General features: G+C 42.1%; 1 protein-coding gene and 1 pseudogene across 1 annotated transcript; both read left to right on the forward strand.

The window, feature by feature from the left end:
* The first annotated feature begins 19,748 nt into the window (after positions 1-19,748).
* Positions 19,749-28,156, forward strand: LOC147882126 (NEP1-interacting protein-like 2). The gene is made up of 5 exons (XM_087401635.1): positions 19,749-20,683; positions 21,365-21,543; positions 21,660-21,743; positions 26,825-26,998; positions 27,572-28,156. Exons 1-5 carry the CDS (start codon positions 20,431-20,433, stop codon positions 27,692-27,694), a joined length of 813 nt encoding a protein of 270 aa, XP_087257761.1. The 5' UTR covers positions 19,749-20,430; the 3' UTR covers positions 27,695-28,156.
* A 115-nt stretch (positions 28,157-28,271) lies between these two features.
* Positions 28,272-57,367, forward strand: LOC147882127 (GDSL esterase/lipase At4g28780 pseudogene; annotated as a pseudogene).
* Positions 57,368-72,089: the final 14,722 nt, after the last annotated feature.

Consider the following 72,089-nt stretch of genomic DNA (forward strand, 5'->3'; position numbering starts at 1 on the left):
TTTCCCCTCTTCCTTCTCTCTTTTCATAAGCATATGCATTTGCATATGCTTATGCATATGCATGAGCATCTGCTCATGCATAAGCATATGAAATCTCCTTTTTTGCTCTTTTCTTCTTTTCCCATCTCTTTTTTCTTCTCTCTTCCCTCTCTTTCATCCACTTCCTTCTCTTCTTTTCCCCTCTCTTTCATCCTCTTTTCTCTTTTTTCATAAGCATATGCGTTTGCGTATGCTTATACTCTTTTTTCCTCTCTTTCCTCTCTTTTTTCCTCTCTTTTCCTCTCTTTTCTCCTCTCTTTTCTCCTCTTTTTTCCTGTCTTTTCCTCTCTTTTGTCCTCTCTTTCTCTGTCTTTTTTCTCCTCTTTTTTCCTCTCTTTTCCTCTCTTTTCCCCTCTCTTTTGCTCTCTTTTTTCCTCTCTTTTTCTCTCTTTTCCTCTCTTTCTTTCTCTCTTTTCCACCCACGTGAAGCTTCAACAGCTTGACATTGAGCAAGCATACACAGACTTCTATCACTCTAATTCAAAGAATAAAGGAGTCTGTAAATGCTTGTTCAATGTCAGGCTATCTTTTTCTCTCTTACCTTTTCCTATTTTTTCTTTTGCTCCCTAGCCGTATTTAGTTCTTTTCGTTTCCTAACACGTTCTAAATGGAACAACCATGCCCTCACCCTTGGCTATCCTCCTAAAACCCCAACCCAATTCCCCATGTTGGACTGATTTGGGACATCTAATCTCTGCTATTACATGTAGCAGAGAAGATTGCGCACGATATAGAATTGGTGAAGTATATTGTCAAAGTGCGTGTGCTTGGGTGGGGTCTTCACCGAAGGCGTGTGGAGCAAGGGCAATTGAGGAACACATGAAATAACCTACAGGATCTCCGTAGGTTTTGGAGAGACTGCCACGACCGCTGGACCACGAAAGATGATTGTATAAAGGACTTGAATGGGTTGTGTATAGGTCTTCACAGACTACAAGTATGTAATCTTTGAAGAGTATGACCTCATATTAGAAGAAGTGGAAGATGAGGTCCCAAGTGACCCACCTAGCGGCTCGAAGAAGGAAAGTACCTCGGACAGTAATGCAGAGTAGTAGACCTCCTTCAATATTTTGGCATTTCTAGAGAATGTCTCTTTTAGAGAAAGATTTTGCTTAAGCATACTTTTGGAGATAGGTTTTGTGCTCTCTTTTTGTATATGAGTGTGGGGGTTAAAGGTCACTGTGCCTTTACCCTGGTTATGTACAATACTCAAACACATATATAAATGAATGAAAAAGAAGATTAGGGTGTTCTGCACCCACCAAAACTTGTGTGGCTTTCTATCTCTCTCTCCCTCTTCTATTCTTGCTTCCATTGAGAGCACTCTCAACTGGTATCAGAGCCTGGGTGATCTAGCTGAGTGTGCGTGAATGCTTGAAGCTCAGCAGCTCTATGGGAGGAAGGAGAAGCTCTGTGGGAAGCTTTATGGGTGACTTTACTTGCATTCGAGTGTGTAGAGACCTTGGAGGAAGTCATCAGCTCTAACACACTGAGAGCATGCATCAGTGTGCTGGAGCCTGGCACCAAATTGAGTTCCCTATCTGCTGTTGAATGTTGTCCTCGATTGAGCTCACCTCCAAGTTGAGTTCCCTTTTCCAATGCGTTGACTTCTAAAGTTGCTATGAAAAAGGTTATTTCAATTACAAGGTGTTCGTATTGTAACCTGCATACGAGGAGTTCCAGGTCAAAATTGTAAGAAAGTCCTACCTATGATAGCACTACAAGGTGCTCATATTATCTCCTGCATTTGACAAGTGCTTAAAGAAGTGTCACAAAAACAATGTGCTAGCATCTTTGTATGTAATCTGTTTTGTTAAATGTTTGCTTTGGATGTAATTTATTTTGTTTCAATTTCGATGTAATACTATTATCGCAAGAACTCTTGGATGTAATTTCTTAATGTAATTTCTTTTGTTTCAATTTTAATGTAATACCATTATCGCCAAAACTATTGTTGTCTATTACTTCGATAGTGAAAGTGGCTCTAATGAAGAACAAATGGCATATTTCTTCCCTCATTTACATTTTACTGCAACCATAGGGATCGTTGCACAAAAAATTGTTGAAGAAATTATTCTTACTGTAGTGAAAATCATTCCAATAACCAGCGCAGTGCTTTAGAACTATGATAACTCCAATAACTAGCACGGTGGTTGTAAGGAAACTATACTAAATTGTAAATGCTACCTTTTCCTTACCTTGGAACTAAAATAGCTCCAAGAACGTGTGCGGTGGTTGAGAAATTGTTGCACAAGGAGTAATACGACTAAAATATCTCTAAAATAGAACTAAAATAGCTCCAACATCTAGCACAATGGTTGTAGATATGGACCTTGAGGGGTCCCGTTAGAGATTGACATGCCACGGTGGTCTTCATGCCAACATGGTGGTCTCTCCATGCCAACATCATTGCTTAAACCAGCACGGTGGTCAGTGCAGTAAAAGATTGTGTTGCACAGTGATAGATGGTGAAGCTGCATAATGACAGGTGGCTCTGCGCTATTGACCATGATAATATTGCATCTCATTATTATGCCAATGCGCCTTCATGATGTCGGGAAAATTTTCGAAGAGCGCGGGTCTGCGCAAAATTCAAATATTCACCTAGAAGCGCATCAGGTCACGACCCTAAAATGGCCTCGAAAATAGTTTCATGATTGGCTACACCCAAGCAAACGTTGACCCCATGCTACAAGTAGTCTTAAATATTTGGACTCAAATAAATACATAAAAAACTAGCAATTATTTGATTGACAATACCCATGGTCCAAATCAAGGTCAAATTCCATTAGAATAGTTCCACATAGTAAATGTTCACTCATTTACATCTTCAGCTTGTACATGGGTAACTCTACTCTATGCATGGTTAATGCCTTATAGGATGCCAGCAATGGATTTGACACTTGGTCCCTCACATCTCTTTATTAGTTTTTCTTCAAATGTTTTCTTATTCTTAAGCATGATCCTATTAAGACGGTTGCAAAAGTTGCACATCCACTTTTGTGATGACCTAAAATCGTAATAAAATCCTACCATTTTGCAACACTTTGCCCTCTTCCATGAGCCTCGTTTTGCGGTTGATGTTGGCCTACCCTATCTTCTTTGTCCACCATGATTGTTGTCCATGTAAAGAGATAAACCATCTCAGTTCATTCATATGTTTTCTACAATTCAATGCAATGTCACTAACATGTCATTGAAAAACAATGTAACTTTGCTAGACCTCAAGAGAGAGAAACCATCCAATCGTCTTGCCCCCTCTTAACATAACTGGATGGTTATAGACATGGTAACTTGCATATAGAAATAGGTGTGGGTTGGCAAGTTTCCTTTTCTCATGTCCCGCTCTTTCTTGAGTAAGCATCTATTTGCACTATGATCATTCGCAACATCATGCTCTGTATGCGAATGTTGGTATTTCACACACACTAGTGCAAAAGCCAGCAATAGCTACATGTGCACTTATCAAGACTCTTTTTTTGAATCTATGAAGTGAAGGCTGCTACCTAGGCTAGACATATCTAATGTGAGTTTAGACATACATATCATACCTACATAAGATCAACTAATTATTTTGATAAGATAGTATTACTATCTACACATAAATGCATGGTATAGAATGCCACAAATTTCATCTTACAAGGAAGCAGAATAGTATAGTCCATAACATTCTCTAGCATGTAATTTGTGGGTTGATACAAGTTGGCAATTGTGAGCTACATAACCGGCTAGGCTTTCAACAGGTTATTATCAACTGGTGAATGCAAGCCACAATTGGCGAAAGCCAAGTCATTAGGGAAGAATTGGTGTCTCAAAAGGGCCTCATAAGGAATGGATTAGGGAATGCTTAGTGGACTAATGAAAGGGGCTTGGAGGGTCCCAAAGAGGCCTAACCAGCCCAACCTAGGTGGGTTAAGCCCACATTTGAGCCCACCTCTCCCCCCATCAATGAGGGGAGGGGGCCACTTTTTGAAATTTGAATTTCAAATTCAAATCTTCCTTCCTCCCTCTCTCTCTCTCTCTCCCTCTCTCCCTCCCTCCCTCCCTCCCTCCCTCCCTCTCTCTCTCTCTCTCCCTCCCTCCCTCCCTCCCTCCCTCCTCCTCCTCCCTCTCCCTCTCCCTCCCTCCCCCTCCCTCCTCCTCTCCCCTCCATCTTGCTTCTCCTCCCTCCTCCTCTATCCCCTCCTCCTCCTTCTTGCTCCTCCTCCCTCCTTCCTCCCCCCTCCTTCTCTAGCCACCCAAGCTCCCTCTCCTCTGCTCCTCCCTCCTGCAGAATCTCTCCCCTCCTCCTCCCTCCTGTAGAATCTCTCCCCTCCTCCTCCCTTCTATAGCAGCTCCTTCCCTCCCTTCTACACCTGTCGCCCTATTCTCCTCCTCCTCTTCCTCTTGCCCTCATCTGCTTCTCCTCCTCCCTCTTCCTTGTTGCTCTCTCCCTCTCACTGCTCCATCTTTGCCAGCTCTCCCATACATTTTAGCCTACATCACTGATACCTCTCTTTGAGTACTCATGGCACCATTCAAGGACATATCCAACAAGTACCATGTGAACCTACAACTGGAGGTAGAATATGCAAGCACACACTCTTTGGGATATAGTGGAACTCCTCAAAGTGTGATCCACAGTCTTCGATTGCAAGGGAAGAAGCATCTTGACCTTTGGGTGGATGAAAACTTGTATCCTTTAGACCTTGCCACCCAAAAGAGTCCTCCTTTTCATACAATGCATGATGTCGTTCGGTTCGTTGGCAAGGGACATGCTGAATTGCTCGGTTATTGCAATCGATTGAACCATTCTCAGACATTGGCTATGCAAGCAAGCGAGGTGCAGAGAGCCCAAGTAGAAGAACTTGCACATTTGGGAAATATTACTATTGTGGCAATGCATAATAGTGTGCAAGATCTCCAATTGCAAAACAAAGAACTCAGTGACAAAATGCATGCACTGGACTTGGAGTGACATGAATTGGAAGAATCAATCCAGAAGCTTACTGAAAGCAAACAAGATTTGGAAAGTTCTATCTCTGGCCAAGTTCAACATGTTGTGGAGAAGGAATGAGAGAAGTCGATAGAACGAGTACAAAAGTTAAAGGGGACACCTTTGGGACTGAAGGAGAGGAAAAGACAATTGCAATCTATGGATGCATTGTTAACCAATAGTGGTGCCCAAAAGAGGAGAATATGGGCTAGAAGATTAGTTCCCCAAATTTTCAATGAAATTTCTTACTCCAAAATATTTGTGGTGTTGCATTCTTTCCACTAAGACTCATTTGTACTCTACTTTAGGAATTTCATGGAGGATGTGATGGGAACAATGGAAATGGATGATAGTGATCCTTCATATGTTCTAAGAAGTTTAATAAAGCCAAGTGATGTCATGGAAGTGTTGAAGGACCCTAGACAAAAAGGGCTACGTAAACAAGTCAACCTACTTAACTACTAGAGAGGTAATGAAGGATTTCAAGGGCCTCGTCCAAGCAAAGGAGGTGCTTGGAGCTTGTGATGCTGCTGGTGTAAGTCGTGAAGCTTACAACTCTATTTTTAAAATTTTCAAGTCTGCTATCGAGGAAAAGTATAAGATCAGTGGCCTATTTCGAGACTGACCTCTAGTCAGCCGTTTTGGGCAGACTAGGTCGGTCTCCTAATTGGGTTTAATCGACTACGACTGGTGGCTATATAACAATAAGCCTGTGAAGCCCATCATCATCACGGGCTATAACAACCCTGATTCCTTAGCATCCAGCCTCCATCCTCTAGTGTTTCCAGCATGCCATCGAAGCTTCTCACACACGGGCGCACGGCTGGGAGGCAGCGCCATCTATTGTATCAGTTTTACAGTAATCAATTTTTTTATTCTCCATACTATCTGCTTTTCTCTCTTGCATACGAGATCCTATTATCTATTGAGAACAGACGTTGCAATGGAATTGGTAGAATGGGATCCCACTTAGGATCCTTTTTGTGATGATCAAGGGCTACACTTTGGTTGCAAGAAAGGACGCCATTTTTGTAAGAAAATATGATACCAATAAAACCGAACTGACCAGTGAAAGACAGCTATGGCTTCACTTCAATGACGGACTTTTTTTCTCCAAAGCTCTCCCTCACTTCCTCTCTCTGAACATACACTAGGGCCCAGGACAAATCGTTGGGCTGGACCCCCCCGAAGGTCTTTATTCATTCCAGAAAATCTGTTATAGAAGTTCAGCTTAGAGCTGTTTCGTAAATCTCTCTCTCTCCAAAAACGTGAAAAATCCACTTTTACAAGAGCTTCAAGCTCCATTCAAATTGGCAACATGCCACTTGTCTAAAATCTAGACTAAATCCTATTACAAGCCACTAAGGGCCATTTTGGAGTCTTCAAAGCTCTCGGTCACACGAACCGCCTCCTAGCTGCTTGTCAGGCTCCCATTTCGCTTAGGAGAAATAATCCTTCCTAGTACCTGCAACAATTAATTAAAGCGCACCACCATGGTACCCATTAATTGTTAGCGCTTTGCATGCAAATAACACACTGTGGACTAATCCTAGTCACGGTGGGCGTCCCCACTGAACAGATGTGCACATCTAAACAAATATATATATATACAAATAAATATATATATTTTTCTCTGGTTGACCGGGGTCAACACTCTTGATTATAATTAAAAAGCTTTGACCAAAGGTCAAGGCATCTTAATTATAGCCAAGTCTCTCCAACCGAAGTTGGCACATCTTGGTTAACCAGGGTTAACCCTCTTGGCGCATGCCAAGTCTTATTGACCGAAGTCAACACTCTCTAACCGCAGTCAGTGTGCCAACTCTATCTGAAGCCGTCCAACCATCAGGCCACACATGGCCCCCATCTGGTGTCCAAACCAGGACCTACCGGATAACCGAGCTACTCAAATGCCTTCTCCTCATATGGGGGGCTTACAAGTAGAGTTAGCTAGTTCTCGCATAGTTACACGAGAGTGGAGCATTGATATCTAACATATACTTGATAAGTTACTCTATCTCCATCTAGTCTATACTTGGAATTTGAGGCCATAGCAAGTATCTGCACAATGCCTGCAAAAGCTGAAGAACTACTCTCACTAATGGGACTTCATGGAGGCAATGTGAAGCTTAAGCAGGACAAGAAAGACACAAAATCTTCCTGCTAAAGTGTCCATGGGTGGAGGAAAGGCAAGGAGGTTCTTGTCCAACCACAATGCTGATAAAGAAAAACATACATTGGCTCAAAGCACCCTAGGTTGGGAGTACTAGAAAGATTTGTGTGAGTGTATCACAAATCAAGCTTCACATCTGCAAATTACTACTTTGAGAGCAAAACTGTGGACAAAGCTTGATGCATTTATAAAGTTGCTTAGACAAGGTCAAACAAATGAGCTTTATTATGAGAGATTCAGGACAGCATTGGGAGAATTCATATCATTGATGGTAGAAGCATGGGGGGAGTCACATATTACACATTACATGGTAATCCTCCTTAGGTTGAAATTTTGTGCTTTAAACTTGAGTCAGTTTATGTTTCTAATACAAAGTTTTTCTTTACAGCATATTCTTTCCGATCCCTCCCTTAGGCCCTAGATGTTGTTTAGGTTCATTTGGTGTAACCTAAATCATTTTGTAAATCTCTGCCCTTTGAGGCCAATGAATAAAAGATATTTTTATGTTCTATTATTGTTCCAATGTTATTATACATGTTACGTGATGCTTTCCATTAGTTTATGCAAGTTCAGTGTGAATTTGAGTAGTCAAATGATGTTTTTTCACCATGGTGCAGAAGGCAAATGTGTTCGACATCGCGCGGGGAGCGTGGTGGTCAAACATGCCCCATACGCGCCATAGCGGGTTTTAGCATTTTTGGGCTCCCCGCGCGATGCCCTTGGTCAAACAGGCCCCATATGCACCATAGTGGGTTTTAGCATTTTTGGGCTCCCCGCGCGATGCCGAACACATTTGCCTTCTGCCGCACGGTGAGATTCTTACTGGATTTCTCAAAAATGACCATTATAACGCAAATATTTATCTGATAGCATGCTTTTGAACAAAATAGTGAATGAAAATATTAATGCCAACAACAATTAAAGTTACAAAATAAAATGACAGTATAAAATAAATTTTGTAAAAGAACACAAAATGGGGCACTGTATAAAAAGTATATCTATATTCATATAAAATAAATTTTCTATACAATAAGGCTTCAGAGCCTTTCTCTCTTCTCTAAAACACTGAGAACATTGGGCTTTGAATTCCCAAATACACTCCTAGCTCTAAACCTAGTCGATAGAGAGTCAATGCTATTGTCGTTGCTGGCCAGAGACATGGCTGCTGCCGTCAATGCCATACCTTGAAAATTGGTTCCAAAGGCATTGAGGGCAGCCATGCGGTTCACCAAAATGACCTTGTCAGCATTGCGATTGATGTCAGCATGACCAATCACTCTTGACAAGGCCTTGCAAGCACTTCAGGAGGTCATCAGTGCCATGTGAAGAAAACTTTTTGTGGATAACCACAAAGCGCCCTTTTGCTTGGCCAAGGTAATGTGCCAGTGAGTGATCTCGGCCGAAGCTACTGTGAACAAGGCATTGCCGAGATGAGAATAGGTCAACCTCAAATGCCTCCTGCAACAGTCCAACATTACATTAGAATTCCATTAAAGCAAAAGTATACCAAGAGAGAAGAAATTCAAAGCTCATAGTTTCTTACCACTATGGAGTCGTCATGCTCAATCCCTTTCTCTTTGTCAATGAGGATGGATCCAAAGGCCTCCTACTATCTGGAGTGAGATGTAGAGGCTTCTTCTAGAACATTAGGTAGGTCGAAGTAGATTGATGTCTCTGCATCTTTGATTTGGGCCAATGTTAAAGCAAGAACCTCTTTTATTGAATCATCTACTCCCAAAAACAGTTGTACGTGTATGATACTGATCATGAACTAGAACACCGTTTACATGGGATGCCTGGTTTGGATCCAGGCATTTTGGAGTTGTTGCAGAGGATGATGCACGAGAGCAATCCATATGCCAGTGCATTGATGGCTATTGGGCAAGTGCTAAGAACAAATCCACATACAAACCTGAGGATGGTTATTTGTGAGAGTCGCTCCACCTCAAGGCAGTACTTGGCTCCTATGGCTAGCGAGGTTGCTGCAATCATGCCAGGACAAGGGGATGACTTTGATATTGGAAATCGGGACATTCAGATTGTTAGCCGCAATAGGTTTGTGCGTAGAATATCTAATTTGCACCGATCATACATGCCTCTCATGTATGTTCTTTTGTTCCCTCGGGGAGAAGATGGCTGGCATCCATATATCCCATATAGTGATGTTCCTAATCACACACCATTGCACGAGATACGTGGACAGAGTTGTGTCACCCAGAGACAATACTACGCATATCTTTTGCAAGTGAGATATGATACAAATGCATGTCTTTTGCATGGGGGTAGATTGCTGCAGCAATACATGGTTGATGCCTACAGTAGCATGGAAGAGTCTAGGTTGGTGTGGATACGAAACAACCAAGCTTCCCTACGCGCTGAAGTCTATCAAGGGTTGATGGACATGGTGAATATAGCTGATGGGACACGTACTGTGCTTGGCAATGCTGCAGGGCGTAGGGTGGTGTTGCCTTCTTCTTTTACGGGAGGGCCTCGGTATATGTGCCAGCTATACCAAGATGCTATGGCAATTGTCAGAAAAAGGGGCAAACCGGATTTATTCATAACATTCACCTGTAATCCCAAATGGGCTGAAATATCTATAGCATTGTTGCCGGGGCAAACTGCACAAGACCGTCCAGATTTGACAGCCCGTGTGTTTTTCCAAAAGCATAAGGACATGATGCAGTCAATTATAAAACATAATTTGTTTGGGAAGGTGGCTAGATATGTGAGTGTCATAGAGTTTCAAAAGAGAGGCCTGCCACACTCACACATATTGTTGATATTAGAAAGTGGTTTCAAACCCGTGGAGATCGGTCACTATGACCGATTAGTGTGTGCGGAGTTGCCAGATAAGGCTATGTTCCCGGAGTTGCATGATATTATTGGGCAATGTAATGTCCATGGTCCGTGTGGTGCACTAAATCCATCTGCAACTTGCATGGTTGATGGAAAATGCATTCGTCATTATCCACGTGGATTCTCACAGACGACTATTGTTGGCAACGATGGCTATCCAGTTTACATGCGTCGTGATGATGGTAGAAAGATACAAGTGAAAGGGGGTGTGATTGATAATCGTTGGATTGTGCCATTTAATCCTTTTCTCTCCATGAAGTACAAGGCACACATCAATGTTGAAATATGCTCCACAATCACTGCAGTTAAGTATTTGTATAAATATGTGTACAAAGGTCATGACAGAGCCATTATCAAGATGCAGCTAAATAATGCAGGAGAGCAAGGGCATTTGCACAACATAGTTGACGGTGGCATTGATGAGATTAGTAGTTACTTAGATGCACGTTACGTGTCAGCATCAGAAGCATGTTGGCGGATTTATGAGTATGCCACGCACGATGAAAAACCCGATGTGCAAAGATTGCAAGTTCATCTTCCGATGCGGAATAACATCATCTTTCGAGATGATGATGATTTGCAAAATGTTGTAGGCAGGGAACAAAATCAAAAGACCACCCTCACAGAATGGTTCACTTATAATCAGTTGCAATCTGACGCAAGCAACTTGCTGTATGGTGACTTGCCAGAGAAGTTGGTTTGGAACAAAACCAGTAAGCGGTGGACTAGAAGACAAAAGGGGAATACCATAGGTCGGATGTACAATATTTCCCCCTCAGCTGGTGAGCTCTACTTCATGCGTATGCTTCTTAATGTGTGCACGGGATGCAAGTCCTTTGATGACCTACGTACTTTTGACAGCCAAGTGTACCCTACTTTCAAGGCAGCATGCATAGCACGGGGATTGTTGGAGAGTGATGATGAATGGTTTGTGTGTATGCAAGAGGCTGTGTTTTATCAAAATAGTGCACAATTGAGACACCTATTTGTCACAATATTGGTTTTTTGTGAGCCAACATCTCCTCAACTTTTGTGGGAAAAATTTTCCCTTGAGCTTTCGGATGATTTTTTTTATATATTGGAATCAAGTATGGGGAATTTAATTGGTCGTCGTGAACTAGCAATAAAGAAGGCTATATTGCACTTAGAGCACATTCTTCAACAACATGGGCGAAGGTTGGCTGAGTTTGACGGAATGCCTGTTGTAGATAGAACATCTTTGTTAGAAGCTGAAAATGGCTTATTGCAAGAAGAAAGAATGTTTGATTGTGTGAAAGAAGCAAAGACTGCCCAGCAAATGGAAATGTCCTTGAATCACTGTCAACGTGCTGCATTCGATCGGATTTTGGCAAGGGTTTATGGAGACGGTGGTGAGGTCTTTTTTCTCGATGGTATAGGAGGGTCTGGAAAGACCTTTCTCTACAATTGCTTGCTCTCTCGATTGCGTGGGGAGGGGCTCATCGCTTTGGCATGTGCATCTTCTGGGATTGCTGCATTGCTACTAGCCAATGGATGCACGGCACACTCACGATTCAAGATACCGTTGGAGCTGGATGGTACTAGCAGTTGCAATATTAAGGTTAATAGTCAACTGGCAGATGTTTTGAAGATGGCTAGGCTGATAATATGGGATGAGGCACCCATGACTCACCGGTTTGCTTTTGAGGCACTAGACAGAACTTTGCGAGATATCATGTCCAATGAGCAACTTTTTGGTGGGAAGGTGGTATTGTTGGGGGGGGATTTTAGGCAAGTCTTGCCAGTTCTTCCAAAGGCAGGACGAGAGGACATTGTCAATGCTACCTTATGCCACTCAAGGATTTGGGGTCGCACTACAGTATTGAAGTTAACGCAGAATATGCGGGTCCTTCGGAATGGTGATAATTGTGCTGAGCAAGAGTTCATGCAATGGGTTCTGGACATTGGCAATGGGATAAATAGATGTACAAAAGAAGATACTATTGTGATTCCATCGCATATGCTTTTAGAGACAAAGTCCATGGAAGGCCTCATTAGATGGGTGTATCGAGGGCTTGCAACTATTTTGGACTATGCACCATTGCTATTCTTGCACCTCAAAACATCGAGGTTGATGCAATTAATGCTACGGCATTGAAGGCAATGCCCGGTGAGGAAAGGGAGTACCTAAGTGCAGACTCAGTGGACAACTTAGGGGGAGATTCCTTTTTGTTTGCAGTCGAGTATTTGAACAGTCTTGATCTTGGTGGTGGATATCCCCCGCATCGGTTGGTTTTGAAAAGAAATGCTCCTATAATTTTGTTGCGTAATTTGAATCCTCGCCAGGGTTTGTGCAATGGGACACGGTTGATATGCAAAGAGTTTCACACAAAAGTGTTAGAAGCTGAAATCATTACTGGTAACAATGCTGGTGATAGAACGTTTATTCCAAGGATAACATTCATTCCGACCAACGTTAAACTTCCATTCAACATGAGGAGACGGCAATTTCCTATCCGATTGGCATTTGGCATGACAATCAATAAGTCACAGGGCCAAACATTGTCACTTTTGGGGCTGTACTTGGCGACACCGGTATTCAGTCATGGCCAATTATATGTGGCATTTTCACGTATCCGATCATCAAACGCTGTTAAGGTTTTTATTTCGCAGAGTGCGTCTGATGCCAAGGGTGAGGAGATGGATAATACTTCTACCACAAATGTTGTGTACAAGGAAGTTTTGCAATTGGCAACAGCAAGAGCCTAGGAGTATGACATTGCTCTTTCAAGCCCTCCTCAGACTTTCTTGGGTGGAAAATCTTCATTTCGGTAATCTTTGTATAGCTTTTTTTAAGTTCTTTCAGTATTCCAACTATCATAGGTCTTTGGGAATGTTGGCTATTTATACAAAGATGAAGTGAGACGTAATATTTCATGACTTTGTCCTTGATAATGTTTGGATTTTATTTTTAATTTGAGTTATGGGTTTGCAATACACTACAGGCTATTTTCTCTTCAAAGCCTATTGTTTTTTTCCAGTATATGTAGATTGACACGTGCATTCTTTTTTTGCAATGTGATAGGATGTCTAGGCAGTTCACATTTGTCACCGAAACAAGAGCACAGGTGCAAGGTACATAGTTGCTTGACAACCACGTTTTATGTTGACACGTTTAATAGTATAGTCACTCACTTTTAGAAAATTGTAGATCCTGCGGGCTGGGGATCTCTAGAGAGTGCACAACTGTTGTTGGATTTGCTTGAGCTGGAGAGCTACCTTGGGTAAGAACTGTGTGCATTGTTTAATGCTTTATTTTTGTTAAAACAAAAGTCTTTTTGGATTATATTTGAGTGAGAAAACATGCTATTGTTTGTCTTTTAGGACTGTTCCTGATTCAGGGTTTCTAATGAATCTCCACGTCCACAATCCTTTGGATGGACGAGTCCATTTGGGATATTACGCTGTCCTGGCTTGCCGGCTTCATAGGGATGATGGACCACAGACCATCACTGTTCGTTGGCTGGGATACTATGAATGTGTGTGGACACGAATTTTCTATCGAGGGCAAAATGGGGACTACACGTACACCTTTGCCAGCATTGTTGACAGCCCTTTGCGTCTGAGTAAGTACTCTAAAGAATGAGTTGGGTTTTACCAACATACATGTATAAAAGTTTTATGGCTCAATAATTATAGTTTCTAAGTTGTCTTTCTATGTGATGCTGGTCCAGATACGATTGTTGGTACTCCGTTGTATGTTCGTAGCCGTGGTGGACGCGGCGGACGTGGTGGACGTAGACTGAATGGCCGTCGCAGGCTTTTCCCTGCAGTACATGGCCGCAGACTTTTCCCTTAGGAATGTTTGTGTGTGTATTGTAGATTTTGTATGTTCAGTTATGACTTTATTTTGTGGCTGTGTATTTGGATATATCAGTCAGTTCTTTGATGTAGCTATTGCATGTTCAGACATGTGACTGCACTTTTGGATGTGATATTTTTTGAAGTACTCTATCATAGAGAAATTTTTTATTGGACATGGCAAATGTGGAGTACATGGCCGGCACAGGCTTTTCCCTATAGTACATGGCCGCAGACTTTTCCCTTTAGGGATGTTTGTGTGTCTATTGTACATTTTGTATATTCAGTTATGACTTTGTATGCGGATGTGTATTTGGACATATCATTTAATGCTACGGCATTGAAGGCAATGCCCGGTGAGGAAAGGGAGTACCTAAGTGCAGACTCAGTGGACAACTTAGGGGGAGATTCCTTTTCGTTTGCAGTCCAGTATTTGAACAGTCTTGATCTTGGTGGTGGATATCCCCCGCATCGGTTGGTTTTGAAAAGAAATGCTCCTATAATTTTGTTGCGTAATTTGAATCCTCGCCAGGGTTTGTGCAATGGGACACGGTTGATATGCAAAGAGTTTCACACAAAAGTGTTAGAAGCTGAAATCATTACTGGTAACAATGCTGGTGATAGAACGTTTATTCCAAGGATAACATTCATTCCGACCAATGTTAAACTTCCATTCAACATGAGGAGATGGCAATTTCCTATCCGATTGGCATTTGGCATGACAATCAATAAGTCGCAGGGCCAAACATTGTCAGTTTTGGGACTGTACTTGGCGACACCGGTATACAGTCATGGCCAATTATATGTGGCATTTTCACGTATCCGAGCATCAAACGCTGTTAAGGTTTTCATTTCACAGAGTGCGTCTGATGCCAGGGGTGAGGAGATGGATAATACTTCTACCACAAATGTTGTGTACAAGGAAGTTTTGCAATTGGCAACAGCAAGAGCCTAGGAGTATGATGACATTGCTCTTTCAAGCCCTTCTTAGACTTTCTTGGGTGGAAAATCTTCATTTCGGTAATCTTTGTATAGCTTTTTTTAAGTTCTTTCAGTATTCCAACTATCATAGGTCTTTGGGAATGTTGGCTATTTATACAAAGATGAAGTGAGACGTAATATTTCATGACTTTGTCCTTGATAATGTTTGGATTTCATTTTTAATTTGAGTTATGGTTTTGCAATACACTACAGGCTATTTTCTCTTCAAAGCCTATTGTTTTTTTCCAGTATATGTAGATTGACACGTGCATTCTTTTTTTGCAATGTGATAGGATGTCTAGGCAGTTCACATTTGTCACCGAAACAAGAGCACAGGTGCAAGGTACATAGTTGCTTGACAACCACGTTTTATGTTGACACGTTTAATAGTATAGTCACTCACTTTTAGAAAATTGTAGATCCTGCGGGCTGGGGATCTCTAGAGAGCGCACAACTGTTGTTGGATTTGCTTGAGCTGGAGAGCTACCTTGGGTAAGAACTGTGTGCATTGTTTAATGCTTTATTTTTGTTAAAACAAAAGTCTTTTTGGATTATATTTGAGTGAGAAAACATGCTATTGTTTGTCTTTTAGGACTGTTGCTGATTCAGGGTTTCTAATGAATCTCCACGTCCACAATCCTTTGGATGGACGAGTCCATTTGGGATATTACGCTGTCCTGGCTTGCCGGCTTCATAGGGATGATGGACCACAGACCATCACTGTTCGTTGGCTGGGATACTATGAATGTGTGTGGACACGAATTTTCTATCGAGGGCAAAATGGGGACTACACGTACACCTTTGCCAGCATTGTTGACAGCCCTTTGCGTCTGAGTAAGTACTCTAAAGAATGAGTTGGGTTTTACCAACATACATGTATAAAAGTTTTATGGCTCAATAATTATAGTTTCTAAGTTGTCTTTCTATGTGATGCTGGTCCAGATACGATTGTTGGTACTCCGTTGTATGTTCGTAGCCGTGGTGGACGCGGCGGACGTGGTGGACGTAGACTGAATGGCCATCGCAGGCTTTTCCCTGCAGTACATGGCCGCAGACTTTTCCCTTAGGGATGTTTGTGTGTGTATTGTAGATTTTGTATGTTCAGTTATGACTTTATTTTGCGGCTATGTATTTGGATATATCAGTCAGTTCTTTGATGTAGCTATTGCATGTTCAGACATGTGACTGCACTTTTGGATGTGATATTTTGAAGTACTCTGTCTTACAGAATTTTTCTTTTGGACATGGCGGATGTGGAGTACATGGCTGACGCAAGCTTTTCCCTATAGTACATGGCCGCAGTCTTTTCCCTTTAGGGATGTTTGTGTGTCTATTGTAGATTTTGTATGTTCAGTTATGACATTGTATGCGGATGTGTATTTGGACATATTAATGAGTTCTCTGATTTCACTTTCGGATGTAATATTTTAAAGTACTATGTCGTAGACATTTTTTTTGGTTAGAATATGTTGCTGGTTTCAGACATTTTAGCATCTTGAGACCCGGCAGAGCGGGTCGCTAGCCCATCGTAGACGGGTCAGGTTACTCGAAAAAGTTTCACACGAAAGTGTTAGGAGCTAAAATCATTATTGGTACCAATGCTGGTAATAGAACGTTTATTCGAAGGATAACATTCATTCCGACCAACCTTAAACTTCCATTCGACATGAGGAGATGACAAGAGCGCATGTGCAAGGTACATAGTTGCTTGACAACCACGTTAGTATAGTCACTCACTTTTAGAAAATTGCAAATCGTATGGGCTGGGGATCTCTGGAGAGCGCGCAACTGTTGTTGGATTTGCTTGAGCTGGAGAGCTACCTTGGGTAAGAATCGTATACATTGTTTGTTGCTTTATTTTTTTGTTAAAATAAAAGGTTTTTTTTCGATTATATGTGAGTGGGAAAACATGCTATTGTTTATCTTTTAGGACTGTTCCTGATTTAGGGTTTCTAATGAATCTCCACATCCACAATCCATATGGGATATTACGCTGTCCTAGATTGCCGGCTCAATAATTATAGTTCCCAATTTATTTTTCTGTGTGATGCTGGCCCATATACGAATGTTGGTACCCCGTTGTATTTTCATAACTGCGGTGGATGTGGCGAACGTCGCAGGCCTTTCCGTGTAACACATGGTCGTAGACTTTTCCCTTAGGAATGTTTGTGTGTCTGTTGTAGATTTTGTATGTTCAGTTATGACTTTATTTGCGGCTGTGTATTTGGATATATCAATCAGTTGTTTGATGTAGCTATTGCATGTTCATACATGTGATTGCACTTTTGGATGTGATATTTTTGAAGTACTCTGTCATAGATAAATTTTTTTTTGGACATGGCGGATGTGGAGCACATGGTCGGCGCAGGCTTTTTCCCTATAGTACATGGCCGCAGACTTTTTCCCTTTTAGGTGTCTATTTTAGATTTTATATGTTCAATTATGACTGTGTTTGCGGATGTGTATTTGGAAAGAGTTTCACAGAAAGTGTTAGAAGCTGAAAAACGGGTACCAATGCTGGTGATAGAACGTTTATTGGAAGGATAACATTCATTTCAACCAACCTTAAACTCCCATTCGACATGAGGAGATGGCAATTTCCTATCCGATTTGGCATTTTGCATGACAATCAATAAGCCACAGGGCCAAACATTGTTTGTTTTTGGGGCTGTACTTGGTGACACCGGTATTCAATCATGGCCAACTATACGTGGCATTTTCACATATCCGAGCATCAAACACTGTTACCTAAGGTTTTCATTTTGCAGAGTGCATCTAATGCTAGGGGCGAGGAGATGGATAATACTTCTACCACAAATGTTGTGTACAAGGAAGTTTTGCAATTGGCAACAGCAAGAGCCTAGGAGTATGACATTGCTCTTTCAAACCCTCTTGAGGCTTTCTTGGGTGGGAAATCTTCATTTCAGTAATCTTTGTATAGGTTTTTTTAAATATTTTGAAGTACTATGTCGTAGACTTTTTTTTTGGTTAGAATATGTTGCTGGTTTCAGACATTTTAGCATCTTGAGACCCGGCGGAGCGGGTCGCTAGCCCGTCGTAGACGGGTCAGGTTACTCGTGATATTTTAAAAAGAGTGGGCAAACTCCCGACTCGATGAGGTACCGCTCCTTCACCAGAGGTTTACTCCATGAGGTGCCGCTCCTTCACCAGAGGTTTGATTTGAACGCGAATGCGAGCAGCCAGCTCAGGTGGTACTGTGTGAGATACTTGAATGCGGGCAGCTAGGTCACGTGGGCGAACTCGGGACCGGGCTTACCGCTGGGCGAACTCGAGACCGGGCTTGCCACCCATGAAGTGCGCCAGCCGGTCCTTGACCATAGTTATGCTTTTCGTTTACATAATCGAGCATTCATGCACGGTGAAAGAAGCCACTAATTTGTTGCGAGGCTGTGAATTCAGAAATCTGACATAGAAAAACATACAAAATTTTGCGAGAGTTACATTGAAACATCAGATTTTGCGAGGCTTGTAAGTTCGGCTAGTAATCAGAAAGGTGAATGGTAGTCGTTTGATCCATAATTGTTGAAATCCGGCGACAGAGGGAGACGTGCAACCTGTGAATTCAGGAATCACAAAGGGCGAATGGTAGTATTGCAGTTGAAAATCTGTAAGGTGAATGGTAGTCGCTTGATATAATTGTTGAAATCCGACAGAGGGAGACGTGCAGCCTGGCAACCTGTGAATGCAGTAATCACAAAGGGCGACAGAGGGAGACGTGCAGCCTGTGAATTCAGGAATCACAACGGGCGAATGGTAGTATTGCAGTTGAAAATCTGACAGAGGGAGTTGCCAAACTATGAATTCAGGAGCCATTTTATGGAAACCTCACAGAGGGAGGCATGCATTTTGGTGAGATCCATCATCTCTGCATTCAGGAATCAGGACAATGAAAGCCAGGTTGTTGAAAGTTGCAGACTTGAAATCAGAGGACGGTGAACGGAGGTTGGAATTACTTGATCGCCGGTTGGTTATACTTACTGCCATGCTCACACGAGTTGTGCAAGACCAGACTGAATAATTTTTTTGCAATGGAACGGTTAAAGGTTGTCTGTTGATGGCGGGACGATGCTGGTGTTGTTCGCGACTCACGACGTATACACCGATCAATCACGTTGGCGGATGGAGATGCTGTTGGCGAGGACATGCAAGATGCATGACGCGCTTGAATTCTCCAATTTCAGATGAGGAACGGAGCATCATCGACGTTTGGATTCTGGAACACTTTTCTTATGCAATTTTGGACGTTCAACGCAGCTCTAGTTCCCTGGCTCGATCTTGCCAACTCGAAAGGCTCAGCGGCTGCTAAAATGAATGATTCTCTTGAATTCTCGTCTCTCGAATTTCAAACGGGGAAACGATCATTATCGAAGTTTGTGGGAGGAAAAGTTCTACGATTTCATCTTTCAATGCTTGTGAATGCTAATACTAATTGCGATCTCGCCAACTCCAAGGGCTCAGCGGCTGTTAAAATGAATTCCCGTCTGCTGGGAGAAATCTTCCGATTGTTTCTGAAATGATTAATGATCATATGTATTATCCAGTGTCCACGGTCCAACTATGTTGAGGTTCTGATAAATGGCGACGTCGATCCATGTCTGACTGCTGAGCCTTGAAGCACGAAAAATAGGGGTCAGATGATCAGAGAGGCAAAAGGCGGGGAAGATCAATTGAGGCAAGGAGCCAAGCACACAGCCGGCAGGAGATTCCGTCTGGCGCTCGAGGCCTATGATAAACAAGTGCATGCATCTCTGTGGACGATAAAGCTTGCTGCTGGGTTGAGGTTTTTCGGCTGCCGGGCGTCATAAACGGGTCCCAGTCCTAGATAGCAGGACGAATATGCCATCGGGGCAGCGTGCGGCCTTGTGATGAGATTCGGAGCTTTACAGTGAGCAATGACGCACTAGAATATTTGAGTGCCAGTTCTCGAAGGACGGAAGCCATGCACTGAATTTCTTGCGTTTCTTTTCTCGGAACAGGGATCTAAGGAGGTCGGGGACATCACGCTGCGGGTATCTGCGCAATTGTTTGATAGATGGAGCTCAGAGATGGAGAGACTTGCAAACTATCTTGAGAGATTGAAAGATCCGCTTCAACGTCGACGACACAAGACACACCCCAGCGATACACGCGGATTAGACTTCTGCCGAGTCCCCCAACATTGCCACAAAGAGAGGGAGACAGAGAGAGAGAGAGAGAGAGATCGGTTCCACGGCCTGGTGAGAGCTTGTGTGTCTTGCGAAAAAACAATACGCATACATCTGGAGAAACCAACAAGCATCGATGAGAACTCACAGCCATTGTTGAGAGCTAGGTGCTTCTTGCTTGGAAGCTGCAGTAAAGTCTATTGACTTCCAACCATGGTGTGTGACAGAAATCGTCGTGTGGGATTGACTCGAACAATACAAGAAGAAGAAGAAGAGGCGGGAGATAGATAGGGAGGGAGAGAGAGATAGAGAGGGATTATAGTTCGCTGAAGATCAGCAGGCTATGGCGATTTGAGCTTTTGCTTCCACAAGGATTTACATCTCAGCATCTTCCTTCCATCATCAGTTGTGAATCGATTATGGACGATATCGGCTGGATTTGCAGCGCCTGCACTCACCACAACGACGGCTCTCAACTTGAGTGTGCAATATGCAATACCCTCTGCTCCGGGTATCCATCACAGCTTTCCTCCTTGCAGCCGCCCCATAGCACCACGTTTTCTCCACGGAGTTTACCACTGCAAAGCCTTCTTTCTTTCTTCTCTGTCTGCAGCGTTCCCCGTCTGCTCGCAGGGGCATTCTCCGGTGCTCTCACCGGCATGTTCGCTATCGGTGAGTCATGTTTGCGTTTTCTTGCACTTCTCCGATTGCCTGCTCGATTTCACAGGCTTCTGTAATACATGGTTGTTTTTCATGCGATGCTATCTACCAGCTAAGAGACATTCAACATCAGCTTGCTCGCCTGCGAATATGGTGACCGAGCTAATAAGTCGATAATGAACGGCCTCTTTCCTGGGTGCTAGTTTTGTCAGTCTAGAGGCCTGTCACACGAGGCATAATTAGCGTCCTTGCTCATGTTTCACTTCACAATCGTATAATAAGCGAATAGTTCTGCATGTGAGGAACGTGTGTTCTTGAAGGTATGTTAAGCATACATTTCCAAAGAGCAGTGTTCGCTTTGTTGCCTGCGCTCATAGTGGCTGCAATGCCCTTTCGAGCTTTGCATATGAGCTCAAGTATTCTGTATGTATCTGTAGCAAGATATCTGTCTTGAGGTCCCCTTGTGTGCCCGACTGCTGATACTAAACTTGATCTGTTGTGTTTTTTAAGAGACATTTCTTGGTAATTTATGACACTAGTTTCTGGATCTTGATACCAGGACCATGGACCATCTGACTTCTGCTGTCATTAGTTGCTCTTGAAGGATATTAATTAGTTGCTCTTGAAGGATATTAGATCCCATGATGTGTTGTATTAACACTAATTCATGTCTTTTGGAGATTTTGTGGATAGTGGGTGCATTTACGGGCGCAGTAACTGGAGCTCTGGCTGGCCGGGCAACAGATAGTGGTTTGCTTCGAGGAGCCGGCTTAGGAGCAGTCGCTGGTGCAGTGTTGTCAGTTGAAGTGCTGGAAGCCTCTCGGGCCTATTGGTATACGGAGCAGTCTGGTTTGCGTTCATCATCATCAGTGGTCAGCCTTTGAACTTGATAGTACGCCGTGTGATAATTTTCAACTATAATCTTCCCTTAAAGAATGTGCTTGCAGAGAGTACATGCAGCTAATATTTGGGTCATGCTGACTTGCAGACGGACTTTATTGAGACTTTGTTGAATGGGAGGTTTGTTCAAGAACAGGTGGCTCCTTCCATGGCAACTGCACACAGATGGCAGGTCAGATCAATTAATTCTGCCTAATATTAATGATGTAATGTAGGATTGGTTTTATGCTTTCCAAGAGGTTTCAGTTCTGAATGACCTCCAGAGGAATTCAATACAATCATCTCTCTCTCTCTCTCTCTCTCTCTCTCTCTCTTTCACACACACACACACACTTTTTTTTTTCCGTAAAAGAAATTTGCATTAAGAAAGCATTCACAATCATAGCTGTCTCAGAGAGGGACAGCTACTACTCACAACTAAAAACAGCTCTCTCTCTCTCTCTCTCTCTCTCACACACACACACACACACACACAGAGTCCCCATTCCTCAGTCCCTCTGCATTTCCTTCTTCTATCCTCGCTCTCCTTTCCCCCTTCTAGGTCCCTTCTTCATTACATTGGTGTCAGAGCCCTTTCTTGGGCCTTCCTCTGTTCCAACTCTCTTCTTTTCTCTGGCTTCTTGCACATTCACCCACACAGCTCAATCCTCAACCTATCGACAACGAATAATTTGTGCACACAGTTAAGGCTGTCTGGGATGCAAACCTGTCAAAGCGTACGCTGTGCATCTTCCCATTGACATCTACATCAACTGTGCAGCTCATCGCTTAGCTCACGTCTCCTGCTCTAGCCATTGTTTGAGCCCATATTTCATCAATTTGCCTCATTCTCCTTGTCAACTTATGTTTAATACATGCAATTCTAGTTTCACAGTTTCCCAAGGATTTACCACAGAAAGCACTGCTGCGTGAATACAAAAGGCATACATTGATGGTGAGCTCACTGACAAGCTCTACGGTCCAGGTATGTGGAGCCTCTTGTCCTGCCACCTAAGCACACCATTTCCTTCCTGACTGGAAAACAGGTATCTATCTCAAGGAGGAATAGAGGCATGGTGTTGGACAGGTTTGATGACTTGGTTGAAGAGTATATGTTGAAGACTGGGAAGCCATGTGATTGGGAATACGTTTTTTGTACCTAGGTTGGCTCATGATTCGAACCTGAGTGGAGTTCACTCAGAGCTTATGTCTAGGGACAACTATGAGCAATTCGAGAGTTGTTGGGGTGATTGTGTTGGCCAGAACAGGTTGAAATCGACCCATGATAGTTGGTGCTTTGCATCTGCTGTGTTCCAAGCTTTAAAGATGAGCCAAGCTGTCCAGGGCTACTGATGATATACTTATGCATTTTTCATTTCACCCTGTGAAGGTTGTAGGTCATGTGGAACAACGTTTCTTGGCTTCAGATGGTATCTAGACCCTAACCCATACCATATTCCGTTGGGTTCATGGAGGCTTTGGCTCTATGGAGGTGTTCCTATTAAGCATTTGCAGTGGGATCTCGGGGAGTGGAAATGGATAGGTGTAGGGCATCGAGAGAAGACCCTCCCCTTCTTTCGATACAAGGTTAATAATGTCAGGTTGTTTCTGCTTAGCCTTAGAGGTTGGATGCCTAGCCGAGCCCCTCATTGTGAGTATTTTAAGATTTTTGCTGATTTGCATAAATCCTTTTGGAGGAAACTCTAGAAATCCCTCGGGAATAGAAAAATCACTCTTTTCTTGTAGCTTTCTATTCATGGAGGGATTGTAGTGAACTAGTGGAGATCCATGTTCGGAGCAGATTCTATATGTGCTCGTTGCCAGTCTTTTGAGGGGTCTCTTCAGCATTGTTTATGAGAGTGCAAATAGGCGAGGATCATTTGGATGGGGATTGCTAGATATCTTATTGAGCACCTATGTGCTCCCCTTTTTTCATGACCTAGGTCTCAATAGCTTGGCTCTCTCCTCTCGGGCCTTAGATGTTTTACGAGAGACATGACTTTTCCTAGGCTCTTTTGGTTGGATGACACTTGGTTAAGTCATGTTCTCTGGGTGACGTTCTTGCCTCTCCATGTCGTTGTATGCACTAGGTGTGGACACTTCATGGGAGATTCTGGCAAGCATATCAGCATGAAACATTTGAAGGTCCAGATGCACAGAGGCTTTGTATCTTTCCCAAATCAACCTTGCACACACATTGGCTAGTGTGCGGACAGATACGGTACAGCCTTGGTGGCCATGTGTGGGAGCATGCAACTAGAAGGACCATTCTCTTTAAGGATCGGAGCAACTCCTCGTTCTTCTCCCAGTTCCCCACAAGGTTGAGGTGGCGCTTTCAGCCCCAACCTTGGATTTTCTCTAGCTCTCTTATAGGAGTTTAATTTTTTCCTATTAGGATATTTGTTTTCTCATGCCTCACATGATGTACTTTTCCTTTGATTTTTGCTCTCAAAGTTTCATTCATACTTAATAGAAGTCTTTTCTTTGGAAAAGATAAAAACAGAGATTCATAACCATTGTCATGATACTCAGTCAAAGTGGGAGGAAAACCTTCCATTAGTGCAAGCCATTCTCGATGATACACATTTATCAAGTATTGGTCACACACCTTATGAGACCGCATTTGGCAAGTGATTATCATCCCTCTTAACTCGGATGGTTTCTTTGTCTCTTGAAGCCAACAAAACCATAGAGACCAGGGCTGAGATCACCTAGTCAGTTAAGGACTGGCTAGCCAAGGCTCAAGAAGCATACACACGCCAGGTGAATAAGTCTCGTAAAGATGTCACTTTCAAAGAAGGAGACTGAATCTATTTACGTATCATCAAGCAGTTTTGGACCATTTCCTATCATCCAAAAGATCAATGATGTCTCCATGAAGTTGTGGTTACCAGACAGTTGGACCATGCATAACATCTGTCATGTCTTGTGGCTATATTGGACCAACACTCAGCAATGTGCCGGATGAGTCACAATTCGAGGTTGATGAAGCTGAAGTCATCTATCCAAAACAGATTCTCCTCCACAAGCGGAAGCATGGGTCAAGACGACGCGGTCAGAAATTTACACGAAGTTCCGCAATCGAGGTACCTATGAGGCGATTTGGTTAGACGAAGGATTCTTCCAGGAGTTTCCCTAGATTGTGGTGGACTACTTGGAGGCAATGGGGAATGTCATATGCATCCCTGTACTAGGATGCATTGTGACACACTGGACTCATCATCAAGTGCATTATGTACAGCAGTAGTTCCTAAATTAGGCTATTTTTGTCATATCCTGTTGTTTAATTGTGAGCCCTAGTCCGGGGACGAGTCAGGCATGAGCTACGTAGGTCAAAGGTCAGCCCTTAGGTCAGTCATTGTTTACTTGTACCTACTAGAGAATGCAGTAGGTCAGTCCTTGTTTAGACTAGGTCTTAGCCTGGGTTAGGAGCCCCCTAGGGCAAGCCTTAGGGCTGCCAGATAGGCTGAATTGGGCAGCCTTTTATAGGCAGACCTGGCCACCTAGGGTCAGCCAGTAGGGGTGACAACAAGGTCAGGCCTAACAGACCAGCCAACCAGGTCGGGCTTAACAGACCAGCCAACCAGGTCGGCCAACCGACCTGCCTTGTCGGCCTATCTGGCTGGCCGACCATTGCAAACCCTATATAAAGGGCTCTTTGCCCCTCATGTCACCATTCAGTTCCTGGTCTTCTGCCCTGTAGTTCCAGCCTACCTCCACGCCCAGAACCGGCCCCCCCTTGCAGCGAATCAGTCCCTTTGCCTTGCCACCTGGAGCAGATCACAGCAGAAAGGCACCTTGGACAGCAGCATTTCGGGGCAGATCCAGACCTGTTTCAGGAGCTCTCTCTCTCAGTTTTCTCAGCGCATTCTCTCACAGTTTTTGTTCTCAGTTCATCTCTCCCACTCATGCAGACACCTCCATGACCATGAGCTTAGCCTTGCAGAGTTATCTATATTGATGGTGTGGACACCATTCAGTTCCTGGTCTTCTGCCCTGTAGTTCCAGCCTGCCTCCATGCCCAGAACCGGCCCCCCCTTGCAGCGAATCAGTCCCTTTGCCTCGCCACCTGGAGCAGATCACAGCAGAAAGGCACCTTGGACAGCAGCATTTCGGGGCAGACCTGTTTCAGGAGCTCGCTCTCTCAGTTTTCTCAGCGCATTCTCTCACAGTTTTTGTTCTCAGTTCATCTCTCCCACTCATGCAGACACCTCCATGACCATGGGCTTAGCCTTGCAGAGTTATCTACATTGATGGTGTGGACAGCATTGAGGTCTCGATCATTGGTTGGAGCTGCCTCTGAGGTTGTTAGATCTTGTCTAGTTTTAGTGTCTCTTCAGAATCACATACTTTGCTCTCTAGAAGAGTGTTCGCAGTTGTATTTCAGTTCTCCAAGATTAAAGCCAAGTCTCCTACATATTATGGGAAGGGTCCCTCGGTGACTACAAGGACCCGATCAATTGCCAGCTAGTTATATCTCTCTCTCTACTTCTCTCTCTCCCCCTTACCCCTCTGTGGTGTACATTGAAGACAACTCGCTAAAGGTTTAAAGGCGGTCTTGTTGTGATTACACGATCATTAACTGTTGCATGTTACATGTGCTCTTGAAACTTCAACATAATTTGGGAGCCTTAACTTTCTACACATGCATATGTTTCCTTTTGCCAGCTCAAGAATATACATGAATTGGATACATTGACTATCTGGATAAGTTTCACATGTATATTCCTATTCTTTTATTTCATTTGAAGCAAGATATATGGCAAATCCTTGACGAAGTACATATCAAGAATATTATACATAGGTGACCTTTTTGCTTGCACTACAGTAGAGGATACTTTTGAGCTCAAGCAACATCTGCGTTCTCACATTGTGGCTGCTTAAATGCCTTAAGGACTGCACCTTGAGATTACGAATGAACAATTCGAGAAGGGGAAGCTAAAGAGAGAGCAATTAATAATTGATTTTTTTCCCACAATTGATTTATAAGGGTGAACCAAAGGAGCATGCAATTCAAATTGGACTAAACAAAACATGAAGGCATTTCTTTAGTAACAAGTTCTTAAGTATAACAGCGTTTAAGCTCAAGGTTTGGAGGTATGATAACTTACTGGTGCCACAGCATTGGAATCATTCTTACCAGGGCCCAGGATTATTAATTGAATCTGTGCTTTGATCATTTTAATTCATTGGAATACAATGATATGCTTCTGTTTGTATCAGCTAATTCTATGTCCAGTGAAGGGGTTATAGAGGGTTATTGTCGTCTGGCAGGTCAACATAGCTGAGATGAGCTACGGACAATTATATGAAATCTTTGCACCTGGGGAAGGTGGGGCTAAAGGTGCTTCTGAGGCTCATCTTGAAAGGCTGCCATGGCACACTGTCACAAAGGAGAATCGGAGGGATTGTACTGGAGAGTCCATCTGTTGTACCATCTGCTTACAGGTGGATAACTTAGGTTTCTTAATTCAATGTGAACTATGATTTTCCTACAACCTTTGATCTTCCCCTTGTATCATCATATGGTGCGCTGCTTATCTGAATCAAATCAACGCTGTTATTTTTTGTCATGGCTCCTGTGCATATTAATGAAATATAAATAATTGTTACCACAAGGTACTTCTAGAATGGTTGCATGGCCACAAATTTAATTGTATATTGTCAATGCTGAGGATGATATGGGCTACATGTTTTTTGCCAGTCTGTTTAGTAGCCTTATCTGTTGATCATTTTCAAGTTTGATTAGCTATTAGAACAAATGTTACCATATCAATTATGTCACTTTGGTAAGCTTATCTTCTGATTATTGTCAAACCAAAATCATAAGTGTTTCTTTTAGAATCCTAGAGCTATTAGTTTTGCATCTGCATTTTTGGATTTAGCATCCTTTTAAATGCTTGGGGACAATGCGTGGGAAGAAGAGATTTAAACCAATAACACTGTGCAGGAGTGCTGGTGATTCTGAGCTTGCTAAGGCATTATTTATCCGTCTAAAAGTCTTGTTTCCTTTAATGACAGGAATTGCTGCAAGGAGAAACTGCAAGAAGTTTGCCACCTTGCCATCATATATTTCATATGTCTTGTGTAGACAAGTGGCTTCAGAGGCATGGCTCTTGCCCTGTATGCAGACGAGATATTTAAGGTATTCCTCCTCACCAAGGCAGTGTGTTGAAACTTGATATTGTACATATTCTGGTTTCCTGGAGGCATGTTATTGGTTGAGCTGAGCTATGCTTCTTGATTTTTGACCCATTGTACTTAAGGTCAGTTATATACAAGCTTTTAGAACATAAATTGGAAAAAAAAGAAGCTAGTATTAAGTTATACGCAATTACAACTTTGCATAAGAAAGAGAACTTAATATTCTGTCTCTTGTGATGCATGCCTGATATACAAAAGGATTTTGTGCTTACTATTCATTTCTCGAGATTGAGAAAACAGCCATCATCTTTTCATTAAAGTATTTTGGTTTCCCACATTTTATAATGGTCAAGATGGAACGCAAATGTTTGTGTTCAGTGAATTGACTGTAGTCTTACCTGCTAGTAGGTTTGTTTTGGAGTCTGTTTAATGCACAGATTCAGCAAATGTCACCCTTTTTGTACAAACATAGACTATTGGCTTGACTATAGTTGTGATACCTATATGTAATCTAGAATCCGTTGTATATAAGCTATTAGAAGTAAGCCTGAACAAACGGAGCAATGAATGTTTAACGATGGAATCTTTTTATTTGAAAAATGAACTTGCTGATGCACGCCTGGTATGGTAGGCATTCTCATTTTAATATTATTTCAAGATATTGAAAATGCTAAATCTACCATAGGATTAGAGGTTGATATATACGATAAACGTGAACAACCTGAATATAGTGGTTTACACATTATAAAAATGCCTCACATTGACTCTCTGATTTGGCAAAATATGGAGTCATTTCTTCCCAATTCCATAGATTTTCCCGCCTTTGTACAACTAAGGAGTCTTTTATCACTCATTGTAGTAATTTGATCACTTTACTATTACACGAGGTATAATCCAAGAAAAACAATGAAAAAAGTTCGCACATTCTTAGATATGAAGTCTTTTATCTATGCTGTTTCTGCCTTAGGTTTGTTTAGAATGATTGAACATAAGCTGAAAACAAAAAGCGGGGAGCTGAATAGCCCGTTTTTCTTTTAGTTTCAAAAGAGAGTTTGTTTGAGTATACTTGTGCTTTCTAAGTTAGAAATGTATTTTTGCCTCTTTGCAGAAACGAGACATAAGTGTAAAGTGCCATTTAACTTTTTATGTTTTAAATAAGAGAGAGAGAGAGAGAGAGAGAGAGAGAGAGAGAGTTTTTTGGAAGTTTTTGTTTCTTGACTTGCTTGTTTATTTTTGCTTAAGTCACCTGCTTCGTTTCTTCTTTATTTCTTGTTTTCATTCTCTTTTGTTTATTTGACGTATTTTAGTAAGCACTGGGTTTGCCCAAGAGACTCCGCGGGTCTTTAGAAACCCAGTATAGTTGCTTATGCTTGGGCACTGATGACGACATAAGTGTTGCTTTGCTTGCTAAGTATGTCTTCCTTTTGCTTTTCATAAAGGTTTTCGTTTACCTCTTTTTTCGTCTCTTTCATTTTCTCTTTTATTTTCTTTGTAGATTTTTGATCTTTAGAACAATAAAATTTCTAAATTTGTATGATTGGACTTATTCTAGTCTTACAAAGGTATATTGAAAATGCTAAATGTCAAGCTCTCAATTTTCACAAAAGGAGATTGGGCTGTTGCATTATATTAACAAGGCTAAGTGGGAAGTTGAAGGTCAAGGATTTTTTGTGAATTGAATGTGGCTTTTATTGCTAGAAGGTTTGCTTCAACTTGAATTCTATGCGGAAGTTGAAGATCAAGGATTTTTTGTGAATTGAATGTGGCTTTTATTGCTAGAAGGTTTGCTTCAACTTGAATTCTATGCATAGCTCCAAGAGATGTTATTCTTGGCAGCTTGGAAGTGTTCACTCTCTTTAATCAATGAGGACTGTCTACTTGGTTTAACTTTTGACAATCTACATTATGTTTGATATAGTACATCCCCACAGGGGAAAAATGTTGCTGCAATTTCTGCAAGGTGATCAGCCTTGGGTTCTTATGATTAATGTCTGATAGTGTACATCTATGAATCAGTATAAGTAGTCAAATCTTCAGAGCTTCTATGTGTATACTAATGAATCATGGATCTTTTTATTAAAAAAGGAAATTATCACACATTGCTCAAGTATCGAATCATAGAGTAACCTGCCTCATTGTAGATTAAACAATTCACTAAGGATTTTCAATGTAATGAACGCTGAGAATCAAGCTGGAAGGCATGTTGGCTAGGGAAAGAAAGAAAGAAAGGTTTGTCATGTCTACCAATAGCCAAGAGGCCATAGACCAAAAGGCAAATACATTTGGTGACCAATAAACAAACTTGTCACTGTTGAATCCACCCTTCACCTCCAAAGTGCCGACAAAAACTCAGTACGAAGACCTTTGTATAAATGGATGCTTAAATATGTGTGGGTATTTGGATTTGTATGTGTGAGAGAATATGGTTATACTATGGTCTATAACCACTGTTGGGATCTAATGACATTGGTGGGATGGCATAGTCACTAATCCCTTCTATGTGTGATGGACTTTATGGTTTCCAAACTTATGAGTGACTATCATGAGATTAAAACTGTGTTATGTGTAGAAGTTTGGGCATGTTCTTGGATTCATCTAGGACTAAAAGCATTAAAAAACAATGCCATGCTTTGAAAATTAGACCTTAAGAAGCACTCCACATCACATTATTACTAGTCAATTGAGTGTTTGTTTCATTGGTTGGTGCATCTATTGACATTTGAGTTAAGAACAACTTAGAAAGAGGCAAGTTCATTTGGGTCCAAGATTTAATATGGATGTCTTCATAGAAGGTATACTTATATATTAACATAAAGTCAAGAACAACTTAGAAAGAGGTAAGTTCATTTGGGTCCAACATTTCAACATGGATGTTTTCATGGAAGGTATACTTATATATTAACATAAAGAACTAGCAAAAGTCTATCAAGCTAAACTTTTTTGTTTTACAACATTGGCAAAATATAGAGTGGTTTTATATATTTTTCCTCAAATTTTAAATGAAAAGATGTGGATCTCGGCAAAATTTTGAAACTTTTAGCATACGAGTTTAAAATCTTGGCAAATGTGTTTAACTTTTATTTTCAAACTAAAAGTTTTATTCTTAATGAAACTCACATGAAAAAATCATCCATGCATTTCAATATTTGCTTTGGTAATTTATTAAAGAATTATATCTAGTCTTTACAAATGCATGGATTATCATTCTTATTGTCATCAGTGTTGATTGATATTTTGAAATCCCCAATTAATAACACTATTGGACATTGGGGTGTTCATCTTTTCACATGTATGCAAACGTCCTTATTAATGGTAATATAGTTGTGCACTTGAATGTGATATATGCTTAGTCAATGGCTCTTTTCCATTCTTTAGTTTTAAATAATTATGTTTAAAACCCTTCGTGTTGAGTTAGTGAGTCTAATTCCCAAATCTTGTTAATCTTTTGCCATTCGGCATTAAGTCTTGAGATTGTAATCTTAAATATTGTCACATGAAGCATCTAGTTATTGAAGTCTTAGTACAATGAAACATTAATTATCTTGAATGTATAAATAAATATTATCACTATTCAAAGCGAATACGACCTTGTCAAACAAGTTGGAATTCCTCTCCTTTCAAAAAACATTAGGAGGTTAAGGGATTACCAAACTTGGAGAAATGAGTGAATAAATGTAATGACCAATAAAACAAGTGGGGGAAGAGATGACAAAACACTAGATTTCAAGGGCTTATGTAGGTAATTGTGTGTTATCATAAGGATTGCAAAGGATGAAACAATCCCTTTATGAAATGATTGCTAACATGTTATTGATGTCATAGAGCATCAATTACTCATATGCTCCAACAACAATAAGAGGATGAAAGCTAGAAATATGATGTACTTGAAAAAATGTACATTAATAAATAGGAAAATGTAGCCCATTGTAATAAAGAAACACATATAAGATCACCCAAGTATCAACTCCATCACTCAAAGAAATATACATTATTAACATGGTGGGGGGCCTATACCCACATAACTAGGTGTTTGTATGTTCTCAATGTACTATTATTATACTATCATAATATGGATACCATGTGTTAGAAGCCTATGATGTCAAGATGCCTCTAAATAATTTCAATATTCACACATGTATATTAAAGTGAATAATTTTTTTTTCCTTGGCATGACATTTCAAATATGGAATCTCAAAGAAATCTCAAGTCTCTAAGAAATGCATCTTGAAATATTCTATTTAAGAGACCCTACAAGAAGTTTCCCAAAGCATTCTAGAAAAAGATCTACACATGTTGATGAGGTTTACGAAGTCATCCTTCAATTTGAAGGCAATAGAGGTTTATTTTTCTGCCATTCCTAGAGCTTGAATTTTGGATGGATGCCAATGTATCCGTTTCACAATTCATTAGCCAGATGCTTCCTTTGAGCAAAAGATTAAACTTCAACATTACCTTTCCCTACTAGGTTCTCTAAGTGAGGACAAGAGGGCAATCATCAAGTTGTGCAATACATCAATTTTTAACTTTTCCTCTAAGTTGGAGTACTTTTAAGGGTATAGGTGGAAGTGAAGAGCTAAGTTACCAAGTGAGTCACTTAGCAAGGTTGGAGCATTCTCTAAGAAACAACTTTTGTTTCAATTATTTCTTTTCATTTCTTTTTGCTTTCCAAAAATAGTATTTTGATCCATTCTACATGCAAACCTACCACAAGGCATTGCTCCTACACTAGCTTTAAAAATAGTATCTATATGCAAATTTTAAAAAATAACGACCAAAATTTTCATTGAGAGTCAAATTTTAAAGGTAACTCTGTATAGCAACGTCAACATGATGTTATGAAACAATCTAGAGAGAATTTATACATGAGCGATACTAGACACAAACAATGACAATGTCTCTAATGAGTATTAGAAGATGTACAACTATTGTTAGCTGTGCTCTCCCTCCTTCCCTTCATTTCTTCCCCCCTTTTTTCTTTGCCTTCTATCTGCCCTTCTCTCTTGCATTTTTTGCCCGCCGTTTTGTGACCTGGACCTGAGCACCCTAGCAGAGTTTCTTGTGTTCCTAGAGCTCGATCTGCTATTTCCCAGCTCACACCTATTCTTAGAGGCGGATTCTTATCGCATTTTTTTTTTTAGACTACCCAAGCTATTATAACTTGATCAAGGCTCTCTTAGTCACTTTCCAGCTCTTTTGTGGCCTGCCACTTAACAAGTGGAAGCCTAAGTAATGATGGCCCTGCTTGAAGAAGAGAAATTAGTTTGTAGGATTTTTTAGAAATTCCAGATTCCACAAGTCCTCTTCTTCCACTATCTATTTCTTGCTATTTGCACCCTTTCTTTTTCTCCACCTTTCTCTCTCTCTCTCCTCTTCTTCTTCTGTCGCCTAGCTTCCAAGTTCCAATTCGTGCGCACTATCTCTGGCAAGCCCACTAAAGTTACTTCACCTTGTTTAGCCTTTGTCAACCCCCTCGTGTTTGACTTTGTAGCCGAAGCTCTTCTCTAGTCGTTTTTTACTTTGCAACCATTCTTTGAAGCTCCAAACTACTATTTTCAACTTGTGGGTGGCCTTTTGCTAGTTTGTGGAAAGTCCTAGGCACTTTTGGAAATTTTTCGTGCCGTTATTTTGCTTGAGAGCAGTCCTCTATGTAGCTATGGGTTCTTTTTTGCTTGTCGTGCATTTATCTCTTTGCTGTGAGCTTTTTTGCCACATGCTTGGCCCACCATGGGCATGCCCAAGGTGCATGGATTGGCAAGATTGCTCGACCATTGCCCGCGATGCATTGAATGGAGCTTGGGTGGGTTTGTGCGGCCATAGTGTGTAAACGCCCTTAGTAAATCTTAAAGGAGAATAAGCACTTGTCACCCACATGTCATCATTAATGGCTGAAACAAAAGCGTAAGAGCGCCTCCCCACGTTTAGGCTAGTGGGGATGGTGGGCAGCTCCATGGCCAAAGATCACTCAGCATTTTTGCATCCCTGTATTGAAATGCCAGGGCTTGCAGAGTAAATGCCAGGGCTCAGCTCTATCACCATTTGTCAGAAACATATCTGTTGCTTTTTCATTCGCAAATAGGTTTCAGCAACTCAATGCTGAGCCAGAATGTTGAAAAACTAGAACTCTAATCTGGCGTTGGAATGCTGGACTAGTAGAGATATCAGTCCATGGGAACAGTGCATTTCGTTCTTGCTGCTGCTCACTTCGAGCTGCTAGCCCTTGTGGGGAAGCACTCTAAAGAAGCAAAGCTGAAAGCAAGGAAAACAAATGAGAAAGCCACTCTCATCATTGTAATGGCTAAACCAAAAATGTAGAGCAAGAAAGCCGAAGCAGATACTTGGCTTGGTGAGCTTAGGGTCCGAAGGAACAATTGAATAGAGCTACTATTCCTTTCTTTAGTTTGGAGTGTTCTTACTTGTACCCAAGTTCTTGGGTTGGTTTTTCTTCTTCAATTGTCACGGCATGTCTTGTTTGTTCTTTCTAAAGAAAGAATATTAGTGGTGACCCTTGGTCTAGCAAGAGGCTCACATGGCAGCACCCACTAGATCCCAAACCATTAAGGTTCTTCTTTCAGCAGAAGATAAGCAACAGGTGAAGAATGTAGTCTAGTCACTTTAAGAATAGAGCTTTGGTGGGTAGAATTGTTGGGCTCACCAAGTGTAGGAGTTGATTCATCCAAGTTTAGCACAAGCGACCACATTCAAGCTATTTACAAGAGAGGCATATTGCTTCTCTAGCTGAGTCACCCTAGCCCTAGTGGAGCAAAGCCACATTTTCCTTGGCTTGCATCTTGTTTCCTTCATCCCTTGGCACTACGGTTTCATAGTTCATCATGTGCCATGTTTCTCGATGAAGCTTCGCTTTTTGGGGCTCTAGAAGGAGTACCGACCCATCCTTCCTTCCATCGGGGGATGTTTTGGCACTATTAGAGTCCTCACTGACTACATCAACCTCAGTTGTAGTAGTAGATGATGAGGCACCCCATCCCCTTGTGACTGTGAAGGACCCTGTGACTCTTTCGGAGGAGATTCTCTTCCAAACTCTTAATGGAGGGACCTCTACTAGAGGATTGAGGTTTTGGATTCCAAGACGTGTGCTCATTACGTGTTTCTCAGTGAAGCTCCACTTTTTAGGACTCTCGAAGGAGTACCATCCAATCCTTCCTTCCATTTAGGGAAGCTTTGGTACTGTGTTAGAGTCCCCACCGACTACAACAGCCTCAATTGTGGGGTACCTAGTCTCTAGGTGATTGTAAAGGACCTTACGACTCAGATTCTCCTCGAGACTCTTAATGGGGGAGAGCTCCACCAGACGATTGAGGTTTCAGTGCTTCCAAGACATGCCTTCATAACAAGTAGATGGGTCATTTAGCACGAGCCTATTCTAGGAGCTAGGATCAGGCTTCTCTTCCTTCCCAAGCACAGTAGGGGCAATGAAGGGAGGTTTGGGTAAACAAAACCTAGCACCCATCTAGTCAGTAACAGGAGTCCCTTACTCCCTATGTGGAGCCTTCACCGGCTGCAGATCTAAGCAGTAATTCACCCAGTGGCTTAGGGAGAGCAGATAGATGGATCTCACTAGTGAAGAAATATTTCATATTGGAAAGAGAATATCGCATTTGTTGAACGTTCTAGCACTACTTTTGGGTCACATCAAACAACAAGAATTAGTGTCATTAACCTATGAGAGAGAGAGATCTTAAGAGAGGGATAGTGTAGAAACGAGCAAGGGAGGGACCCTATGCGATATAATGACAGAAGGATTGGAAGCCTATGAGTGAGAGAGAAAAGGCATGCGAGACAACGAGAGAGTTTGGAGATGTCGAGAGAGACTACACACACACACACACACACTTTTTTTTAGTGGAAACACACACACACACACACAAACTACTAGAGGGACATCGAGTAATAAAAACTCCTCGTTGTGTGGGGGAACATTTGATTGGAGATCAAAGAGTCCTTGATGTGCAGGGAAGGATCCCTCATTTTACAAAATACTACTATACTATTTAGTACTAAATGGCTTCTTAGAAGTCCGTCATTTTTTTCCAAAAAGAGTAATTTTTACATACACTGTAGCATGCTTTCACCCCTAGACTACTTAGATTCCCTAGTATCATGCCTTTTGGGCATGTCGCCTTTAATTTGTTCAGAAGAGGAGCTTTTGGACATAACGTTTGCAGATGACTAGATTTTATTTCTAGAGGGCACTATGGAGAGCTTGGAAGGAGTCCAAGAGAGCCCTAGAGACCTACGCATAGGGAGGACTTGGTACTACTGACCCTGAGATGCAAAGTAGAGCACTTCTAGTGGTACGAGGTCTCACTCCAGGCTCTGAACCATGGAAGCTCCTACTTCACCAAGGGTTTCTTAGGATACCCCTTGCATAGCTATACGATAGATGGATGTTTTCATAGGCTCCCCTCACCACCACTAAGGAACCCCCTTCATAAGGAGCCTCCACAAGGTTTGGAAGTAGTTATCTCATGAACTCATATTGGCTAGTCTCACATGCTTAAAGGAGATAGATGCACACGTAGCACCCAAAGGAGATAGCCAATCCCACATGCTCAGAGGAGGTCGCCTCTACAAGGTTGCCTCACGAGCTCATATGGTTAAATCCCACATGCTTAGAGGGGATTAAGAGATATCTTCCACCAGGACATTAGGGATCAGGAGGGAATCATGCTTGGGCAGAGGATGCACATTGGTTGAGCTTAAAGGGATAGTGGACTAGCAAGGACTTTTGGAACTTGGTCGTGGAGGCAAAGTCACAGGTGCAAGCACTCTCTCATTTGAGAAGAACAGGAAGTTGAATGGTAGAGATCAATACAGTGATTGACAAGGCATGGTGGGAGGGATTGTGTAGTGCTTTAACCCGTTATCACTGGTATGAATAGTTTTTGAGGATCAGGGTACCACTCAAGACCTAGTTCTTGTGACACTCCCTTGGCTTTTACTGGTGCAAACTTTACCAAGTGGGGCATGAGGGACTCCTACAGCTTATTAAGGCTCCAGAGATACTTCAGTGGTAGAGGGTTAGGGTTTAGGGTTATGTTCTAGAGCTACTTGATTGGAAGAGCGTTAGGGTTGTAGGCCCCTTGGGCAAGTACTGGACCATTGACAATCCTAACAGGGTAGGAGGGAGCTAGCACCTTTGTGAGTCGTCCCCCTCCAGGGGAGTGGTTTTGGATCATTCAAGTAGGGCACTCGGATGGAGTGGAAGAGGTCCCCTTTTTCTTGTACACAACTTGCATAGGGCGGCAGCTTCATTTAGAGGTGGCAGCCAGGTCTCCCCCTTCATAGTGTGCTGCTGGCTTAAGCAGGATGTCACCTTGGAGGTTATTACTTGTTTTTCATGACATCTTTGGACTAGTGAAAGACCCCAGAAGCTATGATATGTATTTTTGATGGTGGTGCAAGGAGGCTTGCCCATTGGCCTGAGGCTAGAGTAGATGAAGGTAGATGCTACCATTTTGTGGATAGCATTTTGGATATGATCCCACATTGTCTCTGGTCTGCCTAGTAGTACAATGGATTTGGATGAAAGGCCTCTAGATTATAGCCAACATGTAGAAAAAAAAGAGAGACTTTAGTTTGGGGGGATGGCTACATAGACGACATAGGGGTGTCCTGCTTTCTCCATTGATCCATCCTCTCTAGACTACAATATTCAAGGATAGCAAGGATTCAGGATAGATGCACATGATACAATGCCCCCTTCTTGACCTTTCCCTAGGATAGTGTTTAGAAGATGGTGTCCAACATCACTGCTTGGAACATCTGCGTTCCTGCTATAGTTTTGTGATGGGGGAGGATTAGATTCCCCCAGCAACCTCTCTTGTCACCATTTGGTAGGATATTATCTATAACCTACTCACCATCTAGGAGCGCAAAATGCAACCATCAAGAGGCACGCATGTTTCTACAAGGCTTGGCCTATAGATATCTTTTGTTTATTATTGAAAGAGCTATTTTATGGTTGAATAGACCTCCATACTAGATGTTAGCCCCTATTCCAGAGAATCTCTAGGCAGTGAGTTAGCTTCTCTAGAAACAGGCTAGTTTCTTAAATAGCCACCTTTGTTTCTCCTTTCCATTGATCATTGCCTATGAGATTGCTAATTTGTATGGTTGTCTTTTTAAGCATTAATAGAACTTCTTTTTGCAGGAAAAAAAGAGAGATGGGTATATATAAATACATATATATATATATATATATATATATATACATACATACATACATATATATATATATATATATATATAGAGAGAGAGAGAGAGAGAGAGAGAGACTATTTAGTGTAGGTGATTCTCCCCATTGAGCACACGTGTGATTTTACTACCCACATTAATATTTAGTGCTTTTGATGATTCTATAGGCTTTATCCCATGTGTGTTGGTGGATTTAGAAATGGCTCCACTTGTACTACCACTTGCTTTGGGAACCTATCTTTACAATTTTGCGTCAATAAGTCCTTGATCTCTCTCAATTGATTCTTTAATCATCATTGTAACATCATGAATCTTGGCTATAGTTTGCAACTATATGCCCAATATATAGGCACAAGTTACAACCAAGTGTGACATCATATGTGAGCTCAAGAGAGCATCTCTAGATCCATAATTATCTCTCAATCACACACCACACTCCTAGATTCACTCATTCACACCTAATTGAGACATCATCAGGCACACCTACACACACCATGTGTTCGCACACTCATAACCATAGACCTTAGGACCCTAGGTATGATCCCTTTACATCAATTTGTCCTTCATTCCCCCCACAAATTGATGACCTCATCCCTCAGCAGTAGTACATGGGATGCTCCATGGCTTGCCCACCATCATGTGGCAACACACATGGCCCCAACTTGTGACTCACTCCTAGGATTCTTGGTTTACAATTGGGAGATAGACAATGACTATGCATGGGAATACCTTAGATCTAGCAAGGTAAAACATAAGACTAACAATCATTTAAGGGGGACATCCCAAGGCGGAGAACCCTTATTGACCACACACACAAAAATTCTAAATTAAAGATGTGGGGGAATTCCCCCCTTTGATGGCATATCTAGTCCTTTTCCTCCTCCCCTTCCAAGCTACCGTAGTGTGAGGTACATTGTCATTGGAGAGGTTCTTAGTGTAGCCCTTCTTGTAACTCCTCTATCCTTTGATCTTTCTTGCATCCTTCTTCTTCACCACCATTACATGCATTTTAGGCAAAGCCAAGGCAGAGAACCTATGAAGAGTATCCATCATATGCTTCAATGTTGCATTGCATAGTGTATGAAACATAAGCCATACATAATTAACCTCAAACTTTTGTAGTATGCATAGATCATATCATCCACATAGAAAAGCAAAGGGGCTGCATACATCATTGAACGAGTTTGAAACATCATGAATAATGCATTCTTGTGACCAATATAATCTTTCATCCAAGCATATGTCTTGAAAAACATGATTTGCATAGTGATAGACCAACTTTGGAGCATTAAATACTTCAGCTATCTACTTATATGACCAACACCCATCAATGCCAAGCAAAAACAGTAAAATACTGAAACTTTTGAGCATCTAACCACTTCAATGCTTCAGCAATGAAGGAGAATTGAGAGAAAGCCCCAAATCAAGCAAATAGAGACTAGAGGATCAAATTCGACTTATCCAGAGTAGCAACCAAGGGATTTTGGGTGGAAACGAAAGCCCTTACTGAGACCTACTAGCAGCACAAAGGATGGGGAAAATAGTGCGCATAGTAATCTGGCACTACATCAGGAAAGTTGGCCAAAGAAATACTGATATCTCCCTCGTCTATGGTTGGATTGAGCTCAAATTTTGGCAGTGGCTAGCTCTAAGTGTTATCCAAGTACAACTAATAAGGCAAGTTGAAATTATGACTATAGAGGCAGAATTTTGACAAAGTTTGGCGACCAAAGAACAAGGTGGCACGGTAGCTCAGAGTATAATTCCATCAATCCCAACAATGGAAAGGTGCGCCTTAGTGTGCGAAAGTTGGATCCAAAATTATTTTCAAAGTTAACGGTCGGATGTGGAGAAATCAATGTTGCAATAATAGGGTAGAATTGAGGAAAATGAGATAGGCATGGAAGACGTGGAAGAAGGTTGAAGAAGATGAGGAGGAGGTGGCACTAGGACGTGGGTGGAGGCTCAAGGAGGGCGGAAAGGCTTTGATACCACATGTTGGAGTAGCATGGAGACAAGATGGAGAGAGAAAGATGATGGAAAGGGAGAGAGTTTATTCATGAGAGGTATGCCCAATATATAGGCACAAGTTACAACCAAGTGTGACATCATATGTGAGCTCAAGAGAGCATCTCTAGATCCATAATTATCTCTCAATCACACACCACACTCCTAGATTCACTCATTCACACCTACTAACTGATACATCATCAGTCACACCTAACTCAGGCACACCTACACACACCATGTGTTCACACACTCACAACCATAGACCTTAGGACGCTAGGTATGATCCCATTACATCAATTTGTCCTTCAACTAGAATGTTATATTATCTATTTAATTTCCTCATGCAATCCTCTGACAAAATTTTTGGTTAACTAGTGGTCTATTAGTGGTAAATTTCCCTCTATGATAGTGCTTTTTTGCTTCTTGAAATTGCAGTTTTTGAATCCCTTTGTGTGATATTCCATATGGAATTTTTTTATGACAAATTTTGATTTGAGTTTTTTCATTGTTCCATTAGATAGTGTAAATATTAGTATAAATAAATGTCATAGCATGGTCATGAGCTTTGGCATTTTGATTTACTAATCAAATGGTTCTCCTATGAGAGATTATGGGTAGTAGGTTTAAATAATCTTCCAGTTCTTTTGATTTTTTGTGTTCTTTATAGCACATACTCTTTGTAGAATTGCATGAATATTTCCCCTGCCATGTGCTTTGACTATGTTTTTCTTATACTAATTGAATATTTTGGTAGCCAATGTAAACCTATGAGGAGGACATACCCCATCTGAAGTTTTGTGCATCTTTGAAGACTTTGGCTGGTTAGGGTCACCTTTCTTCTACTCATCCACTTCCTTCACCCCACCATTGCCTAGTTTACGGGACATGATTACAATAGACCATTTTCTAGCTATTGTGGATTTGACTTTTCTTTTCATGTGGTTCTCTTTATCTTATGGTTAGGTCTACCACTACTTATGCTTTTTGCATCTACGTACTACTGTCACCATGTGTATGGTGGGTACTTGCAATCAAGTTGTCCCCCCATGGACACGGAGGATGGTGGGTAGGTCATAGCCCCAAAAAGGGATATATCACATAGCACACATATTTGTCATACTCTCAATCTAATTGCACATGCATTCATTATTGTTGTCTCAATCTGTAATGCTGTTTTTTATGTCTTGCTAGCTTTCTTTTCATTATGCACATGATGCAGGGATGACAAATGTGTGTAAGAATGCTTGTCATAATGTAGGTGAAAACACACATAGAGGGAACCCTTTTGATAGTTTGGATGGGAATAAAATAGAATTTTTTTTGTCACAACAACTTATAAGAAATTTGTTGATGTTGGGCCTTCTTTTTTGTAGAGCAATTCTCTAGTGTAGGATTCCCCCAAGATGATATGCATCTAGATGCCTTCTCAACTAACATCAGAAGGAATTTTGTGAGATTTTTTCAACATTTGGTTATTCTAGGAATTGATGAGAGCACATGAAATTCTATATGCTACTAACACTTTTGTCTTATGTGTTTTCATAGGTTGTTTTTTGCTTGTGCTTGGGACCCACACATGCTTATACCCATTCCATGAAGGGGGGGGGGCAACACCCCCCTAGTAGGACATTGTCAAGAGGTTCCAAGGGGGGTCGACGACATGCATTAGGAACCCCTTGGTGGGGGGGGGGGTAGCACCCACAAAGCCAAAAATACATGAAAATTGGTGCATGAGTTTCTCATGAGTTGTGTGGTAAAAATTATAAGATCAAGGTGTGGCTCACATAGCAAGAGAGCACTAGATATACTACTTGTATCTGCTATCTTCTCACTTGCTAGATAAGAAAGCACATGTCTAGCTATTTCTCCATGGATGTAGTCTACACTGTGAACCACATATATTGGTGTCGCTCTTTCTCTTCCATGGGCCTATTAGATGTATTTCAAATATGTTCTAATGTACTTCAAATCTATTTCAAATGTAGCTTAGATGTATTTATTAATCTATTTTAGACAATTTAAATGTATTGCAAATTTGCCGGAATTTCTCTCTAATATTTGTCAAATGGGTTGCAAATCTATTTATGAATATGTTTTGAATGTGAGATTTATTCCAAATGTTTTATGAATCTATTTCAAAAGTATTTTTTTTCTTTTCTTAGTCAATATTTATTAACAATGTTCTTTAAATCACATTATAGTGTACTTCAAAGCAAATTATAGGGCATGATAGTGCAAGCATCTCATGTAAGGACATAATATATGCTTTAGTTCACATTAAAAAATGCAAATTACAACATATATTTTGGTGCAATTGTGTGTTTTAAGGTGAGAAGAATATTATACACTCAAACAAACAAAGTAGACAACCTCTTACTTGAAGAACCACAAGTATTAAAGAAAATAAATAGTAGACAAATTGTGTGCTAACACACACAAATCAATCAAAAGAAATGGTCTAATAATTATATGTTCTATATGTGACATCATAGCACATCATAGTGTCCTTATAGCATGACTAACATTATGTTTCTCATGTTAGCACATCTTAGTGTGCTTTAAATCACATTATATTGTTCTTAAAATCACATTATAGGACATAATAGTGTCGATATCTCGTGCCAACCCATCTTTCAATTAGTAGCACATCTTTAGCACATGACTAGAAACACTAAATTTGGGCCCCATTTAGGCTTAGTGGGCAATTACATGCATTGCATTGGCTTTTTATGAAATGTAAATATTTCCCAATACATTTTTGCAACATCATATTGAACAAGATGAACATGAGAATTGTGTGCTACAGGATGTAGCACATAATTTTTAGGTTGATCTCGTTCAATATGATGTGGCAAAAGTGCATTGGGAAAGATATACGATTTGAGAAAAGGCCAATCCAACACATTGATCACTTTCCCATTGTGAGGCCAAATTGGCATTTCTTTTCATGTGATTTAAATTGTATGGCTATGTAGAAGGCCATGAGAGTGCTCTCAATGGAAGCAAGAACAGAAGAGGGAGAGAGAGAAATAGAGAGCCACACAAGTTTTGGTGGGTACAGAACCACACTAATCTTCTTTTTCATTCATTTATATATATGCATTTGAGTATTGTACATAACCGGGGTAAAGGCACAGTGACCTTTAACCCCCACAACCTCCCACTTAAAGGACAATGTGCCTTTAAGGGAGAACAACCAATGAGCATACTATCCAATGCCCATCAATACACGACAATACTCAAACCACTAACTAGGTAGACTCTTCGTCAGCATATCTACAGGGTTATCATCTGTATGAACCTTGACAAGCTCTATGTGCTTGTCCTCAAGTACATCCCTGATGAAATGGTACTTGACCTCAATGTGTTTGGTCTTTGCATGAAAGACCGGATTTCATGCTAGCTGAATAGCACTCATGGAATCACTATGCAATGTCGGTACACCTATATGAATCCCCAAATCTCCCACTAGCCGATCAAGCCATATAGCCTCCTTGCAACCCTCTGTGGCTACAACATACTCAGCCTCTATGGTAGACAAAGCGATGCACTTCTGTGAATGAGACATCCACGACACTGCACCACCTGCAAAGGTGAACACATAAACAGAAGTGGATCTCCTACTATCCACATGCCCTGCATAGTCTGAATCTGTGTACCCAAGTACACGCATGTCTCCTCTACCAAAGCAGATGCACATCTCCTTGGTACCCTTCATGTACCTCATGATGCACTTAACTGCCTCCCAATGCCTCTTTCCTAGATTAGCCATATACCGGCTAATAACTCCCACTACAAATGCAATGTCTGGTCTAGTAGCTATCATAGCATACATAAGAATCCCAACCGCTGATGCATAAGGAACCTTGGCCATCATGGCCCTCTCCTCATCTGATTTGGGACTATCTGTATGACTTAGTTTCACATATGGAGGCAATGGAGTACTCACTTCCTTCCCCCCCTCCATATTGAAACGTTGCAATACTTTTGTAACATACTCCTTCTGTGAAAGCCAAAGGAGTTTCCTACTCCGATCACACGTGATGCACATACCAAGAATATGACCTGCAAGTCCCAAATCCTTCATAGCAAAGGCCTCATGCAACTTGGCCTTTAATGCATCTAGCTCATAAGTATTCTTGCTAGCCAATAGCATATCATCCACATATAGTGCCAGGATTATCAGGCTATTATCCTTAGCCCTTTTAGTGTAGAGGTAGTGATCAATTTCACTCCTTCTAAAACCTTGGGACTGAATCAAAGCATCAAACTTCTGATACCATTCTTTAGGTGCTTGCTTAAGACCATAGAGACTCTTCTTTAGCTTGCAAACTAAATGCTCTTTGCCCTTTTCTTCAAAGCCTTCCGGCTGCACCATGTAAATTTCCTCATGCAAATCCCCATGCAAGAAAGCTGTCTTGACATCCATCTGCATAAGCTCCATATCCTCTGCTGCCACTAGTCCAAGCATGCATCTAAGTGTGGTCATCTTCACAACCGGAGAGAATATCTCATCAAAGTCCACACCCTTCTCTTGCTTGAATCCTTAAGCGACCAAACGGGCCTTGTACCTAGGCACATCATCACCTGTGACCTTCATCTTGTAGACCCATTTACATGGCAATGCTTTCTTTCCATGTGGCAAAGAAACCAAGTCCCAAGTCTTATTCTTCATAAGTGAACTCATCTCTGATTGCATAGCATACTCCCACTTGCGTTGATCCTCACGCATCATAGCCTCTCTGTAGTAAGAAGGCTCCCCGCAATCAGTAAGCATCACATAGTCTACCCCTGGAACAAACCTATCAGGTGGTCTAGACACTCTAGATGATCTTCTCAAGGGCATTTCAGCTTGTTGTCCCACCTGCATATCAGCCACATTTGGTGCATCATTTCCACCAATAGATGATCCATCATCTACCCTTGATTGTATACCTGTGGGAGTATTTGGTGGTACCATTTCTTGCACATTTGGTGCATGGACAGCTTGCTGTCTATCAACATATGCAGGTGGATTCACATCCTAGAAAGTGATTCTCCTCATTTCCACATCCCTCATGGTGCCTTATGCATCTTCTTCTCATTGAAGACCACATCATGGCTGCGTATGATCTTCTTTGCTTCTGGATCCCAGAGATGATAGCCCATCTCTCCACTTTCACCATAACCCAAAAAGATGCATTTCCGCAATGCATCCAAATGGCCTATAAATCATCCACTGCAACCCAATGCACACCACAAATGAGCGCACACTGCAACCAGAGTGATCTGCATAAGGTATGCTCAAGAAATCATGGTCCCACGGTAATGACCACTACTGAAAATAGAACTTGAGATGCCTCAAAACATGGGCGCCATTTCATAATCGGACTCAGCAAGAAAATCTACAAATATCTGTCTTCTGTCGGAACTCCAAAATCCCGACCGATGAGTAAGAAATGGGAGTCAACACTTATCCACTGCCATGTGGCATAAATCTAAGGTTTCAAAACCTTAAAATGAAAAATGCATAACAGAGAGACGAAATTGAATACACAGAGATCTATAACTCTAAAAATCCTCCATTGAATCATGCAAGAACTGACAAGTACGGATTTTTAGGCATCCAGAACACAATGGGATAGACGGTTTTGGAAACCATGGTCTCAATCACTGGGTCCAACACACGGACTGAAAAACGTTTTTGGAAACAGAGCTATTTGTAAGCTCCACCGGAGTGCAAATGATGAGCAATGTAGAAGTTTTAGGACCTCCTAAGTCCACTGAAACTAATAGATTTGCAAATGGTTGCTCCAAACTTGAGTTCTAACACCCGGGTAAAAAAAAGCAGAAACTGACACAGTGAGTCAGAAATCCAATGAAATGATCCCAGATTCAAGAATGAAGGTGTTTCCAAGATCCTGAAGTGAAGTGGACACCAAAAGCAAGTAATAGTTGCCTCTACAAGTCAATACGGAGTCTTTGTCATCGAACGGAAGAGGGAAAAGCTCAAAAAACGACTTTTTCTTTGAAAACACTTAACAGGCTCTCAAAACCACTTCGCAAAGCCAAAGTGACTTTTCCAAAGGTTCCTCCAAGGCCTCTATAGACTCGGATATAAGTAAGTCACACACGCTCAGCTAGATCACCCGGGCTCTGATACCAGTTGAGAGTGCTCTCAACGGAAGCAAGAACGGAAGAGGGAGAGAGAGAAACAGAGAGCCACACAAGTTTTGGTGGGTGCAGAACCACACTAATCTTCTTTTTTATTAATTCATATATATGCATTTGAGTATTGTACATAACCGAGGTAAAGGCACAGTGACCTTTAACCCCCACAGGCCATGTTCATCAGACATAATTTTTAATTGTCAAAATAGAATGTAGGATTGACACAAAAGATGGCTATTCGACAAATGAATTAGTTCATGTCATTAATCACTCATATTGACATGAGTTATTTGTCCTCTAGTGGCATGCTTAGCTGATTGATGAGGTTTTGCATCCTCAATATAAAATTTTGAATAGATTCATTTTGTTTTTCCTTCAACACACTGTGGTTCATGTGCACATCCTCCTCATTGATCTCTTGTTTGATTCTTCTAAGGAAGGCCTCGAATATCTACTATCAATCCACAAAGTAATCAATAGGACATTGGTTGAACCAATATTGTGCTATCTTGGTCAAAGTGCAAGGAAACTAATTTATGTAGTCCTCCTTGGTCATTATATGGCATACCCATAGAAAATTTGCAAATGAATATACAAGCCTTTGTCACTCATCAACACCTTTGAGTTCTTGGAACTTCACATTAATTGGATGGATTGCCTTTGTTTTAATGGCTTTTGGATCAAGTACCACGTCTATTAGATCTGGATCAATTGGGTTGAGTGGCCTTGCTCTCAGTCTGTAACCAACAAATGCAACAAGGCCATCATTGATGGCCCTCTTATTTTAGGCCTTTGAGCTCCAACCAAAATGTCATCTTGTTGTAGCTAGAACTTTTGATTTGTGTCTTCTTACCCTTACAAAAATTTTGGATTTAAACCTTCTTGCTCTAGCCAATCTTGGTGACTTGGGTATTTGTATTCAAACTGGACTCCTCACTATAGATCTATATGCTCCACCTAGAATTAAGTAGGCCTAGGAGTGGATGTGGCCACACTACTCCAATACAAATAGGTTTTAGTTCTCATTGGCTTGTTGTTAGAGTTGGTGTCATTTATCTGAAAAGGATCCATGAGCCTCAGCTATCGTGGCTAGACTCTTGTTTTGAACTGTGACCATAGATGTGGTTTACATTAAAGCATCTACCTCATTCTCTCATTTGCTAGAGAAATCCACGAAATCTATGATTCCTACACCACCTCTGATTTGCAAGAAGATCTTCTTCTTAGTTCTCAGTCTAAGGTGCATCTTGCCTTTGAGCCAAATACTTTCCTTTCAATTTGACATCCATACTTATGGCTCCGCTTGTAGATGGATTCATTAGAATGAGAATCTTGGAAGTTTGTCGATGAATGCTTGGTTTCCTCATGCCACTACAATGAGGATTCTCCAATGTGAAATGTCTCGAGTTATCTTAGGCATGTCTTTAGAGTAGGTTCACTCCAGTGTTAGCGTATTTGTCAGATGCCATCTCATCATGCACAAGGTAAGGCCATCACCATCCTTAAGCTCTCTATTGTTAAGGGAACTTTGCTTCTCATGTCCTTTCACATCGATCATACATTCCTTGTTTTGAGATCATTCCATCTATTTGACAGTCCATATTTTGCTAACTTCTATCACATCGGTGGAGGTTTTTTTCTCTCCTAGTTAGGTGTCTCTAGTGTCATTCCAAGCGTGTGTCAAACATTGAACAAGGTTTGAATAATCCCGAATGATGTCTAAGAATACTCCGCTCTCTAGATACCTATTTTCAAATAGATGTTCAAATCCTTCACAATGTCCTCAGACACTCAAAAATATTTTTCACAATAATTTTTCACAACCTTATGAAATCATAGGCCTCTAGACCGGACTGCTTATTGAACACTCGTTGCTTGGGTCCTTCAATGTGTAACTCAAGAGCTTGGCCATTGGGGACTTAAATGGAGTATAATTTAACTTGGGGTAAATAGTCTGGGTACCTGATGTGTGAGTCCTTGTCCTTCTTAGTTGTGCACCTAGCACTTGCTTCAACCAACCGATGGGGCTTCCTAATTGTAGCTTTTGTGTTAGGGTTGATTAGTTGTGGCACAATTGATTGTTCAAGAAGAGCCTACTCTATCACACTCTTTGGAACTTGTGGTGGAACACTAAGAATAGGTAGTTCACTGCTAATTATTTCCTTACCCTTTAGATTTAGCATGTTCATAATCATGGTGGGTAATTCACCCATACTTGTTTGTGCTATTGGGTCCCCCATGTGTCGAGTGCCCATCTCTTTGTCTTCAGTCTGTGAGGCCTATGCAAAGTATGATATCCATCAAAGACAAACACATAGGCTAGAAGCATAACAAGACATATTTTTTAACACTCAGGCATCTTGTGTGGTGAGCAACAAGGAAATATGCATGCTTAAAAATGAAATATCATTATGGTCTCCCTCAAGAGGAAATAAATACATTGACTATTTTTCAATTGGATCATTCTAATATTTAAGGGGCAACACATTGTTGGTAAAACAATACTATGAGACTAAGACTTTGTTTCCTAGCCATTGATGCATGTGCAGGAGCAAGGCCAACTAGTTCAAAATCGTGGGTGTACTATGAGAAGTGATTGCATAGGCAAATAGTTTGGTGATACTCTTGATGCAAGAACCCAGTCTTAAAGGATCTTCTTCTGCCTCTTGGTTGTCATCCTCCTTTGTGTCACCCACTTTCAAAAATATGTTACTGGTGTTCATGAGAGACTCTACATGCATTAATTCAATTTCCAATTGAAGTGTACACTACTGGTATAGTATACCTCAATACTACATACACTCTAATGTGCTTTTAACCCTATCCCCGTGCAACATTAATGTGAAATTTAAAAGATTTTGTTGTAATCAAGAGTGCCTTTGAAATCTGGAAAGGTTGCATTGATGGCATTACAAGAAGTGTCTATTCCACATAATCTAGAGGCTCATAACCTTCGTTTGTCAAGGAGTATACAAACTTATGGGTAAATAATAATCTTAGTTGATTACTCTTCTTTCAACCTAGCTCATTACTTGTGAAACAATAGGCTTTCCAAATTACTAAGAGATTGAGGAAGGAGTATCTGATCACAAATCAAGAGGGATCAAGTATTGGCACTATCCATGAGCATGGTCAGGTAAAAGGCCTAGGAACTCAAGTGCAATGCATTGGGTCAATTGAAATAGATCCTTTGCAAGCCATGAAAACATCAATTGCATGCAATTTTGCTGAATGTGCCTTGGAGTCACACTTTTCTAGATTTTGGAGCTTCTTTATTCATCTTCCCTAGCCGCATCCCAATTGATAGCTTTCTTGAAATGCTTAGGCTTGGAGGATCTCCCAAAGGTCTTTGTGAATAAACCAGACCTTTAGGTTTGACTTTTAGTGGGCATAGTTTTTGCCATCAAGCTTGTCCTCCTTACTTGTACATGGGGTCTCATGAAGTTATATCAATCCATGAAACCTGCTTGTGATCCTAGCAAGAGTGGCCTACTAGATGGAAAATAGGCATTAGGAAAAAAGGGAACTCATTTTGGGGCCTTTTAGCTTGGAAGGAAAATAGCCATCCACCAATCAAAGGAGGGCCAATGTAACGTTGAAAACATACAAAAAAGAAATATTATCAAGTTTGCATTCAATGAGTATACACTTTCAAGTTTGCTTTCTTTAGTACACTTTTTTTGTGGGGCCTTTTTGGCCTTTTCCAAGCCTCTGGGTGCCGTTTTCAATGTTTCAAATGTCGTTCCGGAGGTTTTGGCCTACTCCGGACGTGCCAATGATGTCAAAATACAGAATTATGCACCGTGTGTTAGTGGAGTTATGTCGTATCTTAGTGTTTTAGAGGAAAGAAATTTTAAGAAATTATGAATTTCTCTCAAGACCCCAAAATGAGCTCCCTTTTTTCCTAATGAAGTTCCTATGGCAGTCCAAACATGACCAATGCATTGGAGGTATGGTCAAAATTATAAGATCTTTATACAAGGGATTCGACAATGCGCCCTGTCACTTTGCAAGGACAATTATACAATCTCGAGTTCCCCAGAGCTCTGAAGTACCATGCAGCCCTTCCTGATGTAGGCTAAAGTTCTCCATGATCAGCTACAAGCAATGGGTGATGCCCTCATATCTCCCTAGTTGGTAGTGTGACATGAAGTTGGGGGTAATAAAACTTCACGCACCTCTTAGCTTCCTACTACTTCCAACTAGTGACAGAGATCTTTATCACCGGAAAAGGCAAAATAAAATAAAACCTTTCATTCTAAGAGACCACACCACACATCTTCCCTTTCTTCCCTTAGATAAGAATGAAGATGGTAACATCCCAAGTGATGTCGTACTCTGAGAAGGAAAGGATTAACAGAGGCCATAATCTAACCAAGCCAATCTGTGCAAAAGAGAAGAGCGATACGTGTTGAAAGATCTTGTGGCTCAATATGACATGAACTGATATATATCGAGGGGTTTGAAGGGGTTGATTGGGTTGGTGACAAAATATGAAGAGGGGAGAGGAGAAGAGTGGAGATGAGGAGAGAGGGCACAGCTAGAGAGCACACCACAAATGACTAACTGTACACTAGAATTAGTTGAAAAAATAGAATATATACAAACCCTTTTAGGGTTAGGGTTAGGGGATCTAACCCTTTCCTTTATAGCACTCTATAAGGTTAGTGCTATGCACATATGATCACGTGATGGTGCTATGCACACATGATCACATGATGTTGAGCGTGAACTCTCAACACCTTCCCTCAAGATCAACATCATGAAGTAGGCCTTCCCTCAAGATGATGATTCTGGGGAATCGAAGAAGGACTGAGCATTACATTCCTTCACACCCCTTTAATGGGAATGTCCTTCCTCTGCATCAAACCAAGAGCTACTCGGTGTTTCTCGAATAGCTCTTTATCGAGTGGTTTGGTAAAGATGTCTGCAACATTTTCTTTGCTATCACAATGCTGCAGTGTGATGTCACCAAGTAACACTCTTTCTCTGATGAAGTGCTCTCTGACATCAATGTGCTTTGTTCTGGAGTGATATACTGGATTTTTGGCCAATGCTTGAGCCGATTGATTATCACAGTATATTGTTGTTGGCTTTGACTCATCAAAGTAATCTGTTTCTGACAATAGTCTTCTGAGCCATATAGCTTCACATGCACCTGTAGTGAGTGATCTATATTCTGCTTCAGTCGAAGACAAAGAAACAGTTGGCTGTTTGTTTGACAACCATGATATAGCACCTTGACCAAGGAAAAACGCATATCCCTGTGTCGATCTCCTGGTCTCATGATCTCCAGCATAGTCAATGTCACAGTATCCATGCAACCATGGATGACTTCCTCTGTATTCTATCCCAAATTGTCTTGTACCTCTGATGTATCTCAAGACTCTTTTGGCTGCATTCCAGTGAGACTGTTTTGGATTTGCCATAAACTGTGCTAGTGAGCTTACTGCATAACAAATATCTGGCCGTGTGATTGTCAGATATATAAGAGATCCAATGAGTTGTCTGTAGTATCTGTCATTGACTGTAGGCTTTTCTGAATCTTTAGTAAGTTTCAAACTCTGTTCCATGGGAGTGGCTGCAATCTTGCAATCTGCCATATGAAACTTCTTCAGGAGACTGTCAACATATTTGAGCTGACTCATGAATGTGCTATCTGAATCTCTCTAGAACTCAATTCCAAGACAATAGTGCATAAGTCCAAGATCTTTCATGTCGAACTCTACAGATAAGTCTTGTTTTAGTTTTCTGATGAAGCTATCCTTGCTTCCTGTCACAATCAGATCATCTACGTACAAAAGTGCAATAGTAATATCTTCCCCTTGAACTTTGTAGTAGAGAGTATGATCTGCATTGGACTTCATGTATCCCAGATCAGCAAAATACTTGTCAATTCTGCTGTACCAACTTCTGGGTGCTTGCTTTAAGCCATAGAGACTTTTCTTGAGATGGCAAACCTTGTTCTCTTTTCCTGGTTCAACATAACCGGCTGGTTGTTGCATGTAGACATCCTCGTCTAGATAACCATTGAGAAATGCATTCTTGACATCGAGCTGATACACATTCCATTTACTGAGTGTCGCTAGTGATATCAAGAACCATATGGAATCCATCTTTGCTACTAGAGCATAAGTCTCATCATAATCTTGGCCATATTGTTGTGCAAATCCTTTTGCAGCTAATCTGGCTTTGTATCTCTGAATACTGCCATCTGGATTGTACTTCACTTTGTATACCCATTTGTTGGCTATGGCCTTCTTTCCTTGTGGAAGGTCGCATAATTCCCAAGTGTTATTTTTATACAAAGCATCCATTTCTTCATTCATTGCAGTTTGCCATTCTGGCTTATCTACTACGTCTTCGAAGTACACTGGCTCTTCTGTAGCCATGATGGTAGTCATAAGAGCATAGTTGGTGGTTTCCACCTGAATTGCTTTGCCTTTCTGAGCATATGTCAATCTGGCTGGTGGTCTGCTTTCCCTAGTAGACCGTCTGAGCTGCTGTGGCACTGCTTGGGGTGTTGCTGGCAATTCTTGCTCTTCTTCATCAACCTATTCTGTAGATGATTGTGAAGTCGATGCTTCTATCTCCTGTGTAGGTGAGGTTTTCCATTCTGATTCCTCATCGAAGATTACATCTCTGGAGATAATGACTTTGCGGTTGATGGGATCATACAATGTGTATGCTTTACTTTCTTCACTGTAGCCTACCATGATGCATTTGCGTGACTTCGCATCCAATTTCCTGCGATGATCATCATGTATGTGGGCATATGCTATGCAACCAAATATGCGGAGATGCCCAATGCGTGGCTTGTGTCCAGTGAATGCTTCATAAGGAGTCATACCTTGTATTGGTTCGGTAGGAAGCCGATTAAGCAAGTAGTTAGCTGTAGCTATTGCTTCTACCCAATACTGATTCGGAAGATGCTTTTCACTAAGCATTGCTCTAGCACTATCTGCTAAAGTCCCATTCTTCCTTTCAGCTCGTGCATTCTGCTGAGGAGTATCTGCACATGTGAATTGTCTTCGAATGCCGTGAGTTTTGCAAAAGTTCATGAATGCTGAAGACATGTATTCACCTCCTCTGTCTGATCTCATGACCTTGATCTTTCTGCCTGTTTGGTTTTCTACCATGGCTTTGAATTCTTGAAATCTGGCAAACACTTCAGATTTCTCTTTCAGAAAGTAGACCCAACAATATCTGCTGTAGTCGTCGATGAAGGTCAAGTAATAAAGTGAACCATTGATGCTGCGGGTCTGGGCATAACCCCATACATCTGTATGAATTAAATCAAGAATACCTCGTGCACGAGAGGTACTTCTGACAAAGTTGGTTCGCTTTTGTTTGCCGAAGCAGCATGCTTCACAAACCTTTCCAAGAAACTGTAGCTTTGGAATCCCAATTGCCATATTTTGATTCCTTAGATCTAACAAGTACTTGAAGTTGACATGACCATATCTCTTATGCCATTTTGCAGATAGTGGCATCTGTTGCATTTGAGCTGACATGACATGCTTATCTGGTACTGTAGCTAGCATCCTGTATAAGCGCCCTTCCTTGACACCTTTTGCTACTAGCTGACCTCTTTTGGATTTGTCTCTGATAGTGCATTCATCACCGTCGAAGATGACTTTGTAGTTGTGTTCCGTCATTTGACCTACTGACAAAAGGTTCTTGCTGAGCTTCGGAACATAGAGCACATCTTTGACTAATCCTTTTGTACCAGTGAAATTGTTCATAGGGATAACACCTGTCCCTTGAACCGGATTCGGTGTATTGTCTGCTGTGTAGATGACATTCTTTTGACCTTCTAATGGCTTCATTTCTGTGAACCATTCCTGATGATTTGTCATATGAGATGATGCACCGCTGTCGATGTACCATGGATCCTGTTCCACTTGGTCGACTTGATAGTTGAAATCATCTTTGGGATTGAAATCAGTGTCTAGGTGCATTGTATCAGTCTAATGCAATTCCTCACTTGCAAGAAACATATTTCCATGTTCATTTGCAAAATGACTGTGACTAGAATGTCCACCACGATGATTTCCTCTTCCTCGGGAATTCCCTCGCTGCTGGATTGACCACCTTGGTCATACTGCTTCTTGCAGCAATCTCTTTCATAGTGTCCAAACTTGTGACAATAGTTGCATTGAATGTTTGACACATTGGTGGATGCATTCCCTCGTCCTTGGAATCTTCCTCGGTTGGAATGATTTCCTCTTTGCTGATTTTGATGTTGCTGAGGATGATGCGGATGCTGACTTTGATTTTGTTGATGATGACCACTTTTCTGATATGATCTACCTCTGTTTCTGCCTTTGCCTCTGCTTCTGTCTGAAGCTGTGAATGACCTTTATGTGCTTGAATGGCCTGAGTCCTGAGTTCTTCACCAAGTAGAACTGACTGAAGTTCTTCAAGTGTTGGAATTTGCCGTTGGATGGCAATACTCTGGACTAGATTCTCATATCCTTCTCCTAGTCCATTCAGGATTACTTGAACCATTTCTGCGGGATTCATAGTCTCTCCTGCTGCTGCAAGTTGATTGTTGTAGTCTTTAATGCGGAGTACATAAGCATGACCGGTTTCATTGCTATTGCGGAAACTCTGGTTGATCTGGTTTCTCAGGGTGAGAATCCTGGATGTGTTCTTGGACTCGTAGAGAGCTGCGAACATATCCCATGCCTCTTTTGATGTCTTGACTGTGTTGAGTTGTCCTAGCATGACATCTTGCACATTCTGCTTGATCAGGTGATAGGCATACTTGTCTTTCTTATCCCATTCTGCTTGAGCTCGGGCAATGGCAGGATCTGCTACTGGTGTGGAAACTGTTTGTGTAGATGTAGATCCCAATGTAGATCCCGTTGCTGGTGCTGTGACAACAGATGGAGTTTAGCTACTGGTGGTTGGATCGGCCAATGGTCTAGGTATGGATCCATCGACATACTCCCATTTGTCCTGAAGCACAAGAATGGTCTCCATTCGGTATTTCCATGTACCGTAATTGGAGTTGTCTAACTTAGCAGATGCCTCCAGATTGAGGTTGCTAGTCGACATGGTGCAAACAATGTACTCAAAAAATGTCCTGGAAAACTCTGTATGAATCAACTGCAAATACACTGAAGATGCCCAGTGAAATCTCTGTACCGTCGGTGAAGATAGAACTACAGTAAATAAGATCTGACCTATGTTACAAGGCTTGTGGCAATGATGCCGGGAATAGCCAAGGGGCTTTACAAGGCTGAAAAATGATGTGCACGATGCCGTGAGATAGCCAAATAGGCTTTACAATGGTGGCATGTGTGTGTGAAATCAAGTGCTATCTGCCCACTGAATCAATCTGCAATGCCTCTGAACTCTGAAGTCTGCTCACTGAACTGATGAACGTAAGGTTTCAGGTAATGTAATGATGTGAAATCGGATGTGAGCGTATGGACTGACTCTGAGTAGGTACTAGTCGGGAATTTCGGGCATGGCTTAGATTGGCAACTTGGGGAATTCAAAGCGTCCCCTCTATGGCGATTTAGTCTACTCTGATCTAGATCTAAACCAACCGTCGATCGATGAAAGAGCAGCAAATAATTCCTTTTCTTTTGTTCTTTTTAAGTGCTGGGTCAGATGCGTCGATGTAGAGCCAAATGTGCGTGAAGGAAGTGGTTTTGTCGGCGAGGCTCAAATTTGAGTGTAACTTGCGCCGAAATGTGCGCGTGATGTAACGAGCGCGTAGAGCATGAAAAATCAAGTGACTTTCCTTTTTGGAGCACCCTCAAATTCTTCCTGGATCAAGAGATATGACTTGATCTAGGTGGAGGGGCAAAAGGAGTGCAAATGGTGCTCAATGATGATGTGTCACTGTGAGTCACATGCAGTGATGATGTGGCACTGTGCTTAGCAAGAGGTGTGCCAGTGAAGCTCTGTGCTGAGGTGGCAGAAGTGTGCACATGCAGTGTGTGCACAGTGTGCCTAGCAAGGGACTGTGCCTGCAGAGGGTCAGTGCTGACTGGACTGCTGAGGTGGCACAGATGATGTCAGCAGGGTGACATGGCACTGATGATGTGGCAGTGCTGATGTGGCCTGATGATGTGGCAGTGCTGACGTGGCAGATGACGTGGTAGTGTTGACGTGGCAGATGACATGGCAGTGTTGATGTGGCAATGATGACGTGGCAGTGATGACGTGGCAAAGTGATGATGTGGCAGTCTCACGGGACTGCTGACGTGTCAGATAAGGATTGCCACGTGTCAGATTCATGAGGCGCTTATCTGCCACGTGGCAGATAAGATGACGTGGCAGTTGTGGCTAAGGCTATCTGCCACGTGTCAACCAATGGCTTCATTGGAATCTAAAAAATTCCGACAGAATCGAAGAAGATTCTGTCTGCCTATGGATTTCCGTCACAGCTATTCGTTGGAGTCTTGCGTCAGAGCCTTAGGGGCTTCGGAGATGGCAGTTGGCGGTCGTGCTGCTGGGGAGCTGATTCAAAGAGCCGCGTAGGTGCTAGCTTTATGGAGAGGTGCTGGAGCGCGTCGCTGTCTGTTGGCTTGCTGGAGGCCGTTGGAGCCCGGAGCCACACCTTGTAGTACTGTCAACCCGGATGCTCCTCCGTCGCTCAGGACCGTTGCATCATCGCTGCAAACATTCTGCCTCTAGTCGCTGAGTGGTTCGGAGGTGGCGCTAAGACTGTATATTGCCTTGATTTGGTCGCGCAGATGCGAGATGGCAATGTGTATTCTGGTTCCCGCTTTCTATCTGGTGGTTGCGATGGTTCTGTGCAGGGCGGAGGCCGCTCCTCCAGCTGCCATGTTCGTGTTTGGAGACTCTCTGGTGGACGTAGGTAACAATAATCATCTGTTATCATTGGCGAAAGCCAACTTCAAACCGAATGGAATCGATTATCCTGGCCATGTGCCTACCGGACGATTTTGCAATGGTCGCATCATTTCCGACTTTCTAAGCGAACATTGGGGAATGCAAGCAACGTTGCCGTATGAGGATCCGAATGCCAAAGGTCAAAACCTCCTCCTGGGAGCAAATTTTGCCTCCGTAGGCGTAGGGATTCTCGATGACACGGGAGTCATTTTTATAAACCACATAAAGATGACCCAACAAATTCAGCTGTTCAGGGAGTACATAGGCAACTTGACGGCGCTTGTTGGCGCAGCTTCTTCTGCTCGTATTGTGGCTGGCGGACTCTTCTCGATCACAATCGGAGCAAACGACTTTCTCAGCAATTATTTCTTCCCTGTCGTCAGGTCGACTGTTCGCATGCCATTCCTTTGGCCGGTGTTGTGAGGAGCAGCTTTTGTCGTTGAAGGAATCGAGCTTTGTTGGAAAGCTATGCAATAGAAGAACGTGAACTTCTCACAAAGAACCACATAACTCCGAGAACAAACTTACACAGACCTTACAAACTCTTGAAATGTCTCTCTTTCATACAACCTCACAACGGAAGAGATGTATCTCGGATCTCTCTTTCTCTCGATGAACTAAGAATTCCTTCAATAGAATGAACAGAAATCTCTCAATCTCTCATGAAGAAATCACACATAGAATGGACGGAATTTTCTCTCAACGGAAGTGAAGGGAAGGATCTCACAATCACTCAAGAGAACTCTCAATCTCACAATCTCTCTCACACTCTCAAGAAACTCAATGTCTCAGCGGAAGACAAGGGGGCTCTGATACCATGACAAAATATGAAGAGGGGAGAGGAGAAGAGTGGAGATGAGGAGAGAGGGCACAGCTAGAGAGCACACCACAAATGACTAACTGTACACTAGAATTAGTTGAAAAAATAGAATATATACAAACCCTTTTAGGGTTAGGGTTAGGGGATCTAACCCTTTCCTTTATAGCACTCTATAAGGTTAGTGCTATGCACATATGATCACGTGATGGTGCTATGCACACATGATCACATGATGTTGAGCGTGAACTCTCAACAGTTGGATGGGTAGGTTTCGAGAAAACATTGCACCTCCTTCATAGATACCTCTAGAAGTAGCTCAAAACACTCTGCAAACTCTCATCAGACACAAAGTTCTATAACTTTTAACAGAGACATGAAATCAAAGATCCAGGTACCACACTAGGGTCCCATCTTGTCCCCACCTCACATGCCTCACTTGTCCTTTTGTGCTCCACCTCATTTGTCTTTTTGTGTCCCACCCCCACCTCCTCTGTTTTTCCCTCCAAAAACTTGACTTTTTGAAAAATTTATCCAAAACTCTTCCAAAATCTCTCCCAAACCATTCTCCTACACCCAAACCCTCTTCTAAGATGAAAACTACTCTTCCTTTTCTTCCAAAGTGTGCAAGTCTGAAGGGCCTCATTCTCCTCCTTGTATCCTCTCCATTTCAACATGGTGAAGCATTACCCATCTCCTAAACCAAAGGTATCTCCTCAACGTTGTATATGCCACAACTACACACAAGATGCTAATGGTTTTTGGACTCCTCAAGAGTTCAAGATCATGTGCTAGGTTACAATGCAACCATCCGCAATAGGTCCACAAGGTTTCTAGGAAGGATAGAGCCAGAAACAAAAGCATTGGAAAGTTCATATTGTTGGGTTCTTGAACACCAAAAAGGGCATCAAGGCAGGGTGTACATGGTGTGACATGTATCCAATTGGATCTTCCAATCAAGCTCGCTTTCCTTGACATTGTAAGTGTTTATTCAAATATTTATGTGGTGTGTGAGTGAGTGAGCATTATGAACATGTTTGTGTGTGTGTGTGTGTGTGTGTGTGTGTGTGTGAGTGAACATTATGTGGTGTGTGTGCGAGTAGCATTATGTGGTGTGGTGTGTGTGTGTGTGTGTGTGTGTGTGTGTGTGTGAGTGAGCATTATTAAAGTGAGCATTGTGGTGTATGTGTGTGTGTGTGTGAGTGAGCATTATGAAATTGTTTATTTTTTCATGTGTGTGTGTGTGTGTGTGTGTGTGTGTGTGTGTGTGTGTGTGTGTGTGTGTGTGTGTTGCTTCTCTATTCTTAATTCTTGTTGTCTTGCTCTTAGTTAGGCTTCCCTTACTTATTCTTGAGAGGTAATGTTTTTTCATCCAATCGATGACACAACAAATCAATACGTCATGGATCGACACCTATAAAATGAAGGTGATGGCAATTTACCATTTTTTTGGCATATTCCCTTTCACCTCTATGAATCTCTAAAGTAGGAAAATGGCCAATGTCTTGCACACAAGGTTTGCAAGCTTGGGTGGTGAGTACCTATTTCTTGCATTACTACTTCAAAGAAACAATTTGTATCTTATAAAATTTGATGGACAACTCTTAGACACTTATTCAAGGCTAAGTGGATTCCCCATCATAGTGTCATCATCTAGGGGACCTACAATGAAGCTGCCTAAACTCTCTTTTCTGAGAAAAAGTCTTTGCTCACTTGAATATTGCCTGAGCCTCGGCATGATTTGACTCTGCCTACCAAGTCAAGCTCCTGAGGTGCAAAATCGACTCGTCTATTGTCTCAACCATTAGGGTTTTTGAAAGAGGATAATCCATAAGCATATCCAACCCATTTATTGCTATGTTCAAACTACAGAACTCTTTAAAAAATCATTAACGCCATAAGATATTTTCAAAATACAACTTTGCATCTTTCATATTTAATTACATTGCTTAACTTTGAAATTAAATCGCATGCCTCACAACATAAAGCATGGGACTTATAACTTTAAGCATGAAACAGACTTAAAAATACAAGACCACATCTCTCATATTTTAGTTACATTGCTTAGATTTGAAATTAAAGCATGTGCCTCATAACGTAAAGCATGAGACAAAACTTTAAAGCATTTGACAATTTATAAAGTGTGCACCTCATAATTCAAAGCATTCAACAATTAATAATTTAAAGCATGAAAAGTAACAACAACCATATGTGTGAGACTTAAAATGTAGAGCATTGGACATATAAAATAAAGCATATGATGTAACGACTTGCAGACGTAAAGCATGTAACTCATAATATAAAGTGTGGGACTTGAAATTAAAGCATGAAACTTACAAAACACAAAGCATGAAACTTACAATATAGAGGGTAAGAATTTTAAAAGATGACACTAACTAACATTTAAAGTTTAAGTAGTTGAAAAAAGATCAGACACTAATTACATTTAAAAGATGATACTAATTAAGTAATTAGCATTTAAAATATAACATTAATTAACATTTATAGTCTAAGTAGTTGCGATAAGGCCAGACAAAGTTCTTAGATTCAAAATATACAATCAAAACTCACATTATTGTTTAAAAATTGATATGCTACACACTATAGCACTTTTATTCAATCCTCTACAGGCTATAGTTTTTGGTTGGGACCTAATGATAATCTGCATTTTGGTGCAACATCAAAAATGCTACAAAATTATGATGTCAAAGAACAATTGCTTGGCTTAGCAGACTTTCTAGCATGTGCTGGTCATCATAGCCTAGCCAATAATAATTGTGCATTACTACTCAAAGGGGTATGTATACATATGTATGTTCATCATCCTCAAGCTATGAAATGATATCGCATAGACCTCTTGTTTTGGAGAAAATGGTGGGGGATCTTTGCATAAGATTTTTAGTTGCCATGCGAGAAAATCTTTTGCACTTCTACCATATGACAAAATCTTCTGCACTTTGCTTGTATCGTGATGGAACTCCTTAACACGAGCTTATCTTTTCTCATCTGTGTCATTATCCCCCAATCATAAATGCCCAAGTACATTCTTTAGATGACTCAAAGTAGTGTAGCATAATGTTTTGCACATGCAATTCATTATGCAAGACATTGGGATAGTGCATGTAGTGGACGGTGCATATAAGTGCATTCAAAATGTCCAAAACATGTTCAACCACACGTGGTGGGAGGCACTACTAGATGTGCAATGGGTACTATGAATCTAGGTGAGTGTGATGAAGGATTGTGTGAGTGTGCAAACAATGGGGGAGTGTATGATGGGTGTCAACATAATGGAAGATGTGCAACAAGTGGACCTTGGTTGGTGTGGATGGGGATATGGTGGAGGAGGTGCAATGAATGCAAGAACTGCTAGAGGATATGGAGTCTGGCAGCCAAAAAAAAGTTGTAGTTGGTGCAAATGTGGTTTTGGAGGACATTGATGTTCTCATGGGCTGTGGAGGACGTGAGTGAACTTGCAGCATGGATGATGTGGTAGTTCCTTTTCCTTTGAAGGTGCACCATGCATTCTTTATGTACGCCACTCTTGCTTCAACATCCGGGCCATCCCACTTCATGTCACAAGTGATGAGCTTGCTATCTGTTGACGTGGAAATGGAGGATGGATAGCTTACCCTTTCATTGTTCTCATGGCTGTGGAGGACCTAGGTGAACTTGCGTGGCAAGGATAATGTGGTAGTTCCTTTTCCTTTGAAGGTGCACCATGCATTCTTTATGTATGCCACTCTTGCTTAAACATCTGGACCATCTCACTTCCTGTCACAAGTGAGGATGTCTCAATCTATTGACATGGAAATGGATGATGATTGGCTTACCCTTACCCTTTCATCCTCTATCAAGATTGATTTTGAAACTAATCTTGATGGAGCATGAGGCTTAGCTTTTCATCCTACAACAAGATTGGTTTTAAAACCAATCTTGGTAGAGGATGAAAGGGTAAGTCTTAGCCTTTCATCCTCCAATTCCACCAAGATTGCATGTTAATCTTGGTGAACCATAGAATGAAAGGCAAAGGAAAGGCTTGTCCCTTCATCCTCCACCTAGATTGGTTTTCAAACCGATCTTTAGGGAAGTAGAGAATGAAAGGCAAAGCCTTAGGCTTTCGTTATACAGTAATAAAAGAGATCTTGGTCTAGCATGAAAGAAAAAGGGCCTTTGTTTCCTCCTTAGCCTTTCATCCTCCAAAAATGTTAGTTTTCAAACCGATACTGGTGGGTAAAGGATGAAAGGACAAGGAGGAAGCAGGAGCCTTAGCCATTCATTCTCCACCAAGATCTATTGCAAAACCAATATCAATGAAGAATAAAAGGCTAAGGCTTTGCCCTTCATTCTCTAATTCCACAAAGATCAATTTTAAAACCGATCTTGATAGAATCAAAGGATGAAAGGCTAAGCGCGCGCGCACGAGAGAGAGAGAGAGAGAGAGAGAGAGAGAGAGAGAGAGACTAGGACTAGAGGGTGATCACATCCAGGAGGTTACAATCTATGCAAGAGGGGTATTCCTTCTATGCAAGAGGGTGACCACATCCAGGAGGTTACAATCTATAGAAGACGGGTCTTCCTTCTCCAGTTCAGCTTGCCCATCATGACCCAAGCCATTGTGGAGTGGATCCCCCTCTTTCTTGGCCATATCATGTGCTTTATCCCCTAGTACCACAGATTCACAATCATTCGACTCACCATGTGCCTTACTTCCTAATGATGCTCCACTTCTTGAGCCTCTCGAGGGAGTATTGGACAATCCTTAACTCCATTAGGAGTGCTTTTGGCATGGCAATTGAGTCTCCTCCTTAGACAATAGCATCAGTGATAGTAGATGTGGAGCTTCTTGTCTCAGATTGATAAACGAGTGCCCAGAGATCCTACCAAAGGAGATCCTTCTTAAGACTCTCAACAGAGGAGAGTTCACGTAGTACATCAAGCTCAAAGATCCGCTAAGTGCTTACAATGTAGTGACCCTGGGCTCAAAGGGACCTTTAGAATCTTGCTTCTTTAGAATCATGCTTCTGCTATATGTAGGTTCCTTGGTGCTCTGGACCCTTGTCATCAAGGAGTCTATCAAAACATCAACTAGAGTGCTTGGCCAGCTGGGTTCTTGATGAATACTTCTCTCTTTTGCTATCTTGTTGAGGTTCACATGAGTCACTTTGTCAGAAATGATGCAGAAGATTGATGTTCAATTGCATGCAACCTTTTCTAGAGATTTCGTTATCATCCAGTCCTGCTTGCACTTGACGTTGTTCATGTCGATAGTAAAACATAGTTTTTATTTTTCTATTGTCATTCCACTTCGAGCGAACGACGGGGAGATGTATTTCAGAAATGTATAAATAATAAATGAAAACCAAATTGAGCCAGAAGCATGCAACTGTGATAGGAAAAATCCAAACCGAAAGCTGCATTGCATGTACGACAAAAGTTCCAGCACCATTTGCAACTTCATTGGATCCCTTTTTTCGAAGGCACAAATGTTTATTTTTTGGGTCAAATTATGTTCCTACGCTTTAGGAAATAGTACTTCCACGCTCTAGCTGGATGGCCCTCGAGCATGTTGTAACCTAATGGACCTACTGTGTTGTGGCTCCTTATGTGGTACTGCTCTAAAGTTTGTGCTTTGTCTACAGTGTCTGTTGTTTCCAAAACTTTGATTTCGAAATTTTCTTTGAAGGGCTTGTAATGCTGCAAGTCCTGTTTCATTTTCGCCGGTGGTTTTTTTTGTGCTGTTTGATCCTCCGCGGCAGGTCCCTTGTGCTCCCTATGTATTTTCTATTGTTGGGCTTGCACGTGATGCAGTAGACGACGAGGCTTGCGCGATTCCCTTGCACGGGTGCTTCAGTGGAGGCTCCTCCTTCATCTCGAGGCTCACGTCTTTCAATGTCGTACCTGCGTAAGCATTGACAATTACGTTAGTCATCGAGGTTTTCGGTCTTTTTTTTTCTGTTTGAGGTCCATAATAGAATGCATTTATTTACTTGCCCTGGTTTTTCTCTGTTGGCGTGAAAGGATCGTTTCCAGTATCGAAGCGCTCCTCGTATAAGTCCCTGTTGAAAATATACGTAAGCTTCTCCATTGTTGTCACCGGGTGCGTCGCGTCGTGCGTCCCTCCAAATTGTTCCATGAATTGTTCGAGTATAGCCGTTCCTTGATCGCGCGTCGTGTCCCTCAGGAACTCCAAGGATACATTGTACCCGTAATGCAGCAGCTCGCACGCATATGCTGTGATCCCTTTCGTCTTCATGTCTAGTAGCTTCTGCCCCTCCAAACTTTCCATCATCCTATCGGTCTCATCGAACTCAATGTCAAGCTAGACAAGGATCTCTTTGAGGAGTCCTGCAGGAGAAGTGCAATCCATGATGAGTTTGTTGTTCTTGCAACTCGTTAATTCTTTTTCTCAATTGTTGCGGTTTTTTTAAATTTTCGGAAGCATTACGCACCATTTGTGAATCTCAAGCCTCCCGGCTCTCTTTTAGCTGGCAAACGCCTATTGCAGTTGTCAATGAAGTTGCATAGTTCCGCATACGTGTTCAAGCCATTGATGTAAGCTCCTGGACGTTCTCCTGCATTGTTTGCTAGTCGGAATTGCTTTGTCGTTAGGAAGAACCTCCTCTTTGCTGGTGGAGGTTTTGTTGCCTTCGCGTTGCTTTTGTATAGCTCAAATAGCTGCTTGCAGGCACGACTTATTACACCGTCTTTTCAAATGAGCCGTCTTTTTAAATCTTCAAGAAGAAAAGATTCTTTCATGCTGGTGGAATTTACCTTGTCTGCGTCCATGTCTTATGCTGCAATGTCTTGAGCTTTCTGATTCTCAGCACTTGTTCTCGACAACAGACAAGATATTAAAACCATTTTCCTTGCACGCATGTTTGATGTAACATATTCATGACTTGTCTCTGCCTTGTTCAATCTCTGGTAGTGAATACCTTTATGTGCGTGGTTGTGTTGTCGGCTGTGAGAACTCTCGTGGAATTGGTCTGAATATGTCTGGATGTGGGCAATGTAGTATGCGCAGCCTCGTTCTCTCAGTCACTCTGGACAACATCACGTATGCTAGGCCAGAACACTCCTCGGAATATGAGCAGCGCTTTGTTGGATATGGTTGCGCCTTGGGATTTGTGTCCCGTGATAGCGTATGCTAGGGTTAGTGGAAATGTGGACTTGTGGAACCATTTTCCATTTATTGCCTTTCGCTGATGCTTGGAGCGTCGTAATGTGAGCACGGTCGCTGTTGTGTCCACGACGACAGTGATACCGTTGATTTCTCCCCTGCTAGTTGCATTGATGCCCTTGATTTCGCACATTGCTCCATTTGCGGCACCTATTGCGAGGTCGATGTTTTCCGTTATCATTGCCTTCGCCCCCATGCAAATTTTTCCTATCTCGTTGAAGCTTTTGTCCTCCAACCATTCTTTGAGAGCTGGTTCGCTCACGGTGTTACTGTGTATTTGAACATGCACAATCATCTCGGGAGTGTTGAATTTCTCCACAAGCTCATCGTTGAAGGTAGCGACATCGACTCTGTGCGTGCAAATGATGGTTGTTTCAGCATCGATGAAGTGGCATGCACCTTCCTTGTCGACAATGCACTGCCCCAAACAGTCGGAAATCTCGTCAGTTGTGGGCGTCCTGAGTCTTATGGTATGCAAGAATGCCAGGAACGGCATGTCTCGTGCATGTCACACCGAGAATTGCATGTGGTACATTTTCGCTTGAGCCCAGTGCACGGAGGACGTGATGTGGCACGGCTCGCAGAGATCCTCGCGGTGTAAGCAGACTGGCAGTAATTGCGCTAGGTCACCAAAAATTATGAGCATTTTGTGTCTGAATGGCTCATGCAATGTGCCATTAGTCACATTGAGGATTTGTCTTACCACGAGATCGAAAGTCATCCTTGTTAGCATGGACATCTCATCAATGATGATCGCATTGGCTTCCTTGATTGTGAGGTGTCGCTCATCCGTCTCATGGATGTTCAGTGGGTACTGACTGCTGCGCGCAGGGATCTTGAATTGGTAGTGTACAGTGGTTGCAATCCCGCTCAGCCGCGTCGTAGCCACCCCTGTTGATGCACAGAGTATTGCCGTTTTGTTTTGCGCTACCAGATGCGAAACATAGTACCGTATCAAGAAGCTTTTGCCGCTACCTGGTGTTCCACAGACAACGTGCAGCCCCGAGCTTGTTGAAGCTAGGCTTTCGAAGACTCTTTGTTGTTCTACTGTCAATGCGGCATTCGCGACGGTGTGAAACTCGGCCATTTTTTCCAAGATCCTCGCACGTGTTGGCCCTTCGAAGGTTTGTTGGTCGATGTTAGGCGCTTCCATCGGGCAGTCTCGGATGATCACAACCTTTTGCAATATCATATTGATCAACTGGTCCGTGTGGTCAGTCGCTAGCAAGTTCCTTTGCGTGTATTCGGTCACATACATCTCGAGGTCCTCGTTGCTCAATATGAGGCCGCGCATTTGGCATTCCACAAAGTAGGATCTAGCTGTGTTGGCAGGTGATATGAGCTCCGTTTCATTTCTGAAGCTGAGTTTTTGCAAGAGCACGTTGTAGAAGTACCCCTCTGGTTGATGTCCAGGGTGGTAGTCAGTGAATCTGACTACTCGCTCACATTTTGCGATCCTGTTGTCTAAGAGGTCAAGACCGATCGTTCCACGTTGCGTTTCCTTGGGCTTTCGGATCACATATTGCCTATGGTAATCGTAGAATGTGCTATCCTCGATGACGCTTGGTCTCCCGTAGTATATGTCGATCGGGTGCAGGGTGACGTTGTTGTTTCGCAAGACGATGCGTTGTCTTAGAGATGGTGGGGAGGAGTCGACATAGTGAACGGTCTCGCTCCTTATGATTGTTGGTATCTGCATGCAGTTTAGCACGGCCTCTATTGGAGAGGTTGGTTTTGATAGGAGGCTCGCGGCGATGAGTTTCAGCTTTACTTCGTCGAGATGTTGCAACCCCAAACGCGAGACGTCTTCTGAACGGATGTTCAGTTTGCCCATTGGTTCAGATTTCATCGCGTACTTGAGGAGGTAGTGAGAGATTAAAGACTTTGTCACCCGCTGTATGTTCATGTGCGCACCCCACAACAGTAACACGAAAGGGTGGTAAGGGACGACGTTTTGAGGAGGTAGTGAGAGATTAAAGAGTTTGTCACCCGCTGTATGTTCATGTGCGCACCCCACAACAGTAACACGAAAGGGTGGTAAGGGACGACGTTTCGGTGCGTTAGAGGGTCGAGGATGGGTTCATATTCTGGCTGTGTTGCGAAAGGGAAGCCGTGCTTGCAACTGTGGTGTGACGGTCCGACGTAGCATGCTTTCCTGCATACGTGTAACTACTTCCTGAGAACTAGTTTTCGCAGCCTTGTGTTTCGAGGATCCAGGGCCTCGTCCTTGGCGACGTAAGCCGCAATCTCATTTGCAATTTGCTGACGGTCATCATGGTGGACCCACAATATGACATGGGCGTGTAGGGAGCCCCTGTTTTGTATCTCATAACGAACGACATGGTGTTGTATTCGGCCAAGCAGACCGTCAGATGAAAGCAAATGCTTGCGCATGAACATGTGGAAGCATGTGTGGAAAAGTGCCACGCATTCAACAGGACAGTCCTTCCAAGTGAATTGCACATTATAATGTGTTGCGATGCTCTCCATCACATTAATTTCTTGCCACCGTGTATCGGTGACCTCGTTTGCAGTGAATGTCAGAAAGAAATCTGGGAGGCCCCAAGCATCGACCATCGTTATGAGGTCCTTCAGTTGCCGTCGATGCCACGATGGGGACCCCGGCATTGTTGATGGCATGCTGTAGCGAAGCACGTGTCTCATTGCGTCTTCATCAGTCGTGGCAGGGTTGGCTTTCCTATATTGGTCGATGTCTCGTTGCAAGCATGTAGAGTTGCTTGAATTGGCAATCATCACTGCCTGTTTTAACTGGAACATTATCAACAAGTACGGCTTGTAGAGCGTGTAGATAGAGAATAAGGTGCATATTCTCATTTTCACATAGTTGCTGAACTGTATGCAGCCATCATAGTAGCCCCGTCCGAAAGGGAACAGGAAGGGGAACACTGCTGACTCCATGGTTATGTCAACGCATGCACTGGCAGCTGCTGCTACTCCATCGACGTGGAATGAAGCGACCCTCTCTGAAAGCATTTCTATACCCCGTAGCTGTATGGAGGCAAAGTCATGCTTGTCCCTTGCATCAAAGGCGCGACAGTTCGCGGGGTCCACCATGTTTTGCAAAAGCAGGAGCTGAGGCTGAGATTCCGCTATTGACGTTAACTCGAAGGGAGCTGTCTCATCGTGTAGTTCCAAGATACCTGCAATGGGTTGAGGACTCAAGATGCACATACCCATCTTGATGTCCGCACGCTCTGCTAAAGAATTGTACTTGCGTAATATTGGATTGTTCTCGATGTTGTATGCGAGCACAGCTGACAGCTCGTTCGTCACGATTTCTTAAGCCGAGCTTAGTGGGACGTTTCGCCAAGATATCAGAGGATTGTCTAGAAGTGACCTTCGATCGAGTGTGCCACGAGCAATCGGATTTGCAGTCGTGGTAACTGAAATGGATACATCTATGATGCTTAGCAGTTGCGTGTGGAGGTGGTTTGTTTTAAGCAACTGCTGAGAGTACTGTGGCACCAAGCGCACAATGTATCTGCTCCGCTGGGCATCTCGTGTGCAGCTTTGGCATTTCCAGTAAGTCACTTGCATGCCCATATTCTCGCAAGCATCCAAAAGTATCATGTTTCCGAGTGCGGCGCTGTGGCTCGAGATGCCTATGCCTTGCGAAGAAACGATCCTTTGGTTTGCAGACAGTAGCGTGGTTATGCCACAAACACCGCAGATTTGAAGGCTAGAGAAAATAGCCGCGCAATTACTAACCCATTGCTTGTATCTATCTGCGATGGTCAACCACGATGACATAGCTGGCCTCAAGGACATCTTTCTTGATGTTATATAAAGTTGAATAGCTCGACCTCTAGCTGCTTTGAGCGTTGACGAATGGTCATGTTCGAAGGAGTTTCCGGTGGTCATTTCTACATCGTGACATGAATCGATGTCTTGTGTTCGGGTTTAAACACCTATAGGGATTAATAATAAAAACCATCCGAAACTTTGCTACAATTTCACTCACGTGGTTTTGTCTAAACGTAACAGGAAAAACAAAATGGACTGAACCTCTATCTTTAGAAGGTGAAAGAATTGATAAAATAACTTGAATCAAGCAAATACATTTTGTTGTGCATACCTTTAGGAAAAGACACTCGTTTGGAGGCTGCAAACATCTCAAAAACAGAAGTGTTGCAGACATGATTAGTATGTTGGTCGAACCAAGCAAATGTAATGTTCCCTTGCGAAAACAGAATGTGCGAAGAAGTGTGCGTGCTCAAGATGAGGTGTAAAAAAAAAAAAACCATACGTAATGTATGGTGGAGAGCCGGCACATGTCTCTCCAAAAATTATATATCATAGGGGAACGTGCCATCCCCCCGTTTCGAATAGTCACCTCCAGTGTTGGAGGTGTAGCGCATTAATGCGGACCAGAGCAACAGACGGTGCAGAAACATTTCAGAATTGAAATGGCTGTACATTCTACTTACGTGGAGTATCCTTTTTTGTGAAGAAAGCCTTCTACTACGATGTTTCATCAAAAGGTTCTGAAGACCTTACACCTAGGGTCTACACCCAGATTCGAAGGCTCCTACAACTACAAGGCAAGCATGCTTGCTCAAATGACTACAAGTAGCAAAGGTGGCTCCAATAGCCACCCTTGACTGGCAGTGCTCCAAACAGCAGCAGGAGCCCTCTTGATCCATTGAGCCGAAGATGTCAACTATGAGGAGCTTTCCGCAGACTATTGAGAATCTGCTTGGTGCTTTTGCTGTTGAGAGCCGCCTACGAGCCATCGAATGTCCACGACTAGCCCAGCATTCAAGCTCCTCTCAACTCCAATGACTCACGGGACCTCTCCAGCCTCGATCTATAATCAACAAGCTTCCAACAACTGTCAAGCCAGCAGTAGAGCTCTCAGCAGCAACCCGTATCACCATAGTCGCTCTACAGATGCCCGCTCCTACTCCCTGCTCAACCAATGACACCGAGTCCATAAGCCTCAACGCATCTCCGTCCCCGCTTCCCCGCATCTCTATCATCGCGACTTCCTTGCATCTCCATCGCCGTCGTCTTCGCACCTTTCAACCTCAAAGTTTTCCTTCTTCTTCTTTCTTTAAGGTTGAACCTTAGGCCACGTGGCAGTCCCTTGACAAGACATGTGGCAAATAAGCCACTCAACCACATGACCTTAGGTTAGCCTATGGTTGGGTTCAGTTGCATGGGTTAGCGTGACCATAGTTAAGTTTGTTAAACCTCGGGTTAACTACAATTGGTTATTGCCATGTGGCATAGTGCCACCACCTAAGCACATAGCCAAGCACAATGTATCTGCAGCATGTGAATGCCCCCTTGTGCCACATCATCATGCCTCTTCTTTCTTCATAAGAACTTTGACAAGCCATAACTCTCAATCCATAAAGAATTTGCATGCGCTCCAAAAAGGAAGAAATATTGGTTTTTTGAGCTCTACGTGCTGTCAACTCAGTTTTTTTGTATGAAATTAGACACTACCAGATTTGAAAGTATCTTCAACTGGTAAGACCTTTGCGATGGCAATACACACCCCAATTGTTGAGAAGTTCACCGAGGAAGGATTTCACATTTGGTCTACAAAAATGAGGTATCTCTTGATGCATTAAAAGCTTTGGAAGACTGTAAAAGAAGACATACCCACTGCACAAAATGATGCGTGGAAGGAAAAAGACAAAGCACCACTATCACTCATTGGTTTGCACTTGGGTCCAAACATAATTCATCATATAGACTCCAAGGATCATGCCAAAGATGCATGGGATGAGTTGAACACAGTGTTTGGTGCAAAAGCCAAAAACCAAATCTTAAGATTGAATTCTATGGTTTGCACATGAGCTTCAATGAATCGATGGCACAATTTGTCAACAAAATCAAAAGCATTACGACCAACTAGAAGGCATAAATGCAAAAGTAGGGGAAAAAGATGCAGTTGCAATTCTCCTTAAAAGCATGCCTGTAGAGTATAGTGCACTGACAACCACTTTGAAGAATCTCCCAGATCCAAAGTTTGAGAAATGTGTTTCCTCTCTTCTTGAAAAAGAAAGAGAGTTGAAGGCATCGACATCTACATCAACACGCAACAACTATAATGAAGAACAAGCATTGTTCAGTAAAACATCAAAGAAGTGCTACCATTGCGGAAGGATGGGTCACTATCAAAGTGATTGCAGACAGAAGAACAAACCAAAGTGTCACCATTGCAAGAAGCTAGGACACAAGGAAGAAGATTGCAAATTGAAGAACCAGAAGGTCAACTACGTGGAGTCATCATCAAGCCATGAGCAGAATGACAAGAACAACATGTATTAAGAAGAAACATCATTGCCACCTTCAGCCCATATGTTTGTAAATCAAACCTGACCACCTGAGAGTAGCCATGTAAGGACCTAGGGGAGGATTTGATCTTGTAACTCACATCTGACCACCTTGCAGTAGCCAATGGATCATGGCACCAAGGGGGTTGAGATATGGTGCCATGAGCACATATTAGAGGCTAAGGTATGGTATAGGAAAGAATCAAAGTAGCCACCCTAGGATGTGGACTACATGATGTGGAGATGTGGATCGAGGATATCCACAAGGAGATATGTGGATGAGAGGATCCCACATGGTTTGACTATTCTAAAGGCTCTCTCTATATAAGAAGCCTATCATGTATTGTCGAATATACATTTTGTAATAGATTGAGCGTTTGCTATCCTACGTCTCTCGTGGTGCTTTGATCCTCCTTGATTCTTCATTTTGACACAAGGGCGGTCACACAAGAACCCGCTTCCCCCACGTCAACGGACCATTCCACGACAACTAGTCACAACACCAATGTACTTCTAGCGTCCAAGGTAAAAGACAAGCTAGACACTTACTCTATGTGGCTTTTAACACTCTATGTGGTAGCATGGCGTCCATCCACGCCGCATTCCTCATAATCATTGAGTCCAGGTCTAGGTGAGTGAGAACGGTAAGCATATCACCCGACGGACCTGCAGCCCACAAGTCACTACCAAACACACACACGTACGCACGCACACACATCCATGGTCAGCACTAGGTGATTAGGGTCAATACGTCCCTTTTTGCATTTTTCCACCATCTTGCACACTGGCCTCACAATCAGTCCCACACCACACAAATGGACTCTCACCCATCCTCTC

This window comes from Dipteris shenzhenensis, chromosome 30 (assembly GCF_047967505.1).
Source record: "Dipteris shenzhenensis isolate YYH24624 ecotype China chromosome 30, Dip_SZ_1.0, whole genome shotgun sequence".
NCBI classification, from domain to species: Eukaryota; Viridiplantae; Streptophyta; class Polypodiopsida; order Gleicheniales; family Dipteridaceae; genus Dipteris; species Dipteris shenzhenensis.

What these genes read in the sequence shown, in the direction of transcription:
- LOC147882126 (XM_087401635.1), top strand. Translation starts at nt 20,431, where the DNA reads ATGGACGATATCGGCTGGATTTGCAGCGCCTGCACTCACCACAACGAC. An exon ending in CACCGGCATGTTCGCTATCG is followed by an intron (nt 20,684 to 21,364) that starts GTGAGTCATGTT and finishes TTTTGTGGATAG; the next exon opens with TGGGTGCATTTACGGGCGCA. An exon ending in GTTGTACCATCTGCTTACAG is followed by an intron (nt 26,999 to 27,571) that starts GTGGATAACTTA and finishes CTTTAATGACAG; the next exon opens with GAATTGCTGCAAGGAGAAAC.